General features: G+C 41.0%; 1 protein-coding gene across 3 annotated transcripts; it reads left to right on the forward strand.

Annotated features, from left to right (window-relative positions):
- The first annotated feature begins 14822 nt into the window (after nt 1–14822).
- On the forward strand, nt 14823–44907 carry LOC124864043 (peroxisome assembly protein 12-like). 3 transcript variants are annotated; one of them, XM_047358650.1, is made up of 4 exons: nt 14823–15067; nt 35430–35554; nt 35654–36189; nt 44256–44907. In XM_047358650.1, the coding sequence occupies exons 2-4, from the start codon at nt 35432–35434 to the stop codon at nt 44653–44655; spliced, it is 1059 nt and encodes a 352-aa protein (XP_047214606.1). In that variant the 5' UTR covers nt 14823–15067; nt 35430–35431; the 3' UTR covers nt 44656–44907. The 3 variants fall into 3 exon arrangements, with proteins under 3 accessions (XP_047214606.1, XP_047214605.1, XP_047214604.1); XM_047358649.1 differs by having other exon boundaries at nt 35427–36189; XM_047358648.1 differs by having other exon boundaries at nt 35430–36189.
- The last annotated feature ends 27182 nt before the right edge of the window (nt 44908–72089 follow it).

A 72089-nucleotide genomic window follows, 5' to 3' on the forward strand; every position in this document is an offset into this window, starting at 1 on the left:
GTCATTCTGTCTGCCATGTTTATGCCTTCATGTGTGTATGTGATGTTAGGAGCTTCCAGCACCCTGCTCAGTCTCTGTTGTCTCAGTGGTGATAGTGTGAAAAATAGTGTCAAAAATACTTTATTAATCCCAAAGGTAAATTAAATGTTGTTGTAGCTCATATTATGAAGGTTTCCTCAAAGAGCCGTTGTAGATGCTGATGGCTGTGGGCAGGAAGGATCTCCTGTAGCACTCCGTCTTACAGCAGATCTGAAGAAGCCTCTGACTGAAGACACTGTGGTGTTGTTGTAGGACAGTCTCATGAAGAGGATGCTCAGGGTTCTCCATAATGTTCTTCATTTTATGAAGAATCCGTCTTTCCACAATGATCTCCAGAGATTCCAGAGGAGTCCCCAGAACAGAGCCAGCCTTTTTTATCAGCTTGTTGAGTTTTTTTAAGTCCCTGGTTCTGATGCTGCTTCCCCAGCAGATGATGGTAGAAGAGATCACACTTTCCACAACAGACTTAGAGAAGATATGCAGCATCTTGCTGCAAACACCAAAGGACCTAAGCTTCCTCAAGAAGTACAGTCTGCTCTGTCCCTTCTTGTAGATGGCTTCACAGTTGCATCTCCACTCTAGTCTGTTGTCCAGGTGAACACCGAGGTATTTATACTCCTCCACCACCTCCACTTCTTCTCCCATGATATAAATAGTTTTTGACTTATTACTGTTTCTCTTAAAATCTACAATCATCTCCTTTGTTTTAGTCACGTTCAAAATGAGATGATTGTTTCCACACCATGCCACAAAGCGGTCCACCACCTTCCTGTACTCAGCTTCTTGTCCATCTCTGATCCACCCCACGACTGCAGAATCATCCGAGTATTTCTGCAGATGACAGGAGTCTGTCTTGTACTGGAAGTCTGAGGTGTACCGAGTGAAAAGGAATGGTGAGAGTACAGTCCCCTGTGGTGCTCCTGTGCTGCTGACTACCTGGTTAGACTCACATCCCTTCAGTTTCACAAACTGTGGTCTGTTTGTCAGGTAGTCTTTGATCCAGGAGATTGTTGAGGCCTCCACCTGAGTCTTCTGGAGTTTCTGACAAAGCAAATCAGGTTGGATTGTATTAAATGTTCTGGAGAAATCAAAGAACATGATCCTCACAGGGCTGCTGGCTTTGTCCAGATGACAGTGGGTTTGTTGAAGCAGATGTATGATGGCATCTTCAACTCCAACTCCACAGCGATAAGCAAACTTAAGGGGGTCCTGATGGTTTACTGTTTGCTTACTCAGGTGGGCCAACAGGAGTCTCTCTAGGACCTTCATGATGTGAGATGTCAGGGCAACAGGTCTATAGTCATTGAGGACTGATGGGTGAGTTTTCTTTGGTACCGGAACAAGACAGGAGGTCTTCCACAACACCGGAACCTTCTTCTGGGCCAGGCTAAGGTTGAAGAGGTGCTGCAGAATCCCACAGATTGACTTACATAGTAATTTACAAAGCGATTTGGATCACGTCTCAGACTTAGCTGTGCCATGTTCTCTCTTGCCTACTTGATGCAGTGTTGAAGGACCAGGGTAATATGAATGATAATCAATCAGTCTTAGAGGTTATATATATATCTGTTTATACAAATAAAATTTATCTCAGGCTACGTTGTGATATCACCGGTTTGAAGTGTAGTCTTACGATGGTCTTTCCATAGACGACATTTACAGGAACGTTTTGGTCCGATTTAATTTCTATATTGATATTTTCAATATGTCTTCTGGAAACTGGAAGGTAGTGGGCGGGGTTAAACATCAGAGTAACCATATCACTGAAGTCGCCTTGTACTTTGGCGGTCCGCAGTAAAGGTGCAAAAGTGTCGCCTACTATTTGCGGGCTGACCACGTCGCTGTAACAGTATAGGTGATAGAAACCGGCCTTTATATCCGCCGGAAAAGGAGCCGGTTTTGGTTCAGATACATGAATCCATTCCCCTGGTTTCACGCCCATCATATAAGCTAGAGTGTTGAAGAAGTGTATTTCATGCGGACTGTTTGCTTGAAATGCAAATCTCTTTTGAACTTTGCTGGATTTAATGCGGATACCCGAGTTAATTTTTTTGAAAAACAGTTCCATCTATGTCTTGAGTTGAATAACGCTGTTATAGTAGCCACCTCTGATCCTTTGCGTATTAATCTCCACATCACCAACCTTCCTCCATTCAACGTAGGCATCATGATCCGGTAAATTATGCCATGTATGAGGGTATGAAATCTCTGCTAATGCAACCATCCATTGGCCTTCTAAATCAATATGTTGAGCTAAATTTACATGGAAACTCGAACTGGTATTATTTTTAAACACTTCCTTGCTAGCGTTAGAGGGAAGGGTAACGTAAAAACCGTCATCCTCTGCCTTGCTGTCCATGATGCTGTATGAATCGTAAGGTTTTAGCACACACCTATTTTATACGTTTCGTAGTTCATCAAACTTGATCCAACTGTTGAATTTCTCAGGCCAATTTTTCCAGCGTACAAAAACCTGTTTGACACCCTTGACGGTGCATTGATTTAATATTTTCTCCACTTGATACATCTTATCCTTAAATATTTTTACTTTTTGAAGTTCCTGAGCTTAAAAGGAACCCTCAATAGGTTCTCCATCCAAATCTTTGAGTTTGTATACAGGAGGATATCGGGGTATCCGCTCATACAATGTAAACAATTCATCTGTAAAACTCTGTTTGTATTTTTTGTCAAACACTCCACGGACCTTGGATATTCTGACAAGATCCCCCCTGTTTAAACATTGTCACTGAGGCCCTGCAATATCTGTTGGAGGTAACACCGTACAGATTCTGAAACACTTGAAAGGCATTTTCTGAGGTCACTTCCATTGGGCTCATCTTAATGCTGGTGTGGTAGCTGTGGTTGTAGCTTCTAGCTAAATTTTGCAGGACATCAATGTTCCGCCGGGTGTTGTTAGCAGTAAAATATCTCCACATCCTTGTTTTTAACGTACGGTTAAACCTCTCAACCACAGAGGCTTTTGCTTCACTTGCTGTGGCAAAATGTTCAATACCATGTTTCTCCATTAGAAGCTTAAATTTCTTGTTAAAAAATTCTTTCCCTGCATCAGTCTGAAATGTTTTTGGGATCTGACTTTCTTTAAAAACTGATTCAAAAGCTTTTAGCACCTCTGCAGCAGTTTTCCTCTTCAAAACACGTACATACGCCCTCTTTGAAAAGATGTCAATGACTGTTAATAAATAATTGTAACAGTCATTTTCCTTGGCCAGAGCTTGCATGTCACAGAGATCGGCTTGGAACTGTCTCAATGGTCTGGTGACAAAAACTCTGTTTCTCGGGGACTTTATTCTTGCTGGTTTATGTAGAGTATAGGTATCTTCTCCCGATAAAAAATCTTTAACTTTTTCAACCGCTACCTTCTTCCCCGTTTCATCTTGTATAACCCTCCTCAACCTTTCTAAACCCCCTAAACTTCCCGGATTTGATGGGTTGTAATATACATTTTTCATGATCCTTCTTTCAGACATCCCGGTTTTATGCTCACTCTGACGACTACTTGTTAAATAATGGAGAAAGAAAACACCTGAGGGTATATTTATACTTCTTTTTTTATTTTGTGCCCGTATTTAATAGAGAAACAGAAAAAAAAACACATTCAGATAATAAAGATCAAGTCAAACATTGCAATCTTTAAAAAACAAAACTGTTATATATGTATACCAGTAGAAAGCCAAGAGAGAATACAGAAAAGACAAAACAAGTCATCAATCATCTGAGATCGGATCATAGCACTCTGAAACAGAGTTAAGCTGCTTGAGGCAGTCATTACCGTTCATCTTATCGTACATATCCGTGATTGCACTATGGAAGCCTTGTACCGATTTCAGTTCATATAAAACCGCAATTGTTTTCACTCTGAAGTCATCTGCTTATATGCGTCAAAGTGTCAGACGTTTCTGAATAGCAGGAAGGAGCTTGGGTTTATGAGTCGTCGCACGATGTGTTGAAAGTTGATTTGGTAATACTCCTCCTCCAATATCTCCAGGCACTGATGCTGTCGTTGGCTCGGGTGGTTCGTTATGCACCCGTAACAGGTTTCTTTGACATAGTTCAATCAGGTTATGTTGAATAAATGAAGTATTGCTGTTTTCACCGTATTGATGAGAGTGGTTGAGATCCAGCCGTCAATTTCATCACCCTGATTACTCTCCTCTTCTTCTGGTGAAGGCTGAGGGGCAGGTATCGGGTCTGGAGTTTGTGGGGAGGGGGAGTAGCTGATGATTGCCTCGTCCTCCACGATCACCCTCTTGTCTTCAGGTTGGATATCTGTGTGTACAGACTCAGCCACGCATAGTGGTGAATAGAGGTCGGGAGAAAGCGGATGATACAATCTGAGGTTGTATCCTGTAGGGGTGCCTGGACTGAATAGGGACTCAAAGAGCTGCGACGATGAGGTGGCTGGTGAGTAGAGGTCTGGAGAAGGTGGATGATACGGCCCGGTGTTGAAGCTTTCATCATGATCGGGAGAGAAGACGGTCTCTTCTTGCTGGTTGTAGAGGCCCCAGTATGGTGTTTTCCCGTACGCTCCATACATTCTCAAGGTCTGCCGCCCGCCGTTGTGAAGAAGAAGAGTCTGTGAGCTCGCAGTTAGACCCTGATATATAGCGCAGGAAGGTGGGAGGGTCCTCAAAAGAGGGTGGGCTTTAGATCCACAACAGGGAACGTCAGGATTCTTTTCACCGACATAACATCAATCCAGCAGCGTGAGTTTTGGAAAAGGTTGGAAAGACGCTGTCCAATTTCATTCATCTTCTCAACCCAAGCATGATATGGTAGAGCCAGCACAGTCTTGAATACACCGCAGTTCTGATTGAATGCCTCCAACACAAACAGATTGCCTGAAAAGACCAGCGACCATTTGCTGTGGTTTTTGACCCCCACACTGCACTAAAGAGAGGTTCTCTCGCAGCTATTTCAACATCGGAAGGACACATTCTCATCAATGTTGCTGGTTGAGGAGAGCTTTCATCTTCATCCTCCTTCTCCTGCATTGAGACAGTTTCAGGGCTATCATTAATGTGTGGGATTACACCTCAGCAACAGCGCAGACATGTTAATTCAATAAACGGGATGAGAATTGTCAGAGGCAATGCTCGAGACTTATGGCCAGGAAAAGAGCACAGTCCTCTTAATTACTTTGACTACATTTGATGTGAAGACTTTTCTCTGAGACAATACGCAAGAAACAGCTGCGGATGTCTGAGGTCTGATCACCTATTCAATAAACAGTGGATGTGTATTGACTGAGACAATGGTCGAGACTTTGGGCCAGGAAAAGAGCACAGTCAGTGTGAAAACTTTGTCTGAGACAATACACAAGAAACAGCTGTGGATGTCTGCCTTAATTCAATAAACAGTGACATGTCTGAGGACTTTATAACCTTTATTTTTTAGTTTTTCAGTTTCAATTCAATTCAATTCAATTCAAAGATACTTTATTGATCCCCGAGGGGAAATTAGAATTCCAGTACAACCCATCCAAACATACATCATGACACAAGACAATGGGGGGACGGGTCACCGAGGCTTTGCTGCCCGCTCACAGGCGCTGCCCTTGCTAGATGAGAAAAGAGGCCACATGAGGTAAGTAAGTAGAGGGAAAAAAAAATCATATTTCACACTTTATCCTTAGCAGGATACAGTTTGAGATTGCAAAAAACCTCAGCACAAAGAAGCAACAGTTGACAAAACAACATCATGCTGGGAACAGTGAAGGTGGTGTGAGGGGTGCAAATGTTTATCTTGAGCATGTGTGTGTGTGCAAGTGAGTGTGTGCAAGTAAGTCCATGAAGCACTGTCACAGAGGCCATTGTCCTTGATGGTTCGTTGGGATGTTCATCAACCAGCCACAAAGTTCTGAGCAGGTCCACAGATGTCCTCAGGGAAGGGAGGGGGCAGAGGGAGCAGGGCGTCATGTTTACATAACTTCCAGGAGAAGTTGAAGATAACCAGCCATCAAGGCCGTGCAGGGGAGCCAGATTCAGAAAAACAATAATTATTTGGGTTAGGCTGACTCTTAATTTTCCGTCAGCCTTGAGAGTCTCACTGGTGCTTCTCAAAGGCGAATCCAAACAGCCAAATTCCTGGTCTTTCTGCCAGATCCAAGCGAACAACTTTCTCCAAGATTTATCCCATTTCACCCCTGAGTCCAGGAACCGCAACCCGCTTGCGATCCTGTATAAGGATCACATCCAGTCTGCGATTCAGCTCACGTAAAATCTCAGTCTGAGTGTTGATCGCTCTGAAGATCCCATCACACATGCCAGGCAGCCTCACAATGGCCAGAACAGCTGCTGACATTCTCCGAATTTCCTGATATTCCAGGTAACCGCTGACTCCAAAAAGCAGAAATCCTGATATCAAACATCCACTTATATACACATCTTCCACATCCTCGACTGACATTATCGACAGACACACAATCCTCCACTTCTGCCAGGAGTCCATCGTGTATCCGGAGAAAAATGTCCCGTCCGGGCAAGTGTGCTCTCCCGACCCCTGTCTTCTCGTCGAGAAAATTTGATCAATTGCATTGAAAGACCAGCTGACCAAATCCATAATTTGGAAGAATTTGGAAGATGTGCAAAAAGAGGCTCCAAAAAAGACAAGACACAGAGCTGAAGCAGGGCAGATATGGGAGGGGTGCGGGAGACAGAGAAAAAGCGTCCACCTCCACCGAGAGCTTGTGACGTTGTACATAGACATACAGGTTACAACCTCTGGCTCCCACGTGGGATGAGGAGAAAACTGTATTCTCTAAATCCTCAATAACTATTGCTCTAAAATGAAAAAAGAAAACCTTAAGGTAACTAAAATTATCATCCATTTTACCAAATGGAGTCTCTCATGATTCCAAACAAAGTCTTTTAGCTGTAGAATCCATTTCTAATTTGGAAACAGCGTACTGAGCACAGAATTTATAATTCTGTCAGGTTCTCTCTTTTTATCAGAATTTTGTGTGATGTGCCTGCATTTAATTGACTGTTCCTTTAAAGTGGAGAAACTGCATGTTTATTTTTTTTCAGTTCATCTCTACAACAGAAGCCAATTCATCCTTCTTTTCTAAATAACATCTAAATAACCCCTGCGTTAAAACAAAATTAATTTACAATTCTGTCAGGTTCTCTCTTTTTATCAGAATTTTGTGTGATGTGCCTGCATTAACCTGAGTGACCTTTTAAAGTGGATAAACTACAATTAGAAAGATTCGCTTCCTTGTAATGACAACTTCCGGCTAATGACAACATCCGGTTAATGACTATATCCGGTTACGCCACCGGAAGTCCCGCCCTAGGATATTCCAGCCACCGGAAGTCCCGCCCACCTGTCAAAATGTTCACACCTCGTTTGATTGAAGGATTCAATTCAATTCAGTTTTATTTATATAGCGCCAATTCACAACACATGTCGTCTCAAGGTTCTTCACAACAGTCAGGTTCATACATTCCAATTAATCCTAACCATTGAACAGTTCAGTCAGATTCAGTTATTTATTCAAATTGGATAAAAAGTTTTTCTATCTAAGGAAACCCAGCAGATTGCATCCAGTCAGTGACTTGCAGCATTCACTCCTCCCGGATGAGCCTGTAGAGACAGTGGACAGTCACTGGCGTTGACTTTGCAGCAATCCCTCATACTGAGCATGCATGTAGCGACGGTGGAGAGGAAAAACTCCCTTTTAACAGGAAGAAACCTCCAGCAGAACCAGACTCAGTGTGAGTGGCCATCTGCCACGACCGACTGGGGGTTTGAGAGAACAGAGCAGAGACACAAAAAGAACAAAGAAGCACTGATCCAGGAGTACTTTCTATGGGAAGGAAGAGTAAATGTTAATGGATGTAGCTCCTTTAGTCGTTTCACCTAGAAAGAAAGAACAGATAAACTCTGAGCCAGTTTTCAAGGTTAGAGTCTGAAAGAGAGCACATATAATTAGTTACAGTAAAAGCTCAGTCAATTTCCATGTCTAGGAGAGAGAAAGGGTTAAACACTAAAAGACAGGGCCAAGTGGATCATCTGTAGAAGGTGAGCATTAAGTTGTTGCCAGCAGAAGCTCGGACGATTCCCCTCTCCAGAAAGGTGTCACAGGTAGACACAGAGTCAGGCCAGGTGTAGCTTCTAGGAAGAGAAAAGAGGGAACAAGGTTAAAAGCTGAAATAACAGCAAACAATGCAAAATTGGAGAGTAGTGTGAGAATGTAGCGAAGAGGGTGAAAGTGGTCATTATGTCCTCCAGCAGCCTAAGCCTATAGCAGCATAACTACACAGATAGTTTCAGTTCAGATTATTTAGTTAAGCGGCGCTTATTTACAACAATGTCGTCTCAAGGCACCTCACAAAGGGTCCCACTGATGGTCATTGTTACACTAAAAACTACAATGATGTACATTTAGTCTCTGATGTCTCCCGTGCTCACATCTTCAGTAAGAACCGTGTTACTTTATCTGCTCAACGTGACCTGTGATAAATTATGCAGAGAAATCTGCGGCTGTGACACAAATCGCTCCGGCCCAAATTGACACCGATGCCTGGATGCTGTGGATGAGGATTATTATCAACTCCACTATGACCCAATCGTGTGTCGACTCCGAACTCCACATCTCATTCCCGCTATCCAGAATTTGCTGACACTACGAAGCCTAAAAGCAGAGGATTAGTGTATAAAAATATAATTAGAGACGGTCTTGTATAAACCGAAGTCTTCACGTAGTATTTATGCAGTGATTCTAGAGATGTATGCAAACACTCGTGAAGTTTATCGTAAAAGAGAACTGTACTTGTGAATAAATGTTTATCCTCTGAGTTTGTGTCTTGCCATTACAGAAGCGGTGTCTGTAAGAGAAAGACATGAGGGAAAAAAGAACGGATCCTGAAATGGTATATCACCACCCGTCACACCCTGGAAGTTTAGGTGGCGTAGATATTTATTTATATTATTTTACTTTTTTAGTAAATTTTATTTTTTACTTCTCCCCGCTGTTCCAGAGGCGGTCGGGTGGACCCCAGCTATGCTTTTTGTTGTAAAAATGTATACAAATTATCATTGTTTAGTTTAAACAAGGTTTATGTTTGACTTTCTACTATAGTGAAGATGATTCGTGTGATTGGTTTTAGTGTGGACAAAGGGTTTGTGGAATGTTAAGGAATGTGGTCTGTAGTGGATCAATCCCTGGACATGACATGCTTATACCATATATGGGAATGACCACTCTTCTAAGTTGAAATCTCTGTAAGAATTGGCTGAACCGATTCCCGCTTTTTACTTGTAAGAATGTGAGTTGTAAATGAAAGGCTGGTGCAAGGACTTCTTCCTTTGTGAAATAGAAGTCGCTGTTCTGCAGAGGACTGTCTCACATTTGCAAGTCAAACTTACTTGGTTCACCTTGTGTCTTATTTTACACTTGTCTGTAATTATGCGCTGTTTAACTCTAACACTTTTCATTTTGTTTTTTTCTCACCCATTCCCACTGTCTCAGAGGGGTTGGTTGGACCCAGGTTATATTTTTCATTTTATTTATTTATTTATTTTTTTTACTACTACCGGCTGTTTCAGAGGGGTTGATTTGACCCCGGTTATGTTTCTCATTTTATTTTTTCCATCACCCCTCCCCGCTCGCTGTCCCAGAGGGAGTCGGGTGGGCATGTATTTTTATTTTTTATTGTCTCTATGTCTTGGTTTATTGGGGGGGATGGGGGAGTGTCTCACGCTGAATAAGGACTGCGGGAGGGTTAAAGGAAGATCACTATAGAATACAAAGAAGAATTGGAGAAATTAGGAAAAATGCTGGAAGAAACAGAATAGAGGAAAGAATAATTCTGATTACAGTTGGGGCACACATGACTTAATTCAACATTACATTCAATTCAATTCAGTTTATTTATATAGCGGCAATTCACAACACATGTTGTCTCAAGGTTCTTCACAACAGTCAGGTTCATACATTCCAATTAATCGTAACCACTGAACAGTGCAGTCAGATTCAGTTATTTATTCAAATTGGATAAAAAGTTTTTCTATCTAAGGAAACCCAGCAGATTACATCCAGTCAGTGACTTGCAGCATTCACTCCTCCTGGATGAGCATGTAGCGACAGTCGAGGGGAAAAACTCCCTTTTAACAGGAAGATGTTATGATTTGGGGTTGTTTGGTTTTTGGTTTCTGGTTTTTTCCTTATGTTTTTCACTGCTCCAGTCTTTAATCATGTCTCTGTTTATTATTTTTCTAGTTATGCTTTAGATTTTGTCTTCTAGTTCATGTGCGGTCAAGTTAAGTTTTTGGATCTGGTTATGCTTTCGTTTCATGTTTTTCTAGTTATGTTTCTATTAGTTTGTTTCCTTAGATTTGCGTTCTGTTCAAGCCATGTTTTGCTCCAGTCACGTGTCAATTAAGTTTATTCGGTTCACCTGCACCATGTTAATCAGTTTTGTGTTCCACCTGTATCATGCTCCATTTAAACACACCTTGTTCAGTTAGTCGGCGCGGAAACATTTTTCATTTTCATGCTCATGTCCTTCTGTTCACACGAAGCCTGTCTTTCCAAGCCTGCCCATGTCTGTTTTTGCCGTCACCTCCTGTGAGTGAGTTTTTTGTTATTAAATATTTTTCCATTTAACATCATGCTGCCTGCTAGTCTGCATTCTGGGTTCGTCCATTGCTCAAGCCGTAACAGAAGAAACCTCCAGCAGAACCAGAACCAGGCTCAGTGTGAGCGGCCATCTGCCACGACCGACTGGGGGTTTGAGAGAACAGAGCAGAGACACAAAAAGAACAAAGAAGCACTGATCCAGGAGTACTTTCTATGGGAAGGAAAAGTAAATGTTAATGGGTGTAGCTCCTTTAGTCGTTTCACCTAGAAAGAAAGAACAGATAAACTCTGAGCCAGTTTTCAAGGTTAGAGTCTGAAAGAGAGCACATAGAGTTAGTCACAGTAGAAGCTCAGTCAGTAGCCATGTCTAGGAGAGAGAAAGGGTTAAACACTGAAAGACAGGGCTATGTGGATCATCGGTAGAGGGTGAGCATTAAGTTGTTGCCAGCAGAAGCTCGGACGATGCCCCTCTCCAGAAAGGTGTCACAGGTAGACACAGAGCCAGGCCAGGTGTAGCTTCTAGGAAGAGAAAAGAGAAAGAACATAAAGTTAGAAGCTGTTGCATGCTCAGTATGAGGGATTGCTGCAAAGTCAACACCAGTGACTGTCCACTGTCTCTACATGCTCATCCAGGAGGAGGGAATGCTGCAAGACACTGACTGGATGCAATCTGCTGGGTTTCCTTAGACAGAAAAACTTTTTATCCAATTTGAATAAATAACTGAATCTGACTGCAGTGTTCAATGATTAGGATTAATTGGAATGTATGTACCTGACTTTTGTGAAGTGCCTCGAGACAACATGTGTTGTGAATTGGCACTTTATAAATAAACTGAATTGAATTGAAACAACAGCAAATAATGCAAAATTGGAGAGTAGTGTGAGAATGTAGTGAAGAGAGTGAAATTGGTCATTATGTCCTCCAGCAGCCTAAGCCTATAGCAGCATAACTACACAGATAGCTCAGGATAACCTAAGCCACTCTAACTATAAGCTTTATCAAAAAGGAAAGTTTTAAGCCTAGCCTTAAAAGTAGACAGGGTGTCCGCCTCACGGACTAAAGCTGGAAGCTGGTTCCACAGGAGAGGAGCCTGATAACTAAAGGATCTGCCTCCCATTCTACTTCTAGAGACTCTAGGAACCACCAGTAAACCTGCAGTCTGAGAATGAAGTGCTCTGTTAGGAACATATGGACCAATCAGATCTCTGATGTATGATGGAGCTAGATCATTAAGGGCTTTATACAGGTCCTTCTCAAAATATTAGCATATTGTGATAAAGTTCATTATTTTCCATAATGTCATGATGAAAATTTAACATTCATATATTTTAGATTCATTGCACACTAACTGAAATATTTCAGGTCTTTTATTGTCTTAATACGAATGATTTTGGCATACAGCTCATGAAAACCCAAAATTCCTATCTCACAAAATTAGCATATTTCATCCGACCAATAAAAGAAAAGTGTTTTTAATACAAAAAACGTCAACCTTCAAATAATCATGTACAGTTATGCACTCAATACTTGGTCGGGAATCCTTTGGCAGAAATGACTGCTTCAATGCAGCGTGGCATGGAGGCAATCAGCCTGTGGCACTGCTGAGGTCTTATGGAGGCCCAGGATGCTTCGATAGCGGCCTTTAGCTCATCCAGAGTGTTGGGTCTTGAGTCTCTCAACGTTCTCTTCACAATATCCCACAGATTCTCTATGGGGTTCAGGTCAGGAGAGTTGGCAGGCCAATTGAGCACAGTGATACCATGGTCAGTAAACCATTTACCAGTGGTTTTGGCACTGTGAGCAGGTGCCAGGTCGTGCTGAAAAATGAAATCTTCATCTCCATAAAGCTTTTCAGCAGATGGAAGCATGAAGTGCTCCAAAATCTCCTGATAGCTAGCTGCATTGACCCTGCCCTTGATAAAACACAGTGGACCAACACCAGCAGCTGACACGGCACCCCAGACCATCACTGACTGTGGGTACTTGACACTGGACTTCTGGCATTTTGGCATTTCCTTCTCCCCAGTCTTCCTCCAGACTCTGGCACCTTGATTTCCAAATGACATGCAGAATTTGCTTTCATCTAAAAAAAGTACTTTGGACCACTGAGCAACAGTCCAGTGCTGCTTCTCTGTAGCCCAGGTCTGGGGAATGCGGCACCTGTAGCCCATTTCCTGCACACACCTGTGCACGGTGGCTCTGGATGTTTCTACTCCACACTCAGTCCACTGCTTCCGCAGGTCCCCCAAGGTCTGGAATCGGCCCTTCTCCACAATCTTCCTCAGGGTCCGGTCACCTCTTCTCGTTGTGCAGCGTTTTCTGCCACACTTTTTCCTTCCCACAGACTTCCCACTGAGGTGCCTTGATACAGCACTCTGGGAACAGCCTATTCGTTCAGAAATGTCTTTCTGTGTCTTACCCTGTTGCTTGAGGGTGTCAATAGTGGCCTTCTGGACAGCAGTCAGGTCGGCAGTCTTACCCATGATTGGGGTTTTGAGTGATGAACCAGGCTGGGAGTTTTAAAGGCCTCAGGAATCTTTTGCAGGTGTTTAGAGTTAACTCGTTAATTCAGATGATTAGGTTCATAGCTCGTTTAGAATCAGAATCAGAATCAGAATCAGAAAAGCTTTATTGCCAAGTACGTTTTTGGACATACAAGGAATTTGTTTTTGGCGTAGTCGGTGCAATACAGTACAAATTAAACAGTATAAACATATCTACAATATAATATAAATATATGTGCACAGTTTTAAGTGAGTGAGAGTAAAGAGACCCTTTTAATGATATGCTAATTTTGTGAGATAGGAATTTTGGGTTTTCATGAGCTGTATGCCAAAATCATCCGTATTAAGACAATAAAAGACCTGAAATATTTCAGTTAGTGTGCAATGAATCTAAAATATATGAATGTTAAATTTTCATCATGACATTATGGAAAATAATGAACTTTATCACAATATGCTAATATTTTGAGAAGGACCTGTATGTGAGGAGGAGAATTTTAAATTATATTCTGGATTTAACAGGGAGCCAATGAAGGGAAGCTAAAATAGGAGAAATATGATCTCTCTTTTTAATTTTCATCAGAACTCTTGCTGCAACATTTTGAATCAGCTGAAGACTTTTAACTGCATTTTGTGGACATTCTGATAGTAAAGAATTACAATAGTCCAGCCTTGAGGTAACAAATGCATGGACTAGTTTTTCAGCGTCACTCCTGGACAGGATATTTCTAATTTTGGCAATGTTCCGGAGATGAAAGAAGGAAATCCTAGAAACCTGTTTAATATGGGATTTAAATGACATGTCCTGGTCAAAGTTAACACCAAGGTTTTTTACTTTATTATCAGAGGTCAATTTAATGCCATCCAGGTGAAGTGATTGACTAAGCAGTTTCTTTTTTGAAGCAGTTTATAATGAAAAAACATGAAACAGGAAAATGGGAATTCTGTGAGGAAGATGAAACACTGGCTACGTTTACATGGACATAAGTAATCGGAATAAACGGTAGATTGGACTAAAAATGTGTCATGTAAACATGTCAGTCGGAATATTCTGATCGGATTCGGCAGGGTCGGGATGAAATTTTAATCCGATTGAGAGGGGTGGTTTATGCCCATTGACAATCGCATTGATCCTGTCAAGTAAACACTTGACAGGATCAAGTTATTCTGAATGAGGCAAACTGACATGAGTGCTCATGCGTCAACGTAACGTATTTCCACCTTAAGTGGCTAGTAGCTGGCTAGCTGCTAACAGAATATCCTGATCGGCAAGTTTACATGACACATTTTTTGTCTGATCGGCCGTTACTTATGTCCAAATAAAATCCAATTCTTTTTTGTTTTTTAATCCGAATACATTTTTATCTGATTGTGAAATTGTGAGCATGTAAACGTAGCTAATAGAACATGTAATGTACAACTTTAGAAAATATCAGAGGTAAAGAATGGAAATAATAAGGAGTCTGTAACAGGAAAAGAGACAGTGCAATATTATACATATTTTAGCAAAATATACTTTTCTTGTGAGCTATAAAAATTATTTCGTTACTTGTTGATTACTGGATTAGTTAAGAGAATATAGTTGGGGTTTTTTGTTTGTTTTGGCATGCTTGTCCTGATCTACACTCCTGACTGGATGGTGGCGGTAATGCACCAAATTGTTTGCCAACCGCCATTAAAAATTAAGAAGAAGAAGAAGCTCTGCGCTTTGTGAGGAAGTAGTGTGACTGCTGACTGTTTTGAGCTGACTTTAGTCATGCCTTACTGCAGATACTCCAGTAACAGAACCAAACATCCATTCGGCGTTCTTACTATGATGTCTCGTGTTGCTCGAGCTTTTGTTAAATCACTGCGTGATGTTGATGCAGCGTGAAGACACGTTAGTGACGCTTCTCTGCTGCTGACAGTAACGACAGAAAGGTGGGTTCATGTGGCTGACTCCAGATTTGGCTCTGCTTACTATTATTCATGTAGATGATTGGAGACAAAACTTCACAGCTGTAGAGTTAAACTAAGCTGTACCTCCACGTGCCCCGCCGCTTTATCCTCTATGTAAAGTTAAGCTTACAGTTATTACTAGACATCCCAGATTTAGACTTTTAAGTTCGATTCTGGTAGATAATGTCAAACGTTTCCCAAAAGAGGCATCATTTATAACGAATTGATTGTTGTTGTTCTTCTTCTTCTGGTGTTTAATGGCGGTTGGCATGAATCTGTAGGTGTGCATTACCACCACCACTGGTATGGAGTGTGGTTCAACATGGATTAATATCTTATATAATCAAATTCTATTAAATAATTTTGTTCTTTTTAGGAATCTTAAAATAATTTGTATATATTTGCTCCCTATGTTCTTTTGTAATGAATCTATTATACTAAACTTTTCTTTAATCCGTTCAAATTCTCTCTTCATGCTTCTTCTTTCCAGCTCATATTTCTGACACTCTATAAAAATATGTTCAATTGTTTCATCCATCCCACAGTAGTCACATTGTCCTGTGTCATGTTTATGTATTTTAAAAAGTGTATAATTAAGTTCTGTATGTCTTAATCTAAGTCTTGTTATTACCCTTTCCTCCTTTCTGCTCCTTCTTCCAGTTCTTTTTTCACCAACTGCCTTTTTGATCTTATCAAACCATCTTTCTTTTCTTTCTCCATCCCACCTTTTCTGCCATTCTTCCTTCAATTTTTGTTTGATGAAGCTCTTTGCTTTGGTTTACTTAAATGTACTGTAAAATTGATATGATTTTGCGTTGCCTTCTTAGACATCTTATCTGCCATCTCATTTCCTTTAACCCCAATATGTGCTGGAACCCATAAAAATACTATTGATAAACCCATCATTTGTAGTCTGAATAAAGTATGCTATATTTCTAGTAGAATATCTGGCCTGCTGTCTGAATGGTTTTAAACTCAATAATACTGAACTTGAATCTGAACAAATTATTGTTTTTAAAGGTTTTATGTCTTCCACCCACTGTACTGCTAAAAGTATTGCTAACATTTCTCCTGTGTATACTGATATACCATTTATGATTCATTTTCCTACTTATTTGAAATTCCGGTACTATGAATGCTATTCCTATTTTGTCATTTATTTTTGATGCATCTGTATAAATCTGAAGGTATTGATAATAATTCTTAACATATTCCTGTACTATATTTAACTCTAATATACATGTTATTTTCTTTTTTTCCATTAAAGACATACAGGGGTTGGACAATGAAACTGAAACACCTGTCATTTTACTGTGGGAGGTTTCATGGCTAAATTGGACCGGCCTGGTAGCCAGTCTTCATTGATTGCACATTGCACCAGTAAGAGCAGAGTGTGAAGGTTCAATTAGCAGGGTAAGAGCACAGTTTTGCTCAAAATATTGAAATGCACACAACATTATGGGTGACATACCAGAGTTCAAAAGAGGACAAATTGTTGGTGCACGTCTTGCTGGCGCATCTGTGACCAAGACAGCAAGTCTTTGTGATGTATCAAGAGCCACGGTATCCAGGGTAATGTCAGCATACCACCAAGAAGAACGAACCACATCCAACAGGATTAACTGTGGACGCAAGAGGAAGCTGTCTGAAAGGGATGTTCGGGTGCTAACCCCGATTGTATCCAAAAAACATAAAACCACGGCTGCCCAAATCCCGGCAGAATTAAATGTGCACCTCAACTCTCCTGTTTCCACCAGAACTGTCCATAGGGAGCTCCACAGGGTCAATATACACGGCCGGGCTGCTATAGCCAAACCTTTGGTCACTCATGCCAATGCCAAACGTCGGTTTCAATGGTGCAAGGAGCGCAAATCTTGGGCTGTGGACAATGTGAAACATGTATGGTTCTCTGATGAGTCCACCTTTACTGTTTTTCCCACATCCTGGAGAGTTACGGTGTGGAGAAGCCCCAAAGAAGCGTACCACCCAGACTGTTGCATGCCCAGAGTGAAGCATGGGGGTGGATCAGTGATGGTTTGGGCTACCATATCATGGCATTCCCTTGGCCCAATACTTGTGCTAGATGGACACGTCACTGCCAAGGACTACCGAACCATTCTTGAGGACCATGTGCATCCAATGGTTCAAACATTGTATCCTGAAGGTGGTGCCGTGTATCAGGATGACAATGCACCAATACACACAGCAAGACTGGTTTAATGAACATGAAAGTGAAGTTGAACATCTCCCATGGCCTGCACAGTCACCAGATCTAAATATTATTGAGCCACTTTGGGGTGTTTTGGAGGAGCGAGTCAGGAAACGTTTTCCTCCACCAGTATCACGTAGTGACCTGGCCACTATCCTGCAAGAAGAATGGCTTAAAATCCCTCTGACCACTGTGCAGGACTTGTATATGTCATTCCCAAGACGAATTGACGCTGTATTGGCCGCAAAAGGAGGCCCTACACCATACTAATAAATTATTGTGGTCTAAAACCAGGTGTTTCAGTTTCATTGTCCAACCCCTGTATTTACCTCTGCTTCTGATAAGATCCAAGGTGGTACAACAGCTATTGACAGTATCGGACTTATTACTGTATTTTGTATATGAAACTCTTCTATTATTTTTTTAATGATCCATCAAAACTTCTTGTCTCTTTTTTTATTTTTTCCCAGCATGGCTTCAATATCTCTCGTGTTGGATGACCCGGGTTATTGCCTTGTAAATTTATCCAGTAATTTATTGTTAATTGTGTTCTCCTCAAATCTAACGGCATTTCTCCCATTTCTACTTCGAGTAGTGTTTTAAAGGCTCCTGTACAAAGTCTTAATGCTTGATGTTGAATAATGTCTAATTTTTCCAGGTGCGTCTTTGCTGCTGAACCATATATAATACTTCCATAATCTATATTTGATCGGATCAATCCTGTATAAATTTGTTTTAACGCTTCCCTGTCTGCTCCCCAGTCACTTTCTTACATTTATCTATTATTTTCTGAATATGTATATTCCATAGAATTTTCTCATCAAACCATATTCCTAAAAATTTTATACATTTAACTTGTTCTAATTCTTGATTATATAATTACAATTTTATTTCCTCTCTTGTTTTTTTCCGTGTAAATACCATAACTTTTGTTTTCTCTACTGAGAACTTGAATCCCCATTAGAAGCCCACTCCTCTATCCTTCTTATCTCCACCTGTATTTTCTTTCTAGTTATCTTTACATTTTTCCTCTCTTTTCCATATGGCTCCATCATCTGCAAAAAGTAGATCCAAAAAACCTTCCTATTTCTTTTCCAATTTCTGTAAATATGTCGTTTATCATTATAGTGAACAATATTGGACTTATAATACTACCTTGTGGTGTTCCATTTTCTACAGTATATTTTGTTGATATTTCTTGATCTATTTTAACTTGAAGAGTTCTATTTGTTAAAAAATTTTGAATCCAGTTGAACATTTTCCCAGTAATTTTCATTTCATTTAATCATTAATCCTTCAACCCACATCATGTCATAAGCTTCTCTATGTCAAAAAATACAGCTACTACACTTTCTTTATTAACTTGCGCTCTTCTGATTTAATGTTCTAAACACAACGTTGGATCATTAATATTTCTCCCTTTTCTAAAACCACTTTGCACTTTAGTAATGTACGTGTTGCTATTCAAATAATATGTTAATTTATTATTAATCATTTTTCCATTATTTTGCATACATTTGATGTTAAAGCAATAGGTCTATAATTTTCTGGTTTTGTATTGTCTTTTCCTGGTTTAACTATTGGTACGATGATTGATTCCTTCCAGCTCTGAGGCAGCTCCTCCTCCTCTTTATTAGAGCTTTATTAGAGCTTTATTATAAAGCTCTAATAAGACATCTTTGGATGTTTCACTGAGATGTTGTATCATTGTGTGACAAATCTGATCTTTACCAGGTGCCCTTATTCTTAATTTTTCTAAGCACAGAGTTTAGTTCTGCTTTTGTAAACGGTTCATTCATTAAGTTATGTGTTTCTTCAGTGTTCTGTAGTAAATCTTTGTATTTCAGTTTTGTGGCTTCCCTCCCTTTCCTTCCCTCATCACTAATGTTACTTGAACTATGAATTTTATTGAATGTTTTAGCTAGTATTTCAGCTTTTTCTTCATCTTTTTTATATTTGTATTTTCTACTTTTAATATTGGATATCCATATTCTTTCTTAATACCATTCATTCTTTTAATTGTTTTCCATATTTTATCAATTTTTGTTTCTCTCCCTTTTGTACTACAAAAAGTCCTCCAATATTCTCTTTTTGCAGTAATAAGTTTCCTCACCATTGCTTGTTTTCTTTTATATTCAATGAGGTTCTGAAATACTGGATTTCTTTTAAATGCTTTAAATGCTTTATTTCTGAATTTTATTACTTCTCTACATTCACTGGTCCATTATGGTACCATTTTCTCATCACATCGTCTTTCCTCCTTTCTCCTTCCTCCTTTCTTTATTGAATTTTTTGCAGCTTCTATAATTATCTTACAAACACATTATATTATTTACATCCATTTTCATGTCTATTTTTCCTAGATTTTTGTTCACTGAGATATTGAAATTTAATCCAGTCTGCCTTATTAAAATTCCATATATTTATTTTTACATTCTTAATGTTTAATGTTAGTCCTGTTCTGATCTTAATAGGATAATGATCACTACCTATTGTTGTATTTTTATCAGTATCCCACTCACCTATACCAGCTAACGAATTTGATACCAAAGTTAAATCAATTGCTGACTCTGTTCCTGTTCTTACATTAATTCTTGTACCCCTTCCATCATTAAGACATACTAAATTTTTTGTTTCTATTACTTCTTCTATAACTTGTCCGTTTTTATCATTACATTTTCCCCATATTGTGCTATTAGCATTAAAGTCCCCGCACCATATTATTCTCCTCCAGATATTCCAACATCTCTTCCATCCACTCCATTGATAATGTTTTACATGGATTATAAAATTAATTATCTTACATTTTCCTTCTTTCTCCCAAATTTCAACAACTATATACTCTAAATCTTTACCTTTTCCTAATATTTGATATTGTACTCTGTCCTTTATAAATATCGCACACCCTCCTCCATTTCCTTCTTATACAACCATACCCATTAATAACAAAATCTAATGTTGGTTTTAACCATGTCTCCTGTACACAAATCACCTCTGGTTTCTCTTCAAGTTTATTAATATACCCTTTCAGTTCCTGTCCATTAGCTATCAGACTTCTAGCATTCCACTGTAATATTCTCATATATTATCAGCTGAGGTTCCTGGTCTCCCCTCTGTTTCCAACCTCTTATTGATGTTCTCCCAAGATCCCTCTTTGAAACCTAGAAATTTTTCTGCTCCTCTCACAATTATTTTAATTTTTTCAGTTTTATGTTTGGCCTGGTCAGTGCAATTGATGACGTAAGCAATGAATTGTATTAATTTTTCTACCGATAACTCAATATTCTCCTCTGTTTGCAGTTTTTGAGGAATTTGTCTCTCTTTTTGTTCCACCTCTCTTATCTTTTGTTCTTTCACACTTTTGACTGCTTCAGCATAACTTGTGTTTTTGCTCACCTTAATATGTTGGATTTCCTTTGCTGTTTTTCTCACCTCACATCCTCCACATGTAACCCTATGTTGACCTCCACAGTTAAATTTTCCTGCACTTCTTTACAGTCTTCAATCTTGTGATTTTCTCCACACTTTGCACACCTCTGCTTTCCTTAGCAAACTGCTGCTATGTGTCCATATCTCTGGCATTTGTAACATCTAAGTGGTGGAGGGATGTATGGTCTTACTTGGAAGCTCAAGAATCCTATTTTTATGTTTTCTGGCAAGATTGTTTCTGCAAATTCAGTCATCACTAACAGACTTCCTACTCTTTCTCCGTTAACAGTTTTTGATAACCTTTTCAGCGAGTTTACTTTTGCACCAGTAATGCTTCTTTTTATTTTGTCTAAATCTTCATCCTGAGGGATACCAAAAATCACCCCCCGGATTGATTTATTTTCTCCTAAGATCTTTCTCTTTGCAACCATTTTTTTCCCAATGCTTTCTACATGTAGAGCCTTCATTTTTCGTTCTTCATTTTTATACGTCACTAATAAGTTTCCGTCTCTTAATACTTTCACCATTTCTACATCTCCTATTTTCTTTTTTATTTCTCTAGAAATCACTATCAGGTTAGGTTATTGTGCTCATCCTCATTCCTTAATTTTATTAGTATTTTAAATTCTTTCTTCAGTATTTTCCTTCTAACTATTCTCTCTTCATCCGAGCTGCTTCCTTCCAACTCTCGCTTGTTACCCTGACTTTCAAACATCCCTCCTTCCTCCTTTTTCCCACGTCCTCTTCCTTTCCCCCTACGTACCGGTGTCCATCCCTCAAAATCCATATCTTCCCCTTCTCCTGCCTGTCCTTCCATCCGAACCGTTCACATACCAGTTTATGCCTTATTCCGCCGTTTTCAGTATGAAAGCAAGTTTATCCAGTAAGTCAAAAGAAAGCTGGATCGAGCTTGTCAAGTTTCCTCCTCCGAGCAGTAGCCACAGCCCGCGTGGGTAAGTTCCAAGGAAATTACCAATCAAAATCCGAATTCTTCGTGTCGTAGCCTAGTCACTCAAAAATCGAGATCTCTCTAAGCAACTCATCGGGCTGAACAAACATCCTGACTCTGTTTCTCGCGCCATCAATTGATTGTTCACATAAGACCGGACCGGAAGAAAGCGACTCCGGAAATGCACCATGTTGATAGTATACCGGTCTCGTTCGAAATTATCTGTTCCCCGTGTCAAGAGCGAGCGCTGCAGCCATAGAGGCGGACCAGACAGTATTCACAGCTTTTCTGATCAACTTGTCGGTAAAAAGACAAAACGTAATCATGTCAAGATTGTTCACTACTTTAATTTTTTTTTTATTCATAACTCCTAGACCAAACCAAATAAATAAAAAATAAACCTGGTCTTGTGAGTTTTTGTAACATAGCCTCAAGTTGTTTTTTTAATCGCCGAGAGAATGCAGGTCTTTGTCAACTTGTGTCATGTTCACTTTAACCTGACAGACATCAGTCAGCCACCAAACACTCTTTTACAACACGTCGTGTTTATAAAAAAAAAAATTCATTACTGATATAAAACAATGGAAGCTCACTCTGCTGAATACAAACAATCAGCCGCCCTAATCAGATGAGTGTAGTTTATTATTCTGGTAAATCGTTCCCCCCTCATAACATGGGAACAAATTACCTTACAGACAAGTTTTTTACTGTGTTCTTTACTCTCATCATGGACAACAAGTCCTGTGAATTTAGAAACATTTGCTCTTTATTTGCCAAAGGTACGGGGGGAACAGAATACTTCAGATGGCTGAAATGTTCTGTTCCCCCCTCATAACATGGAAACAAATTATTGTAAAATATGACAATGATTGGATTCATGAAATATATTTCTAGAAGCTAATTTTTGATCGGTAATGTCTGATGTTTTGTTTAAAATAATCACCTCTAGCAGATATATTATTTAAGTACATATGAGAACATATTTACTCTTTAAAAAGAGAAAACAAAACATTTACTGTAACATCAAAGGGGAACAGAATATTTCAGCCTGACCTCGTAATGTTTTGTTACCCCATGGGACAGGGATTAACCAATCATCTTATGTTTTGGGTCGGTCATTCCTCACATCATACACAACTATCCTTGTGAACGTGGACACATTTGCTCTTTATTTGCCAGAGTTACGGGGGGAACAGAATATTTCAGCCATCTGAAATATTCTGTTCCCCCCTCATAACAAAAAAACAAATTAATTTACCGGAATCATGGATGTTACATCTAGTGAATTTAGAGACTTTCCTTCCCATAGTTACCTTTTTATCTGGAAAAAGTTGTAAAGAAAAATATCAAGCTTATTTTTCAAAATGTAATTTATTAACTTTTAGAAAAAGTCTAAACAAACAAGCACAACACAGCAAAGCGCCTCTGAATGATGCCATTTATTTTTCCCACCAACCCATTAGTTTGTGGATGATAATGAGAGCACAGACTCCTTTTGATGTTTAAGAGTTTGCAAACTTAGATCAAAAAATAGATCTGAGAAAATAGACTGCATATTTAAACAACATCTAAAGGAAGAAATTCAAAATGTTGCATTTCTTTTAAGAGATTAAAAATAAATGCTTACGAAATTGACAAACTGCCATGGTCAGTCAAATTTCTTTTGGGCTTCAAACTGATGCACAAACTTTATAATGCACTCAGTAACTTCTGGGGCGTACTTTGTCTTAAGTGGGCAAGCCTGTGGCCACTTCGTACTGGTGTCCTCACTTTGTTTCAGCCAGTTTTCCAATGAGGTCCAGTTTAACTTATTCAAAAGGACGGGAAATCTTAAATAAAAAAATTAATCAATTAATGAATAAAAAATAATAAAATAGGGGCACGCTTTTGAGTACTGCTTTGTTAGAAAAAAATTATAGCTTTTTGACATGTGAATCTTCTCGTGTAAATAAAAATCAGTTAATCCATTTTCTACATCAACTCGTTCCAGATGTCTACCCCTAGTGAGAACACACAGAAAACAGGACAAACAACTGCTGATACTCACCTATAGAGCCAATTTAGAGTCAAGAGTTAACCAAACCTATCCTATCATAAGTAGACCCATAGGTAGGACATCCAAACCTCACACCGAAAATACCTTAATACCAAACATCCTTGTATGTTGAGGCCACTGGGCTTACCTCCACACTATTATGAAGTCTCACTAAAAGTGCTTCTTTTTACTTTCAATTAGTTTACCTGTATGGGAGTGTACTCTGATGGCTGTTTCAGGGCTTGGGCACTGGCCTGACAGGATGAGTACTCAGAGACCTGTAAAATTATTTAAAGACAAAATCAAAAAAGAATTTAACACATGTAAAGTAGACATTATTGGTCAACTACAGATCCTTCTCAAAATATTAGCATATTGTGATAAAGTTCATTATTTTCCATAATGTCATGATGAAAATTTAACATTCATATATGTTAGATTCATTGCACACTAACTGAAATATTTCAGGTCTTTTATTGTCTTAATACGGATGATTTTGGCATACAGCTCATGAAAACCCAAAATTCCTATCTCACAAAATTAGCATATTTCATCCGACCAATAAAAGACAAGTGTTTTTAATACAAAAACGTCAACCTTCAAATAATCATGTACAGTTATGCACTCAATACTTGGTCGGGAATCCTTTTGCAGAAATGACTGCTTCAATGCGGCGTGGCATGGAGGCAATCAGCCTGTGGCACTGCTGAGGTCTTATGGAGGCCCAGGATGCTTCGATAGCGGCCTTTAGCTCATCCAGAGTGTTGGGTCTTGAGTCTCTCAACGTTCTCTTCACAATATTCCACAGACTCTCTATGGGGTTCAGGTCAGGAGAGTTGGCAGGCCAATTGAGCACAGTGATACCATGGTCAGTAAACCATTTACCAGTGGTTTTGTCACTGTGAGCAGGTGCCAGGTTGTGATGAAAAATTAAATCTTCATCTCCATAAAGCTTTTCAGCAGATGGAAGCATGAAGTGCTCCAAAATCTCCTGATAGCTACCTGCATTGACCCTGCCCTTGATAAAACACAGTGGACCAACACCAGCAGCTGACACGGCACCCCAGACCATCACTGACTGTGGGTACTTGACACTGGACTTCTGGCATTTTGGCATTTCCTTCTCCCCAGTCTTCCTCCAGACTCTGGCACCTTGATTTCCGAATGACATGCAGAATTTGCTTTCATCCGAAAAAAGTACTTTGGACCACTGAGCAACAGTCCAGTGCTGCTTCTCTGTAGCCCAGGTCAGGCGCTTCTGCCGCTGTTTCTGGTTCACAAGTGGCTTGACCTGGGGAATGCGGCACCTGTAGCCCATTTCCTGCACACGCCTGTGCACGGTGGCTCTGGATGTTTCTACTCCAGACTCAGTCCACTGCTTCCGCAGGTCCCCCAAGGTCTGGAATCGGCCCTTCTCCACAATCTTTCTCAGGGTCCGGTCACCTCTTCTCGTTGTGCAACGTTTTCTGCCACACTTTTTCCTTCCCACAGACTTCCCACTGAGGTGCCTTGATACAGCACTCTGGGAACAGCCTATTCGTTCAGAAATGTCTTTCTGTGTCTTACCCTCTTGCTTGAGGGTGTCAATAGTGGCCTTCTGGACAGCAGTCAGGTCGGCAGTCTTACCCATGATTGGGGTTTTGAGTGATGAACCAGGCTGGGAGTTTTAAAGGCCTCAGGAATCTTTTGCAGGTGTTTAGAGTTAACTCGTTGATTCAGATGATTAGGTTCATAGCTCGTTTAGAGACCCTTTTAATGATATGCTAATTTTGTGAGATAGGAATTTTGGGTTTTCATGAGCTGTATGCCAAAATCATCCGTATTAAGACAATAAAAGACCTGAAATATTTCAGTTAGTGTGCAATGAATCTAAAATATATGAATGTTAAATTTTCATCATGACATTATGGAAAATAATGAACTTTATCACAATATGCTAATATTTTGAGAAGGACCTGTAGAGTTTCAAATTGGTAATACAAATTGGGCTTACTCATTTTTCTAAAATTGAAACATTTTAGCATCTAGTAATAAAGAAACTTGTTTAGTTTGTTCATGGTGCTTATCTATAATACCCATTTCTTGATGTCAACAGACATTCCTGGCCAATAAAACCTCCTTGAGATGGCATCTATTGTTTTACATGCCAGCCCTACAGGGCCACAATGTGCCCCTGTAGGGCTGGCATGGAAGTCCACAAAGACTCTTTCTGCTTCCCCAGCACCTTTTAATAACATTGACCTTTGTTGATGCAAGACTGCCTGTGTGTCTTACATACAGTGTATATAAAAAGTCTACACACCCCTGTTAAAATGCCAGGTTTTTGTGATGTAAAAGAATGACAGCAAGATAAATAATGTCAGAACTTTTTCCACTTTTAATGTGACCTATAATGTGAACAATTCAATTGAAAAACAAACTGAAACCCTTAAATGGGACAAATATAAAATAAAAAACTTTAAATAACCTGGTTGCATAATTATGCTCACCCTCAAACTAATACTTTGTTGCAGCATATGTGGCCTTTATTACAGCACTGTCTTTTTGGGTAGGAGTCTATTAGCATGGCACATCTTGATGTGGCAATATTTGCCCACTCTTCTTTGCAAAAGCGCTCCAAATCTGACAGTTGTAATTGCCTGTAATACAATATTATTATTAAAAGTGAAGCAGAATGTACTCTTTGCCTAACAGGGTCCATCCGGACCACAAACATAAAGCATCTGCTCGCAGAACAACTTCTAAATAAGCCTTCAGCATGCGTAATTACCCACTCAGAGGCGCCCAGCGCAAATTAACACATAGGAGAGATAACCTCGTCAGGGTAGAGGCTGCAATGACAAACCTGCTGCTGTGAATAGTGACGACAAAAGTTACCAACTGTAACAGTCCAGAAAAGCAGGAGGAGAACGGAACAGAAGGAAAAAATCAGCAACTGGATCATTCATAATGATGCAGCAACAACGTCTGCATGTTTCAAGCAACACAATAGAGAGGGTCTGTTTGCTTTTCCTCTTGTTCCGCTGGAGGCACTAGCAGCCAGCCAGTAGCACACGCAATTTCCCCATTTAAATAGGGCGGTCTGCACCTTTTTGTACCTATTATCCATTACAATTTGTTTTGTAGAGGCAAGTTAGAGTTCCTTATTTGGGATCTTTGAAGATCAGAGACAAAGTGTGATCACCTAGATAGAAGCAGCAGTTTTCGTAGCTTACTGCTCTTGAGCAGACAGGTATTCTGCGTTAGCACAAAGTCAAGCTCTAAAGATACACGCAATGGCGATCAATCTAGGCATAGTTATTAGACGACTTGGAAACAATCTCAAGTTCATCATTTTAGAATGAAACATTTTATTGACAAATAAATATTGCAGATGTGTAAAACCAGAAAGGTTTCATAGTATAACTGTATTCGCACACACTATTACTTTAATGAAAGTGATAGGTGATGTTTTTTAAATCCTGCTTTACACTGGGTGATTATTGCGTCTTATAGTGTTCCCACAGTCATAAAAAGTCAAATGTGAAAACAGAGTAGGAAAAATGTTAGTATTTTCAGTATTTAGTCCTTGTTGCATTGACATTTCTTTTAAAATAAAACATTCTTAAGGTGCGTTCACACCGAACATGGTTTTAGAATTTTGCACCAGGTCTGAAGACCTGTCTTGCACAAAGCCTTTCCTTGTGAAAGAATTGTAAGAAAGTCTCCAGTCATGAGCTTAAATTGTTGATCTTAGGTCAAACATTGGGACACCAACCGCTGAGTTAGCTCTCTTAAGACCAAGGACAACCTACAACAAATATCGAGCAGTGTCAGAAATTTCCTGGTAAGATTGTGTAGTGTTACCTCGGCCTTAGCCAAACTCAAGATTTTAATACTCTCGTATCAGCTCGTATGTTCTGACATCTTCTGGACAGTTATGAGATTGCCAATGTATGCTTTGTCCAAACAGTACAATTGTCTCTGACTTAAATGAAGAAAAATCATAGTGGCCAGTGAGGGACAGGTGGGGGAGGGCTGATACTGCACTGCTCTGTACTTCGTATAGCCTAAAAAACACTTGGTCCCTCTGGCACTTTCTATAGCATTTCAAAAGGACTTTAAACCATACAATTTATTCATTTATGATATAAACTTTTTGTGGTTTTGTAACTGCGAAATGTTGGCATGCTTTGATACTGCCAACTGACTTAGGCCTTATTGCCGAGTGGATGTCTCAAACTGTGATAAGAGGTGTGGGTCAGAAATATATAAGTTGGGGTTTGACCACACAGGGCTCTAAACGTAAGGACGTAAATTTGAAAATTAATTCTAAAATATCAAAAGCCAGTGTAAAGAGATTAAAACTTGAGTAATGTGCTTTTTCTTTTGTGTGTTGGTTAAAATCCTAGCAGCAGCTATGATGATTATTCATGAAATAAAAGCATGAATAATTATCTCAGCTTTTGATACCAGAGTTTGAGAAATATTCCTTAGGTGGAAAACAAAAATTTCCTGACTAATCCACGAGAACAGCACTTCAACAACATGGCAGAGTCAAAAACATTACCTAGGTTTCTGATGTTTGGTTTGGCCGAGGAGGTCATTATAACAAGGTGTTGCTTAACATGAGTTATTCTGTTCTCATGGACAACAAAAAGGGTTTTTCAATTCAATTCAGTTTTATTTATATAGCGCCAAATCACAACACATGTTGTCTCAAGGCACTTCACAAAAGTCAGGTTCATACATTCCAATTAGTCCTAACCATTGAACAGTGCAGTCAGAGTTATCTAAGGAAACCCAGCAGATTGCATCCAGTCAGTGACTTGCAGCATTCACTCCTCCTGGATGAGCATGTAGAGACAGTGGACAGTCACTGGCGTTGACTTGGCAGCAATCCCTCATACTGAGCATGCATGTAGCGACAGTGGAGAGGAAAAACTCCCTTTTAACAGGAAGAAACCTCCAGCAGAACCAGAACCAGGCTCAGTGTGAGCGGCCATCTGCCACGACCGACTGGGGGTTTGAGAGAACAGAGCAGAGACACAAAAAGAACAAAGAAGCACTGATCCAGGAGTACTTTCTATGGGAAGGAGAAGTAAATGTTAATGGATGTAGCTCCTTTAGTTGTTTCACCTAGAAAGAAAGAACAGATAAACTCTGAGCCAGTTTTCAAGGTTAGAGTCTGAAAGAGAGCACTTATTTACAGTAGAAGCTCAGTCAATTTCCATGTCTAGGAGAGAGAAAGGGTTAAACACTAAAAGACAGGGCTATGTGGATCATCTGTAGAGGGTGAGCATTAAGTTGTTGCCAGCAGAAGCTCGGACGATTCCCCTCTCCAGAAAGGTGTCACAGGTAGACACAGAGCCAGGCCAGGTGTAGCTTCTAGGAAGAGAAAAGAGAGAACAAAGTTAAAAGCTGAAATAACAGCAAATAATGCAAAATTGGAGAGTAGTGTGAGAATGTAGCGAAGAGGGTGAAAGTGGTCATTATGTCCTCCAGCAGCCTAAGCCTATAGCAGCATAACTACACAGATAGTTTCAGTTCAGATGGTTTAGTTAAACGGCGCTTATTTACAACAATGTCATCACAAGGCACCCCACATAGGGTCCCTTTGATGGTCATTGTTATACTAAAAACCACAATGATTGGGGATACCTTTCTCTGTCAGACTGATTATAACCATTGGAAAAGAGAAGGGGTCATACAGGTAGCAGAAATGGAGGGTGTGTTTGCACCTCAACCATAACTGAGCCGGTTTAGGCTAAACCTGACTCCCCCTTACTCCATCCAACAGGGAGGGAGGAAGTCTCCCTGATAAATTAAGCCACTCTAACTATAAGCTTTATCAAAAAGGAAAGTTTTAAGCCTAGCCTTAAAAGTAGACACGGTGTCTGCCTCACGGACTAAAACTGGGAGCTGGTTCCACAGGAGAGGAGCCTGATAACTAAAAGATCTGCCTCCCATTCTACTTCTAGAGACTCTAGGAACCACCAATAAACCTGCAGTCTGAGATCAAAGTGCTCTGTTAGGAACATATGGACCAATCAGATCTCTGATGTATGATGGAGCTAGATCATTTCCAATGTTGTCTCACTTGCTAAGGACGAAGTAATCATCTTCGGGAGTATGTCAAAGATTTAATTTTTAATAGAATCAATTTTATTTAAGAAGAATTATTTAAGAAGCTCTGACTGAAACTCTTCAAACAGGTCATTGCTGTATAAATGTTCACACATTTGATTAGCAACTATTTTCTCAAGAATTTTAGATAAGAATGGAAGATTGGATATAGGTCTGTAATTTTTTAAGTCATCTCGATCAAGCGAAGGTTTCTTAAGTAAAGGTTTAATTACAGCTAACTTAAAAGCCTGTGGTTCTGATCCATTTACTAAAGATAGATTAATCATATCTAAAATTTGGCTGGTAATCAGAGGGAACACTTCCTTAAATAATTTGGTTGAGATTGGGTCTAACATACAAGTTGAAGGTTTAGATGAAGCTAATATTTCTGATAACTCAGGAAGCTCCACAGGATCAGAACAGTCCAAACACAGATCAGGTTCTGCAGTTATTTCCAATGTTGTCTCACTTGCTGAGGATGAAGTAATCATCTTCGGGAATATGTCAAAGATTTTATTTTTAATAGAATCAATTTTATTTAAGAAGAATCCCATAAAGTCATGGCTGCTAAGAGCTAAGGGAATGGATGGCTCAACAGAGCTATGACTCTGTGTAAGTTTAGCAACTGTACTAAAGAGAAACCTATGATTATTCTTGTTCTCTTCTATTAATGATGAGAAATAAGCTGTTCTGGCTTGGAGAAGTGTCTTTTTATACAACAGTAGGCTATTTTTCCAGATTAAGTAGGAATCCTCTAGGTGTGTAGAGCGCCATTTTCTCTCCAATTTTCTAACATTGTGCTTTAAACTATGCAGCTCTGAATTAAACCAAGAAGCCTGCCTCCTATGAATAATTACCTACTTTTTCAAGGGGGCTGCATTGTCTAATGCATCACGCAATGATGAAGTAACACTATGAACAAGAGAATCAATTTGTGAAGGGGCAGAAACAGAATTATTGCCCTCCACTGTATTTTTCAGTGATAATGAGGAACTTAAAAGTGGAACAGATTCTTTAAAGGTTGTTACAGCATTGTCTGATAATGGTCTACTATAATGACATTTTCTTTCAGGTGTGGAGTACTCGGTTAAATTAAACTTAAAGGTTATTAAGAAATGGTCAGACAGGACAGGGTTATGAGAAAATATTGTTATGTCTTTACACTCAATGCCATATATCAGCACAAGGTCCAGAGAATGAAGACAAAGGTGGGTGGGTTTGTTAATGTTTTGAGCAAAGCCAAGTGAGTCTAAGATAGCATTAAACGCTATATTTAGGCTATCACTTTCAGTGTCAGCATGAATGTTAAAATCCCCCACTATAATAACTTTATCTGTATTTAACACTAAATTAGATAAAAGGTCTGAAAACTGATCTAAAAATTGAGAGTAAGGGCCTGGTGGACGGTACAAAACAACAAACAGAAGAGGTTGTAGTGTTTTGCAATTTGGATGAGGAAAACTAAGGATTAAATATTCAAGAGTTGTAGCTATTGATTGGTCTGGAACTAATCAATAAATCGGACTGAAAGATGGTTGCTACTCCTCCTCGCCCCGTATTTCGAGGAATGTGAAAATTAAAATAATTAGTAGGAGTTGACTCATTTATAGTAACATAATCCTCTTGCTGCAGCCAGGTTTCTGTGAGGCAAAATAAATATATCTGATTGTCACAAATCAGGTCACTAACTAGCAAAGTCTTTGAAGAGAGAGATCTTATGTTCAGTAAGCCACAATTAATTGTTTTATTTTTATTTTCAGTCTGAGTTGTGTTTATTTTTATGAGATTTTCCTGATTTCCTCCTTTTAGATTATTTTTTAACCTATTCAATTTTGGCCATGGGTGAGACACTGTCTAATACGGTAATGGCTGGGTAGCAGTACCGAAGCTGCAGAGAGGAGTATTAAACTACGACCCTGCTTCCTGGTCTGAACCCTGGGTTGTCAGAGTTTCAGTCTTATCAGAGTTAATCTGCAAGCAGTTGTCATTGAGCCACTGTTTGATACTACTAATACAGTTTATCAAGGAGGATAACTTTAAATATTCAGTTGGCTTAAAGGAATAGTACAACTGAATTTTATCAGCTTATAAATGATAAGACAGATCAGAACATTGTGTGATTATTAGGCCTAGAGGGAAAATGCACAAAAGAGAATAGGTCCCAAGACTGAGCTCTGTGGCACCCCACATGGCAGGCTCTTGAGCCTGAAATGACCTAGGGCCTCATGTACGAAGCGTATTTATGCACGAAAATTTTGTGGCACAATGACTGACTGACTGTTTTGGGCTGCACGGTGGCGCAGTTGGTAGCACTGTTGCCTTGCAGCAAGAAGGTCCTGGGTTCGATTCCCGGCCTGGGGTCTTTCTGCATGGAGTTTGCATGTTCTCCCCGTGCATGCGTGGGTTCTCACCGGGTACTCCGGCTTCCTCCCACAGTCCAAAGACATGCCTGTTAGGTTAATTGGTCACTCTAAATTGACCTTAGGTGTATGAATGAGTGTGTGCTTGGTTGTTTGTGTGTTGCCCTGCGATGGACTGGCGATCTGTCCAGGGTGTACCCCGCCTCTCGCCCATAGACTGCTGGAGATAGGCACCAGCTCCCCCGCGACCCACTATGGAATAAGCGGTAGAAAATGACTGACTGACTGACTGACTGTTTTACGCATAACTCGGCATGTGTGCAGAAATCCACGCATATTTTTGACTTGCCGTGAAAATGTGCGGAATGTGCGCAATCGACAATAATAAACTACAGAGAACTAAAACTCACCTAAATACACTGAAATTTGACACCATACAATTTCATTTATTTGACGGGGCATCAAACCTGATGTTTTTTCATGAGTTTGAGCTTTTTTAGCAATGAAACTAAATCACATTGAGCCTCATACAGTAACATAACACACCTTAGTCCGAATGTAAACTATGAAACTTCCTCTGTTTTAGTCACCTGTAGATGGAAATGCACATTGGTCTGTGCGTTGAGGAACATAAAATGCATGTTAATAATCTAAGGGGAACTCTCATTCTTAGCGAAAAAGAAAAATGTGTCGGGTCAACAGTTTAATTCCAAACGGGTCAGGTTTGATTATTCCTAAGGTGGACAAGGTGTAGACAATCACACATGACCATAAATAGCTGCGTAAAGTTGCACGTAATTGTGGATAGATGGTAGCTTTGTCATCGTTCGTGGAGGACATCCCAGATGAAAGAAGTCGGAGGGAGCTTTTTTTCAGAGATTGTAATTATCTGCTGGCAAATGATGATGCTTAGCTTATTAGCTGATTTAGATTGCCCAGGGCAATTATTTTGGAGATCTGCATGGGGCTTGGCTCAGCGTTACAGCGGGAAAATAGGAGGAACCAGGGGTCACCAGTGCCAATTCAAGTTCTCACTACGCTGCTGTCCTTTCAATCGGCGCTTTTCAGAGGGAGCTGACTGACAGGTCATGTATTTAACAGTCATCCCTGACCCAGGCCATGCCAGCCATATGGGACGGCCTCATTCGTATGTTGCTCAGATATAAAAAGTTCCCCTACCTGTGGTTCTCATTTGCAGCCAGGAGCTTATTTCTGAATGTAATCAGAGCTATGAACTGCACTCATACTGCTATAAGGGCCCCACCTGGAAATGAATATGCTTTTGTGAATAGAAAGCATTTTTATTTAATATATGTGCAACCTGTTTCTGAGGCGGAAATGTGTCTCACTAATGCAATGGCTCATTTGCTTCCTCGACTCATGATTCTTTTATACTACAAAAATAATTAGGCCCGAGCAGGAAAACTGCAAGGGCCTATTGTAATCGCTCAAATTCTTATTCTTTCTTTTTTCCGTTGCGTGTTTGCGGGGCAATATAGGGACTTTGCCAAGCCCCTAGATGCACACGCTTTTACCCAAAATTGTCCCCCGCGTAAAATTCTTGTTCCATAATGTTGTTGTCAGTGGGCGTGGCCAAACCACTTAGCCACACCCCCAAACGTGAGATAGGCCCAACTGTAAGTCGTGGAGATCTGAAATTTGGCACACTGCTAGAGCTCCTCAAACCAAGAAAAAAAGTCTCTTGGGGGTATGCCCTAAAACGTACAGGAAGTCGGCCATTTTGGATTAAAGGCCGATTTTTGCCCATTTTTCACTTTTACTCACCTCGAACTTTAACGAACACCTCCTATGGATTTTAAGCTATCGCCTTCATATTTGGTCAACATGCAGATAAGGGATGGGGGATTAAAAGTGATCAAAATCGTGAGTTTTTGAGCATGTTTAGGGGGCATGGCCGGGGCACAAACTTGGCGTTCGCGCCAAAAGTGAGAAATTGCAATAACTTTCCCAAAAAAAATACAAATCACACCAAAGTTGGCAGCAAGGAGGACCTTCGGGTTCCCGACGATCCTATGGGGTCATATGCTGACATCATCAAAGCCACGCCCCCTCAGAACCGGAAGTCACTTTTTTCACTTGGAAAGGTGCCTCTCTGACCCTCTTGACCCAATCAACTTGAAAGTGTGTCAGAAGACAGACAACTAGTGGGTCTAACTTTGTTTGAAGCACAGTAACTTTTCATAAAAGGGCGTGGCCGTGGCGGCGCCGCGAAGTCAGACGTCACGCCATGGCCATACGTTTGGCTCTAATTTCCACATAGATCATCTGATCTGCACCAAATTTAATGTGATTGATCCTTGTCCAGTCCCCAACAACGATCTGATGACATATTAGGTGGGCGTGGCCTAATCCGTCCACAGCGCCCCCTACAAAATTAGAAAAAATCAGCCCCAAGCCATGCTTTGACCGAGGAATCTGAAATTTTGTACACATATGTAACTTCTCAGGACCTACAAAAAACTCTATTGGAGCATTGGTCCAAACGCAACAGGAAGTCGGCCATTTTGGATTGAAGTTGCCATTTTGACATTTCAAGTGGATCCGTAATCAGAGCTATGAACTGCACTCATACTGCTATAAGGGCCCCACCTGGAAATGAATATGCTTTTGTGAATAGTAAGCATTTTTATTCCGAAGGTGAGGTGAGGTTTTATTTTGCCGTGGCGGTGCGCCACAATCAATTACATGTAGCCCTGGTGTTGTTCTGGGTACCTAGTCGGCCACTCAGTCAGCTTCCATCGTATTCTAAACTCAGATGGGAGGCCATCTAGTCAACCCCTGAAGCTTGGTCAAAACTGGGTGATAAACAAAATTGATCAACAGGGTTGTGATCCCCAACATAACCACAAGTCAACACCAGAATGGTGCAAAACAGAGCAACTAGTCAAAGTCCGGATCTTAACCTGATTCAAATGCTGTGTTTGGGGCTCTAAGATAACTGTGCTGAAACAAATGTCTGCAAACTTCAATGAACCTAAGTAACAACGGAAAGAAAAGTGGGTAAAAATTTCTCCACAATAATGTGAGGGACCTGATGAAGTCGTACAGAAAAAATTTACTTTGTTTTCAGCATGACTGTACAAGAGCCACATACAAAAGGTGGAAGTTTTTTATTGGTTAGGAAAATAATTTGTTGTTGTTACTTTGAAAATTTTACTTAAGAGTGTATTAATTCTTATTATCTGATTATCTTTCAAGAAAATTTGGTCTCAAACATGTTGGTTGTTGTGCAGCAGGCATGGCAGAGGCCGGAGCCCATCTAACCTCGACGGCTGTTAATGAGCAGCCATCCATCTTTGAAGTACTGGCACAGGAGTCTCTGATGGAAGCGGTCAGGCCTGCATTGAGACATGCGGTCAAGGTGAGGCTAAATATGAACACACACTGTCAGTTAGTACCAGAGCTTTATGATTTTATGTCCCATCATTTTTTTATTATCCTGCTGCATCAACTCTTTCAGGTTCTGGCTGAATCCAACCCATCCTGCTTTGGGTTTCTGTGGAAACGCTTTGATGAGCTCTATATGCTGCTGGATGTCCTCCTGCAGAACCATTTCCTGTCCAACTGCAGTGCCTCCTTCTCTGAAAACTTCTATGGACTAAAGAGAGTCTCAGACAGGCAGGGCCTTACTGCTCACCTGGGCTTGTGCAGGAGTTCCCGCTTGCGGTCGCTGCTACTCCTGTTCCTTGTGCCATACCTGCGGGCCAAGCTGAAGGTGATGCTGGCTCAGCAAAGGGAGGAGGAAGACTTCTCTATCAGACTGGCACAAACCAGAAACCAGAGGTTTTTCCGAGCAGCAGTGGCAGCGTACCCTTATGTCAGCTCGGCCTGGCAGGCCTGGAACTTCTGCCAGCAGCTGCTTTTTGTTTTCGGAGTCAGCAGGACCCACAGTCCCCTACTGTGGTTGGCCAATGTCAGACTGGCACGGCTCAACACTCAAGACCTCAGAGATATGGAACGGAATATCAGCAACACTCAGAAACTGGCAGATGGGAGGTACGTGATCCATTTTGGATTTTCAGGGTTATGTGTTGCAGGAGTGGATTTTTCACACAGTGAACAATACAAACTGATAACAATGTACGAATACAATGATAAAGTTTCTGAACAGTTTTGAAAAGTGTTGAAAGATATCATTAGACAAGTATTTTTCATGTTTGGAGAAGTATGGGAAAGATTTCTGTTTCTATATATTATTCTATAAAGGTTGTATTAATCCATCAATCTATCAGTCTATCCGTCTGTCCATCAGTGTATCCCTCTATACATCTGTCTGTCTATCGATTCCTGCATCTTTCTATTCATTTTTCATCTCTTCATCTATAAACCACAACAGTCATGTTCGTTCATCTGTCCATTTGTCAATCAATTTTTCTATTTGCCCAGCTCTCGGTTTGTCCCATCCATCCGTCCATCCATCCATTTGTTTATTCACCAGTGGCTCTACTTAGCGTCCCTTGCTTGCTTATGTTGTGATTATTAATCTGAGAATATTATTTAATAATTAATATTTTAATATTTTATCATATAATATTTGGGTCTGTTGAGGATTGTCCTGTGAATACCAGCCCAGTAAGGTGATGGTATTAGGACAGAATAGAAAGGTGTGAGACGAGCTCTGACATTATTGAACAGCATAAACTCTGCACATATATGGAATGAATTCACACAATTTCTTAAAATACAAGAATTTATTAAGAAAAATAAGTCGACTCAAAGTCAAACATATTTCAATCAACAAACTCTTTACTTTGCTAAAACAATCCGACTAAACTACCAAGCAGAATTAAAGAATAGGGAGGATTAATGGACTATGTACAATATAAACAAGTTGATTAAAGATGATTAGAAATCATGACCAAAAAGAGTGATGCAACATTACCATGCAATGATTATGTTTGAGAACCAAGGATTATCTTGAAGAATCTGGAAATGAAGTTAAGTTAGTCTTGGAACCAACTTAGACAATAATCAGTACACCTTTAGACAACCATTCACAGTGCAAGATCAGATAAAATATCATTTTAATGAAATAATATTTTAAAGAATGATCTGCTGAATAAAACCAACCTTCTGGATGCCTAATTCTCAACGGTGTCTAATTAGCTGCAACGGTGTCTAATTAGCTGCCTTCATTTATTCAAATAACATTTGAAGAAATATTATTAAGGGAGTATTTTGGAAAAGAGCCAAATCTTTCTGGAGAAATGGGGCTTAATGGTGTTTACTTAGTTATCAACTCTAGTAAATGATGTTCAGGGACTATTATTCACTAGCTTGAAAACTAACAACCTTTCTGTTAAATACTCTTTAGCAGCAAGCACGTGTTCTTACCGGTTAGCAGTTGAGCTAACAAAGAAGCGGATAGCTTAGCACCAGAAACAAACACATAACTTTAAAATACCTCAGTTAATATAAGGCTTAAAATGCATAAGCGTGGACGGCGCGTTATGAGCAATCTTCTGTGTTTAAAATCACCCTTCAAGTAAAGTTTGACTTAACTTAGAAACACACAAACACACAACACAAACAGAGCATGTGTGCTGCAGATAGCCTGCTAGCACTAAGATCCCCGTAGCAGTCCTCCAGCAGATCCCGCGCAGCCGGGGCCTCAGGTCGGCTGGGTGACGTAGAAAGCATAGTCCTAGATCCCGACCCACAGGTCACCACCAACCCATCTGTGTTTCCAACAAATTACCCCACTCAGCGACACACCCGCTGAGAAGCCAACTCTGGTAATTGGCAGCTCCACAGTCAGAAACGTGGCACTAGAGGCACCAGCGACCATAGTCAAATGTTTGCCAGGGGCCAGAACGGGCAACATCCAATCCTACCTGAAACTGCTGGCTAAGGATAAGCGTAAATACAGTAAGATTGTTATTCACGCTCACGGTAATGACACCCGGTTATGCCAATCGGAGGTCACCAAAGTTAGTGTTGCTTCTGTGTGTAAGTTTGCCAAAACAATGTCGGACTCCGTAATTTTCTCTGGTCCCCTCCCCGATCTGACCAGTGACGACATGTTTAGCCGCATGCTGTCATTCAACCGCTGGCTGTCTAGGTGGTGTCCAGAAAACAACGTGGGCTACATTGATAATTGGCGAACATTTTGGGGAAAACCTGGTCTGATCCGGAGGGTCGGCATCCATCCCACTTTGGATGGAGCAGCTCTTCTTTCTAGGAATCTGGCCGAATTTATTAGTTCTCCAAAACTCTGACAACCCAGGTTCAGACCAGGAAGCAGGGTCGTAGTTTAACACTCCTCTCTGCAGCTTCGGTACTGCTACCCACCCGTTACCCTAATAAGACAGTGTCTCGCCCATGGCCAAAATTGAATAGGTTAAAAAATAATCTAAAAGGAGGAAATCAGGAAAATCTCATGAAAATAAACACAACTCAGACTAAAAAGAAAAATAAAACAATTAAATGTGGCTTACTGAACATAAGATCTCTCTCTTCAAAGACTTTGCTAGTTAGTGACCTTATTTGTGACAATCAGATTGATTTATTTTGCCTCACAGAAACCTGGCTGCAGCAAGAGGATTATGTTACTATAAATGAGTCAACTCCTACTAATTATTTTAATTTTCACATTCCTCGAAATACGGGGCGAGGAGGAGTAGCAACCATCTTTCAGTCCGATTTATTGATTAGTTCCAGACCAATCAATAGCTACAACTCTTGAATATTTAATCCTTAGTTTTCCTCATCCAAATTGAAAGCCCTAAAACCACTTCTGTTTGTTGTTTTGTACCGTCCACCAGGTCCTTACTCTCAATTTTTAGATCAGTTTTCAGACCTTTTATCTAATTTAGTGTTAAATACAGATACATTTATTATAGTGGGGGATTTTAACATTCATGCTGACACTGAAAGTGATAGCCTAAATATAGCGTTTAATGCTATCTTAGACTCACTTGGCTTTGCTCAAAACATTAACAAACCCACCCACCTTTGTCTTCATTCTCTGGACCTTGTGCTGATATATGGCATTGAGTGTAAAGACATAACAATATTTTCTCATAACCCTGTCCTGTCTGACCATTTCTTAATAACCTTTAAGTTTAATTTAACCGAGTACTCCACACCTGAAAGAAAATGTCATTATAGTAGACCATTATCAGACAATGCTGTAACAACCTTTAAAGAATCTGTTCCACTTTTAAGTTCCTCATTATCACTGAAAAATACAGTGGAGGGCAATAATTCTGTTTCTGCCCCTTCACAAATTGATTCTCTTGTTCATAGTGTTACTTCATCATTGCGTGATGCATTAGACAATGCAGCCCCCTTGAAAAAGTAGGTAATTATTCATAGGAGGCAGGCTCCTTGGTTTAATTCAGAGCTGCATACTTTAAAGCACAATGTTAAAAAATTGGAGAGAAAATGGCGCTCTACACACCTAGAGGATTCCTACTTAATCTGGAAAAATAGCCTACTGTTGTATAAAAAGACACTTCTCCAAGCCAGAACAGCTTATTTCTCATCATTAATAGAAGATAACAAGAATAATCCTAGGTTTCTCTTTAGTACAGTTGCTAAACTTACACAGAGTCATAGCTCTGTTGAGCCATCCATTCCCTTAGCTCTTAGCAGTCATGACTTTATGGGATTCTTCTTAAATAAAATTGATTCTATTAAAAATTAAATCTTTAACATAGTCCCGAAGATGATCACTTCATCCTCAGCAAGTGAGACAACATTGGAAATAACTGTAGAACCTGATTTGTGTTTGGACTGTTCTGATCCTGTGGAGTTTCCTGAGTTATCAGAAATATTAGCTTCATCTAAACCTTCAACTTATATGTTAGACCCAATCCCAACCAAATTATTTAAGGAAGTGTTCCCTCTGATTACCAGCCCCATTTTAGATATGATTAATCTATCTTTAGTAAATGGATCAGAACCACAGGCTTTTAAGTTAGCTGTAATTAAACCTTTACTTAAGAAACCTTCGCTTGATCGAGATGATTTAATAAATTACAGACCTATATCCAATCTTCCATTCTTCTCTAAAATTCTTGAGAAAATAGTTGTTAATCAAACGTGTGAACATTTATACAGCAATGACCTGTTTGAAGAGTTTCAGTCAGGTTTCAGAGCTCATCATAGCACTGAAACAGCTCTGCTGAAAGTCACTAATGATATTCTTATGGCCTCAGACAATGGACTTGTGTCTGTTCTGGTTCTGTTAGATCTCAGTGCTGCATTTGATCCAGTCGACCATAATATTCTCTTAGAAAGGCTGGAATATGCTGTAGGGATCAGGGGAACAGCGCTAGGCTGGTTTAAATCTTATCTGTCTGACAGATTCCAGTTTGTTCATGTAAATGATAAATCATCTTTAAACTCCAGGGTTAATTGTGGAGTACCACAGGGTTCAGTACTTTGGCCAATTCTCTTTACTATATATATGCTTCCAATAGGTCAAATTATCAGGCAGCATATAACAAATTTTCACTGTTACGCTGATGATACTCAGCTTTACTTATCCATAAATCCTGATGAACCCAACCAGTTAGATAGACTACAAGCATGTCTTGAAGATATAAAAACTTGGATGACTTTAAATTTTCTGTTTCTAAATTTTGACAGGACCTAAGTTGTCGTCTTTGGACCGGAGTCTTTGGAAAAGAAACTGCTTAGTCAATCACTTAACCTGGATGGCATTAAATTGACCTCCGATAATAAAGTAAAAAAACTTGGTGTTATTTTTGACCAGGACATGTCATTTAAATCCCATATTAAACAGGTTTCTAGGATTTCCTTCTTTCATCTCCGGAACATTGCCAAAATTAGAAATATCCTGTCCAGGAGTGACGCTGAAAAACTAGTCCATGCATTTGTTACTTCAAGGCTGGACTATTGTAATTCTTTACTATCAGGATGTCCACAAAATGCAGTTAAAAGCCTCCAGCTGATTCAAAATGCTGCAGCAAGAGTTCTGATGAAAATTAAAAAGAGAGATCATATTTCTCCTATTTTAGCTTCCCTTCATTGGCTCCCTGTTAAATCCAGAATAGAATTTAAAATTCTCCTCCTCACATATAAAGCCCTTAATGATCTAGCTCCATCATACATCAGAGATCTGATTGGTCCATATATTCCTAACAAAGCACATGAGCTACAGACTGCAGCTGGTGCACGTTTTACTGTGCAAGGATTTGCTTGATTATTAGCCAGGATTTGACTGGAAGATTGCAGGATTTGACTCATAGCAATCTGTTCATGTTAGCTGTAGCTTAATAAGGATGACCACATAAATGTCTTTTGGAATGAAGGCTGTAAATGACTCTGGATTATCTTTACAAAATACAGTGAGTAAAATTAGTATTTGAACACCCTGAGACTTTGCAAGTTCTCCCAGTGAGAAATCATGGAGGGCTCTGAAATTTTTGTCTTAGGTGCAGGTCCACTGTGAGAGACATAATTTAAAAAAAAATCCACAAGTCACAATGTATGATTTTTTAATGATTTATTTATGTGTTATTGCTGCAAATAAGTATTTGAACACCTGCCAATCAGCAAAAAGTCTGGCCCTCAAAAACCTGTTATCCGCCTGTAAAAAGTCTAGCTCCACTCCACTTATTATTCTAAATTAGAAGCATCTGTTTGAGGTCGTTAGCTGCATAAAGACACCTGTCCACCCCACACAATCCGTAAGACTCTAACTACTAACATGGCTAAGACCAAAGAGTTGTCCAAAGACACCAGAGACAAAATTGTAGACTTCCACAAGGCTGGAAAGGGCTACGGAGCAATTACCAAGCAGCTTGGAGAAAAAAGATCAATTCTTGGAGTAATTATTAGAAAATGGAAGAAGCTAAACATGACTGTCAATCGCCCTCGGACTGGGGCTCCATGCAAGATCTCACCTCGTGGTGTAGCAATGATCCTAAGAAAGGTGAGGAATCAGCCCAGAATTACACAGGAGGAGCTGGTCAATGAACAGAGCTGGCACCATTGTTTCCAAGGTTACTGTGGGTAATACACTAAGATGTCATAGTTTAAAGTTTCCTCTGCTTAAATCAGCACACGTCCAGGCCCGTCTTAAGTTTGCCCATGACCATTTGGATGATCCAGAGGAGTCATGGGAGAAAGTTCTGTGGTCAGATGAGACCAAAATAGAACTTTTTGGTCTTAATTTTGCTCGCCGTGTTTGGAGGACGAAGAATGATGAGTACCATCCCAAAAACACCATCCCTACTGTGAAGCATGGGGGTGGAAGCATCATGCTTTGGGGGTGTTTTTCTGCAAATGGGACAGGACGACTGCACTGTATTAAGGAGAGGATGAACGGGGCCATGTATTGCAAGATTTTAGGGAACAACCTCCTTCCCTCAGTTAGAGCGTTGAAGATGGATCGTGGCTGGATCTTCCAACATGACAATGAACTGAAAGACACAGCCAGGATAGCCAAGGAGTGGCATAGCGAGGTTGTGGAGTGGCCTAGCCAGTCTCCAGACCTAAACCCTAGAGAAAATCTTTGGAGGGAGCTGAAACTCCGTGTTGCTCAGCGACAGCCCCGAACCCTGACAGATCTAGAGGAGATCTGGATGGAGGAGTGGGCCAAAATCCCTGCTGCAGTGTGGAGAAACCTGGTGAAGAACTACAGGAACCGTTTGACCTCTGGAACTGTTAACAAAGGCTTCTGGACCAAATATTAACATTGATTTTCACAAGTCTTCATATACTTATTTGCAGCAGTAACACACAAATAAATTATTAAAAAATCATACATTGTGATTTTCGGATTTGTATTTTATTTTTTAGATTATGTCTCATAGTGGAAATGCACCTAAGATGAACATTTCAGAGCCCTCCATGATTTCTAAGTGGGAGAACTTGCAAAGTCCCAGGGTGTTCAAATACTTATTTTCCTCACTGTAAACTTAATTTGCCTCCGACATTCTCTTGCTGCTAAGATAGCTGTGACATTACAAGGACACATCAAATTTGAAACTTAAAATCTAAAAATAAAATCAGTTCCTTTCATTCAGCAGTTTAATACTCATGTATTTACTTTCCACACTTGGGGCCTGATCTTCAAAAAGTACAAAATCACACGCAAACCTGATCTACAAACAAGGTGCTAATCGGAGTGTGTAAAATCCATTGCACGCTCAATCTTTGAAAATCGCACGCAACACGCCCACTTATTGCACGTTAATTTGTTTTTTTTTTTTTTTGGCGCAAGCAATTTAGCGCCCCCCATCTGGGATCCTTGAGGATCAGGGCATTAGTGTCGTTCATAATGTTGTAATTTATACCTTAAATTTAAATATTCACTATTTAGAATTGAGAACAAAGGTTTTAAGTGTGGATTTAGAAAATCCCCAACATTTTCCCCAATATTATTAAACATTCTCCAGCTCAGAATGAGAAGAAAATCCTCCAAACCATATTAGGTGCAATATATAGTAAAGACAGTGATAAACAGCTGTTAACTAAGTCAATTTAAACAGATGAAAGCGCTTTGCATTTGATTTATTCAGAAATTCAAAATTGTGAATAGGCTTTAATGTTACATTTGATCCATTGTCAAAATACTATAAAGCAGCCTTTAGCAATTTTTTAGATGGTGATTTAAATGGAAAAAAAGATTAAAAGATGTGTTCATTAGATTAAAAGACTGGAAGATTAATATTAAATGTTCATGTGGTAATTTAGGCCTAAAGACAAACAGTACAGGTTTGGAATCATACAGTGATGCATGGTTAGAGATCCACTACATGATGTGGATTTGATGAGAAAATGTTTCAGTTAGAGATATGACTCTTACTCTGTGTGAAAGTTTTGAAATTTGAAATGGACTTGCCCTCAAAGACTTGAGACTTGGTAAAAATACCTGTGAACATCATTTTTGTTCTTCCAAATGTACTTAATGTCTTCTTTTACTTGAGCACACAAACCTTCAGGATTTTCTTTAACACTCCTCTAAATTGGTTGTAATAAAGGAAGATCTTACTTCTAGATTTTCTGATATATATAACACTGTTCTAGACCCAGATCTGCACATTAGCTTCGGTCAAAGAGGCTACATGATGTTTCTGTGTTTGCAGACTGGTGCAGAGAGCGTGGTGGATGATGTCACAAACCACACGGAGTGTTGCAGTCTTCCTCTCCACCTCCCTCTCCCTGGGTGTCTTCTTTCTGCAGTTCCTGGAGTGGTTGTATTCCTCGGAAAACCAGAGCATAGTGAAAACCATCACCTCTCTGCCTGTGCCTCCACCCCCGCTCCATCTGCAAGTGGACTGCCACGAGGACGTACAGGTAGCGGCCGACAAGAACTGTCCATTGTGCTTCAAACTACAAAATAACTCCACGGTGCTGTCCACGTCCGGCTTTGTCTTCTGTTACCGCTGCATTTATGCTTACGTTAAAGCCAACCACTGCTGTCCCCTCACTGGATTCCCCACAGAACTACAACACCTCATCAAGATCTATGAGCCGGAGAGTTAGTGCTCTGAAGATGTTTACCCTGTCTTTTGGGAAAATATGGCCTTACTGTTAGCTACATTCCTATGCAGGCTTGTATCAACTGCTCTTTTAAAGGATTTTTGGGAAGCGTAAAAAATTTCTTCTTTTCTATGCAGAAAATTTTAATATCAATGTTGAGAAATTATGATCTAATTCAGATGCTAGTGTTTTCCACTTTGTCTTTATAAATACACATTAAATCAATAAAGATTATGTTGGAGTTGTCCTTCTAAACTCCCGCGTGCTCGTTTATTTGGTCAAAGCATCTTAATTCTGCACGAGAAAAACTAAACTTAAATGTCTAAGAAAACAAAACACGGACAAGAGGTTGAAGCTGATTCACCCGGCCGGGGAAGAGAGGTGCTGTCTCTGTGTAGTCAGGAACACTTCTGTTTTTCTCTCCCCTGCACCGTTCTTTTATTGAACACGCACATACTACAGGAAATATACATTTTACATTTGTTGTGCAGCCCTTCTCAGTTTTCTCACACATTCTTTTGCTGAAGGTCAGTTTCCCACACGTCTTCAGGAATCTTCAGTGAGAGGAGTAAAATGCCTCCCTAATATACTGCCGGCTTCTCACGATACAGACAGAAAACACCTGCAAGCTTTAACCTTGAATAATAAACACTCATTGTGTGACCACAATAGAAGCTACTGTTTAAGGATTTTTCTAACTCTCAAAAGCATAACTAAAAACTCCTAATAATAATCAATCCATAAGCAGCAAATCCCAAATATATCTTAGCATTAGCTACTAATGATAAGGCTTTTATATTTCCACAATTCCCCCTTTTGAAGTCTGTTAAGACTTCACTAAAAGAATACAAAAAGTAAACGTCTATACCAGAAGCCTAAGCACAGCGGACTTGAATCAAATTCTCAACACCCCTTCAGGCTCCTCGTCGTCATCAGGGATAGCCAACAAAGGCATCATATGAGGGTGTGGTTGCCTTGCCTTCAATAGTTGCAGTAATAAAGCGCACAATCAAAGATCTAATACATGGTACACAACAACATCCACACGTCACCATAATAGCAACAAAAACAGCAATGGATATAAACAATGACATAATTAACCCTTTCCAGTGTCCAAACATACCAGTCATCCAGTCTTCGAACGGATTGTCTATTCCTGAGTGCTCATGCATAGTGGTTGAAAGTGTTTTTAACCCTTCTAAAGCTTTTGAGATGGAACCTTCAGGGGCGGTATTATTGGGTATGAAAGTACAACACATATCACCAAACATTGCACATACACCCCCTTTTCTGCTAGAAGCATATCCAGCGCCATTCTATTTTGTACTGTCATAAGGGAAGTAGGTCCTGTTTGATCAGCGAGTCCCTCAAATGCATCTTGAGTTAAGTTCGCGAGGCGTAGGATATTGTAATGAAGATAATTGATACGGTCGACATTCTTGTTAGGGGTCACAGGGAAAAGGGCACCAATGATTGGTATATTCTCAAATCCTGCAGAAATTTGGTCAGCCAATTTATATTCATTTGGTACTCCCCTAGGGACACCTATAGCATCTATATAGGTGGGGGAGACCTGACTTAAATCAAATCCAGCAGTGCTTCGTTTCATAATATGCCGTCGTCTTCTGCGGGTGAGAGCTGTTTGTTGGGCATGTTTAGTGGGTAGACGTTTAAGGTCCTTACCCAAAAGAATAAGGGGAGCCTGTAATCTCACCATTGCACACACCCCTATGGTATTCTTAGGTATGTTGGTAAGTAATCTATGTCCACCACAGTAATAATAGAGTCCAGATCTGGCCCAAGGACCAATAACACTACCTGGTGTAGTAATATTACACCAATCTGATGGGATCTGTCCTACATTAATTTTGGGCGAGATTGATGTAAAGTTAAAACATGTACAGGTCCTTCTCAAAATATTAGCATATTGTGATAAAGTTCATTATTTTCCATAATGTCATGATGAAAATGTAACATTCATATATTTTAGATTCATTGCACACTAACTGAAATATTTCAGGTCTTTTATTGTCTTAATACGGATGATTTTGGCAAACAGTTCATGAAAACCCAAAATTTCTATCTCACAAAATTAGCATATTTCATCCGACCAATAAAAGAAGTGTTTTTAATACAAAAAACGTCAACCTTCAAATAATCATGTACAGTTATGCACTCAATACTTGGTCAGGAATCCTTTGGCAGAAATGACTGCTTCAATGCGGCGTGGCATGGAGGCAATCAGCCTGTGGCACTGCTGAGGTCTTATGGAGGCCCAGGATGCTTCGATAGCGGCCTTTAGCTCATCCAGAGTGTTGGGTCTTGAGTCTCTCAACGTTCTCTTCACAATATCCCACAGATTCTCTATGGGGTTCAGGTCAGGAGAGTTGGCAGGCCAATTGAGCACAGTGATACCATGGTCAGTAAACCATTTACCAGTGGTTTTGGCACTGTGAGCAGGTGCCAGGTCGTGCTGAAAAATGAAATCTTCTTCTCCATAAAGCTTTTCAGCAGATGGAAGCATGAAATGCTCCAAAATCTCCTGATAGCTAGCTGCATTGACCCTGCCCTTGATAAAACACAGTGGACCAACACCAGCAGCTGACACGGCACCCCAGACCATCACTGACTGTGGGTACTTGACACTGGACTTCTGGCATTTTGGCATTTCCTTCTCCCCAGTCTTCCTCCAGACTCTGGCACCTTGATTTCCGAATGACATGCAGAATTTGCTTTCATCCGAAAATAGTACTTTGGACCACTGAGCAACAGTCCAGTGCTGCTTCTCTGTAGCCCAGGACTGGGGAATGTGGCACCTGTAGCCCATTTCCTGCACACGCCTGTGCACGGTGGCTCTGGATGTTTCTACTCCAGACTCAGTCCACTGCTTCCGCAGGTCCCCCAAGGTCTGGAATCGGCCCTTCTCCACAATCTTCCTCAGGGTCCGGTCACCTCTTCTCGTTGTGCAGCGTTTTCTGCCACACTTTTTCCTTCCCACAGACTTCCCACTGAGGTGCCTTGATACAGCACTCTGGGAACAGCCTATTTGTTCAGAAATTTATTTCTGTGTCTTACCCTCTTGCTTGAGGGTGTCAATAGTGGCCTTCTGGACAGCAGTCAGGTCGGCAGTCTTACCCATGATTGGGGTTTTGAGTGATGAACCAGGCTGGGAGTTTTAAAGGCCTCAGGAATCTTTTGCAGGTGTTTAGAGTTAACTCGTTGATTCAGATGATTAGGTTCATAGCTCGTTTAGAGACCCTTTTAATGATATGCTAATTTTGTGAGATAGGAATTTTGGGTTTTCATGAGCTGTATGCCAAAATCATCCGTATTAAGACAATAAAAGACCTGAAATATTTCAGTTAGTGTGCAATGAATCTAAAATATATGAATGTTAAATTTTCATCATGACATTATGGAAAATAATGAACTTTATCACAATATGCTAATATTTTGAGAAGGACCTGTATATGTGCCATTACCTTTATTGGGTGAGAATGGTCCTGTTTTGGTATTGTTAGGGATAGGAGGGAAGATGCTGGCTAAGGTGGTGCCGTTAGCTGGAGATGCCTCGGTGGTCAGTTTAATCATGCAATTATAACCCCAAGTGTCCTCTGGGTACAGAGGAGCAGGGTCGGTAGTTAAATGTGGTCTTGCCGCTGCGCATGCCACACAATCTGATTTACTTTGTTCTTTGGCAGTCTGAGCTATCCATTGGAGCCAGAGGTTATCTTCAGTATATCCTGTAGCCATTTGAATGATTTCTATGGGTTTTAAGGTGTTGTAGTCTATCTTTATCCTCCCCTTGTCTGACTTTGCCTGATTGGAGTGGTTTCTGAAATTTATCTTGATGATGCCTTCCGGATTCTGTGTGTTCCATCCTCGTCGAAGACCAAACATGAAATGGGGGTTGTGTGTCAAGGCTTTAAGAGTTAAAAGAAATGGCTGTTGCCCGTTTGAGGCGGTATTCGGTAAACTACCACGTATCAGGGATATGTTTAGCGCTTCAAGTTTAGGTGTCGGGTCAGGGTTAAAAATATTGGTATTCCATGGTCTGCTGTAATATATAGTATTTCCCCACCCCCTACCGCACAAAGGGGTGGGTGTGTCTGCACTTGTGGACTCACAGTGTGTGGAGAGTTCAACATTACCGCATAGGTAATAGTGGAGCCTCGTCAACCATGTGCTGCCTGAGATTTGGTAAGAGCTACAATTGATAACGTCGCAGAGATCAAATTGAAAAGTCGTGGTCGCACCGAGAGTGTAATTTAATTCTATTCCCCCAAACGCCTGGAGACATTTATCTGGACCCTGGGGTTTGGATTGTCTTTTATTGATCCTGGGATGACTGGAGCATGTCTGGAAAGGAAGTTCACAGAACAATCCTAGAATCAATGTAACTGTGAAAAATGATACAGCACCTATACCTCCCATGACCCAACCCTTAAGGGGCCTGGGTCCTAACTTTTGATCTCCCATTCTTTTCCAAGGTACCTGCAAAGGAAGATAAAGATCAACAATATGGTGAAACACAAAAATAATTCTCTTTTTTTTTTTTTTATTCAGAGTGTTCAGTTCAGTTCTTTGGTGTTAGAGCAGCTACGACCACCAGTGAAAGAGAGGAAAGCTCGATCACATCCGCCTCTTCTGTGTGATGTCCTGGTCTTCATTCACAGGTGTAGACTGACCTGGAGCTAAGTGGTCTCACCAGGGGATTATTCTGCCCCTATTGGTGGGACCACTGATCTGACGGTGCACCTAAGGTGTAGACTAACCTTTAGGTGTAAATGAACGCTTTCTCACCCTAGGGGATTATTCTGCCCCTTAAATTGGGTGAGAAAAGTCTTGAGGTGTGCTGGTGTTGTCCCTCAGGTTCTGGACCTCTGGCAGCGATCTCTGTGGTGCCTCTGCTGCTGCACACTGGCTCCAATGATACCATGTGTCTCCTTTGCCCTTGACCCTCACCGCATGTAAGGTCCTCTCTGTGACCTGAAATGGACCGGTCCACCTTGGCTCTGACCACTTTCTTTTGCTGACTTTCAGGAGGACCCACTCGGCTTCCGAGGTGGTGGTTCCGACCCTGGTCTCTGGTTCTGCTGGGATCTGTTTGGAGAAAGCTGTAACAAGACTGTGGAGAGATCTGTAATAATCACGATGAGACATAGATTGTTCACACTCAGTGAGAAACGATAACCTCGTTTGTGGACCTGGAAATGGCCTCCCTGTTTGCAGCTCATGTGTGGTTAAACCATGTTCATGATTTATAGAACTCGGAATTTGTGTAGATATTAACCTTCTGTCCTGCTCCTAGTTCCAGAGCAGCTATTACTGCCAAAACGTCTGCTTTCTGCGCTGATTGTGTGTCTGTCAGTTCCTCTGCCTGTACTGTGATAAAATCTGTCCCTGTGTGTTCCACCACCGGTATGCTGCCTTAAGTCCTTCTGCATCATGCCTAAAACAACAACCATCTGTGAACAGCTGTCTCACCTGAGGTCCCTCAAGGGGACTGGCTTCTAAATCTGGTCTTATCTTTTCTGTCCTGCTAACCAGCTCTTCACGTTGATGTGGTTCCTCCTGTGTTATTCCATCCGCCATGTTGATTCCCTCATGAGTGAAGGTTATGTTGGGTGCCTCCAAGATTTTTGCTGAGCCTGTGTTGTCTCAGAGCTGTCATGGTGAAACTTTGAGAGTTCACATATGCCACCACACTGTGAGTTGTTAAAACATTCAGAGGGTGTCCCATCACTAAGTGAGCTGTTTTTTGAATTAATTTTGCCAACCCTGCTGCATGTTGTGTGTATTGTGGGTGGCGTTTTTCCATATCAATCATTACTGAAATGTACATCAGCACTCTCCTCTCTCCCCCTTTTTTCTGAAACAAAACTCCATTTACTGCCAGTTTTGTTACAGAAACATGAAAATAAAATGGTGTGGTGTAGTCTGGGAGCGTAAGCTCTGCTGTTTTAACACAATAAAGGTGTCCTCCGCTTCCTGTGTCCAATTAAGGACATTGTTGAGATTGCGCATGCCCTGTTCTCTGACTAGGTCTCTGAGGGGCTGTTTAAGATCGGTGTTACCTGGGATGTAGTTCCTGCTGTAGCCTGTAAGGCCCAAAAATGACAGCATGTCTTTCAACCTAAGAGGTTTAGGGTGTGTTAAAATACGTTGCTTATGTGAACCTGACATGCTCGTGTTTCCTGCGGTAATAACTCCGCCCAGGAAGGAAACTTGCTTCCTTGCTATTTGTAGTTTATTTTTACTGACCTTGAATCCATGTTTATGCAGATGTCTCTGATGCCTTCCTGGGCTTATTTTTTGGGCGGATACTGTGGAACCCAAATAAGCGAGATGCAACCTGAAAAGAAACTGGGGCGCTGATAAGATAGGCTCTGCAAAAGAGCTGCAGCTTTGGGATGATCTATTTTTTTTTTTCTTCCAGGATGATATATGTGCATCTCATGCTCAACAGGGACAAGGAAGATGGAGTTAAATCCAAGACAATCCTGGAAGAAAACCTGTTAGAGGCTGCAGAAGGCTTGGGACTGTGGTGGAGGTCCACCTTCCAGCAGGACAACCACCCTAAACATACAGCCAGAGATACAATGATATAGCTCAGTGTGGAGGTTCCTCCAGCTATTTCTCAGTGTTATTCATTTATCTACACTACTGGTCAAAAGTTTTAGAAACACTTTCTCACTTAATGGGTCTCTTTACTTTCATGACTGTATACATTGCAGATTCTCACCAAAGGCAACAAAACTGGGACTGAAAACACAGGGAATTATATAGTTATCAAGAAATGTGAAATAACTCTAAACATTTTTATATTTTAGATTCTTCCAAATAGCCTCCCTTTGCTCTGATGGCTGCTTTGCTCTCTTGGCGTCCTCTCCAAGAGCTTCATGAGGTGGTCACCTGAAATGGTTTTCCAAAGAGTCTTGAAAGAACTTCCCAGACGTTCATTGAGAGACGACCAAAGGTTAATATTTCAGTCATTACAGCAAACGGCAGCTACTGTAAGAAATCTAAAATAAAAACACATTTAATGTTCTCTTGGGATTTTTTGTTTGCTACATAATTCCATATGTGTTCATTTACAGTTTTGATGACTTCAGTGAGAATCTACATATGTAGGAAGCAACACTGATTGACCATCAATTTCACATGCTGTTGTGAAAATGGAATAGACAACAGGGGGAAATCTTTGGTGATTAGCAAGACACTCAATAAAGGAGTGGTTCTGCAGGTGGGGACCACAGACCACTTCTCAGTACCGATGCTTTCTGGCTGATGTTTTGGTCACTTTTGAATGTTGGTGGTGCTTTCACACTCGTGGTAGCATGAGACACAAGTGGCTCAGGTAGTGCAGCTCATTCAGGATGGCACATCAATGCAAGCTGTGGCAAGAAGGTTTGCTGTGTCTGTCAGCGTAGTGTCCAGAGCCTGGAGGCGCTACCAGGAGACAGGCCAGTACACCAGGAGACGTGGAGGAGGCCGTAGGAGGGCAACAACCCAGCAGCAGGACCGCTACCTCCACCTTTGTGCAAGGAGGAACAGGAGGAGCACTGCCAGAGCCCTGCAAAATGACCTCCAGCAGGCCACAAATGTGCATGTGTCTTCACAAACGGTTAGAAAATGACTGCATGAGGATGGTATGAGGGCCCGACGTTCACAAATGGGGGTTGTGCTCACAGCCCAACACCGTGCAGGACGCTTGGCATTTGCCAGAGAACACCAAGATTTTGATAACTTTTAATCCCCCATGCCTTAACTGCATATTGACCAAATATGAAGGCGATAGTTCAAAATCCCTAGGAGGAGTTCGTTAAAGTTCGAGGTGAGTAAAAGATGAAAAACGGCCAAAAATTTGCCCAAAATGGCCGACTTCCTGTGCATTTTAGGGCATACCCCCAAGAGACTTTTTTCCTTGGTTTGAGGAGCTCCACCTGTGTGCCAAATTTCAGATCTCTACGACTTACGGTTCGGCCAATCTCACGTTCGGGGGCGTGGCTAAGAGGTTTGGCCACGCCCACCGAAGACGACATTAAGGAAGAAGAATTTCACGCCGGGGACAATTTTGCGTAAAATCGTGTGCATCTAGGAGCTTGGCAAAGTCCCCAAATTTCCCCGAAAAGACGCAACGGAATAATAATAAGAAATCCTACGATTCCAATAGGCTCTTGCAGGCCTTGCTGCTCGGGCCTAAATAGTTAAAAGTTATTGATTAGGAACTATTAATTAAAATATAAAATAGGTATATACACCTTCTCCACATCGAGAGGAGCCAGTTGAGGTGGCTCGGGCATCTATACCGGATGCCTCCTGGACGCCTTCCTCGGGAGGTGTTCCAGGCACGTCCCACCGGGAGGAGGCCCAGGGGACGGCCCAGGACACGCTAGAGGGACTATGTCTCTCGGCTGGCCTGGGAATGCCTTGGGCTCCACCCAGAGGAGCTGGAGGAGGTGTCTGGGGAGAGGGACGTCTGGGCGTCTCTGCTGAGTCTGCTGCCCCCGCGACCTGGTCCCGGATAAGCGGAAGACGACAACTACGAGTACGAGTACACCTTCTCCAAAGATGGGACGCTGCGTTCGGAAGCCTTGCTAAATGGCAGAAAGATAATAGTTTCAAAGGGGACCTCTCAGTCCCTGCGTGCACAGTTGGTAAACAGATTAAAACAAAAAGATAAATTAGAACACAGCAAGAGCAGTCTTTAACTGACATAGCCATAATACGGAGGCCTGTTGATAAGCACAGGGCAGAACTTTCAGCTTAACTGAAAACTGAAAACAAGAAGGGGGGGCAGACCGCCACCCATCCCATTAGGCAGAACTGTGCTGAGAAGTAATCTGAGAATAAATAGATCTTGTAGTCAAGTGTTAGTGAGAAACAGGTGCTTTAAAAGTCATTCTATGGTATTATACTACCAGCAACACCATGATAAAATGCAAAAGATTCATTTTACAGGGAAATAATTCCATGTTTGACTCAGATTGTGTGCATTTTTTTTCTTCTTTGAGGTAAGTTAAATTTCAGCTCTGTGAAACCACCTCGACACAGGAAATGCAGCTGCCTGAAAACAAAGATAAAACTTCTGCACACAACAGAAGCCTGTCTCTGCTGAGAGCTCAGGTGAAGATTGTAACTCTACCCTGCATGTGTCAAACTCAAGGTCCGTGTGCCCAAACCGGCCCCCAGAAGTTTAGTGATTCTCTAGAAGTAGAGCCTTTGATATGGTGATTGTGTGCTTGAATGTTATTTTGTCAATCAATAGGCAGTTTTGTCTACATTCTGCCACAATCTGCCTTTTGAAAATATTTTGAATCTTGCTCTTTATGTATACAAAAAGAAAAATTGGCTAAAGTCTTGTTGAGCACTGCAGCTTTACTTGCGCTGAACTCGGAGGAATAATTTGATGGAGGCAGTGGTCCTCTTTAGTCCCTGTGGCATATTTATTCAGTCACATTAACAGTGAACATCTTCTTCTCTTAAATTACACCTCAACAGAGAGAGAAAAAGAAACGTGACGACACGTGTCTCTGACCTCTTTAACTTACGCCTCACAGTGGTGAAAGTTAGGTACTACACCTCACTTGGTAATAATACACCTCACACACCTTAGCATTAACATGAGTACCCAAATTGAATCTCCTAACACCCCCACTTGTACTCAGGTTGCACAAATTTGAACAGAAATTACACTATAAACTACAGTACAGAAGTGGAACTCTTTCTTTCCTTTTAAACACCAAACATAACGTCTGCAAACTTTCTCAGTTTTAGCTTAGAAGCAGGTTTGGTCATGATATCAGCAACCATTTCATCCGTAGTGCAATATAGCAGACAGACTGTCCCTTCATTTACAATAGAACTTACAAAATGATACTTTATATCCACGTGTTTGCACCTCTGTCTGCTCACAGGGTTTTGGCCAAAGCGATTGTTCCCTGATTATCTTCATACACTACTGTCTGTGTGTATTTGTTATCATCAATTCCTTCCAATAACTGTTTTAAATATATGCATTCTTGCATTGTAGAGGCTAGAGCCATATATTCTGCCTCACAAGTAGAAAGCGCTACTGTGGGCTGTTTCTTAGTTTTCTTAGAAACTAAAGAACAGTTCTTGCTTAGGCTTACACAGTAACCTGTAGTGCTGCGTCTGTCAGTTGTGTCACCTGCCCAGTCAGCATCACTATAGGCCACTAAACCTAACATCTCACTGGTTTTTCTGAAACACAGCTCCTTATTTGCAGTTCCTTTGAGGTACCTTAGTACATGCTTCACTGTAGCCCACTGCTCCTCTGTTGGTTCAGAAAAATATTGTGATAACTTGCTTACCACAAAACTTAAATCTGGACGTGTACACGTTGACAGATATATAAGGCTGCCTACAGCCTCTATACATCCTTACATCTTTCATCTTAATAGCATCTTCTGTGTAGCACAATTTCTGGTCACAGGGAGTTTCTCTGGGCTTACAGCTCTGCATGTTGAACCTTGTCAATATCTTGTTGATATATGTTTCTTGTGACATTTTCACACATCCATCAGAGTGAACAAAATCAATACCAAGGAAATGCTTGAGCATGCCTAAATCCTTCATCTTAAATCTGACTGAAAGCATCTCCTTCACTTCATTCATAACTTGTTCATTGCTTGATGCTATTATCAAGTCATCAACCCAGATAATCATAATAGTTTTATGATGTCCTGTCTCCTTTGTATAAACACAGTGATCTGCCTGATTTTGCATGAAACCATTTTCAGTTAGATAATCATGCAGAACTCTATTCCAGTTTCGGCCAGATTGTTTCAGCCCGTACAGAGATTTTTAAAGTTTACATACCAAATCTTCCCCTTCTACATAACCTTCTGGTTGATCAGTGTAGATTTCATAATCGATGGGGGCGTGTAAGTAAGGTGTTTTCACATCCATTTGATGGAGTCACAGATCCTCCTGTGCTGCTTTTTGCAGCAGTACTCTTATGCTTGTCAAGTTGGCTGTTGGAGAGAAAGTTTCACCATAATCTGTCCCCACCTTCTGACTGTAACCCTGAGCTACAAATCTTGCTTTATACTTATCATTTCCTTCAATGTCACTCTTAACAGAATAAACCCACTTACCCTCCACTGTTTTCTTGCCCTTTGGCAGAGTAGTTAGGATAAAAGTGTTATTCTCTTGTAAAGATTGGATTTCTTCATCCATGGCTTTGATCCACTGCTTTGAGTTAACTGACTCCATAGCTTCTTTAAATGTGTGTGGAACACCACATACAGCTCTGTAACAGTAATCTATGGTAGTGTGTATCTCATCACTCTCACTGTTACATGTTACAAAGTCTTTTAGGTGACTTGGTTTTCTTCTCTCCCTGGTAGGATACCTTCCGCTGTCAGATTCATCAGTGGTTACACCTGATTCTTTGTGATTGGGCCCATCAGATGTGGCACTCTGTGAGTTTTTGTCCCTCACTACTGGCTCTTGAACCTCCTTATTTTTCATGTCTATTTCCTTTGTGGTTCTGTCAGCCATATGCTGTCTTACTCCGTCGTAATAATTATTTGGTTCTACCTCATCAATTTGTGTTTGCCTTTCCATATTTGTTTTGCTTATAAATTTAGTAAGTCTGTGCTTCTGGACCTTCTCAGTGGCGGGATGATAGACCAAGTAGGCAGGGCTGTTCTTATCATAGCCCACAAACAGTCCTTGATCACATTTTGAATCAAACTTTCCCTTATTCTGTTTGTATGTGTAACATACAGATCCAAACTTCTGCATTTTTGATAAATCTGGCATTTTACCTGTTAGCATTTGGTAAGGTGTCTTCCCTGTCCTTTTACTGAAGCATCGGTTTCGTACTATGGCTGCTGTTTGAACAGCGTAGTTCCATAGACATTTAGGTAGCTGACTTTCAATCAGCATGCATCTACCCATCTCAAAGAGAGTACGCCAGCCCCTTTCAGCAGTGCCGTTTTGGTGAGGTGAGTATGGCGCTGATGTTTCATGCTTAATACCCTTTTCTCTTAACAAGGTTTGAACATTTCTACATGTAAACACTGTGCCATTGTCAGACCAGATACACTTTACTGTCCCATAAGGGGCAACATCAGCTAGAAATCTTTTTGTTGCCTGCAATGTATCATTTTTTGTCTTTACAAAATACACAAATACTGCATTTGAATAATTGTCAGTGAATGACTGTACATATTTGTATCCATCAATAGACTCTGTAGCTATTGGACCTGCTACGTCTGTGTGCACCATCTGTAAGGGAGCCTTTGCTCTTGTATCAGGGTTTCTATTTCGGGTTTGTGCAAACTTTCCCTGAATACACACCTCGCACTTTTGCTCTGGTGTATCTGTTTTACCTTTAACCTGCATACCATTAACCACACTCTGCAAACTTAGAATGTCGTCATAGTTGCAGTGGCCTAATATCTCGTGTCATGTCTGTATATCGTGGCAGGTGTTACACTTATCAATGCCATCAGCTTCAGTTGGTAAATAATACAACTTACCATGTACACTAATGTTAAAATTAGTACCGTCTTTGTGGGTTAGCGTGTCCTGTCCTTGTTTAAAGGTGACTGTTGCTCCTAATGCTGTGGCTGACTTTACCGAGAAAATGTCCTGGGGGTATGACGGAATAAACAGCGCGCCTCTCAGCATTGCTCTGTGTCGCCGCCCTACACTGTCAATCAGGAAGACCTCAGCATCTCCCCGCCGCTGAGCGACGCCTTTGCAGAGGGTTCCGTCTGCTAACTCCACGCAGTGCGTTTCAGGTTTGAAGGTGTGATCGAAGCTCTTAAATTTGCCTACGTCATTAATGATGTGTGAGGTAGCTCCCGAGTCAACCATCAGACCTCCCTCCTTGATGCTGCGCACTGACTGTTGCTGCTGGATATTGACTTCTGCATCCTTGATCCTGAAGGTATAATCTGCCGCTGCCTCCAGATCCGATGCCGCTCTCATCTGCGACTTTCCGTGCTTCATCTTGTTTGTCTTTGTGTCTACAGGTGGTATCATTGTGCGTGTTGCTCCTGCAATGACGGCACCACGTCTTTCGTCTGCATGCTTTTGCTCGGTGCCCTTTTGTTCCACACTTAAAGCACACAATGTTGGCATTACTATTTTCTCTGCTCTGTGTACTTAACCTGGTGTCCTTTCGCCCGACTCTTGCCACAGTCTTCATTATATTGTCAGTGGATTCAGTCGTGGTTAGCTTTTCAGTGTCTTCAAAACTACGCAGCTCCGTTTTAAACTCAAGAAACGTTATATTGTCCTTGTTGTGTGTCACATGTATTGCAAAAGGTTTAAAACTTTCAGGCAGTCCTTTTAAAACCATAGCAATCAATAAGCCATCGCTTAATGTCTCACCCGCGTTGCGTAGAGCCGTAATGGCGGCCTCTGCCCTGATGATGTCGTCAGTAACCGTTTCGTCGCTCCGCTTTTGAAGAGATGTCAGCGTGGTGTACAGGTGGATAATGCGGGGCTTACCCTTTCCGGCGTAGTAGTCCCTCAATATTTTAAGTGCCTTTCTTCCATTATCGGGTGCATTTCTCATAATTAACGAGAGGCTTTTATCATCTAAAAGTTGAATCAGCTCGGCATATGCATCAGCATTTTTGTTACCATCTGCCGCTACTTCGGCTTCACCGTTGGGTTCCCTCGGTATTCTTCAATCCTAATAAGTGCAAGTGTCCGAGGACTTTAGTTTCCCAAAGTTCATACTTGCTCTCATCTCCGTCAAATATAAGTCGAGGTGACCTGCTTGTCCCTCGCTGATCCATGATGCTATCCCGCCGTTAGCACGCTATCCGTCGCGACTTTCTATCGGTGATAAATCATCAGAACAAAAATTCTCCTCGAGTTGCTCCTGGGCCCATAACCTGTTGAGCACTGCAGCTTCATTTGCGCTGAAATCGGAGGAATAATTTGATGGAGGCAGTGGTCCTCTTTAGTCCCTGTGGCATATTAATTCAGTCACATTAACAGTGAACATCTTCTTCTCTTAAATTACACCTCAACAGAGAGAGAAAAAGAAACGTGACGACACATGTGTCTCTGACCTCTTTAACTTATGCCTCACAGTGGTGAAAGTTAGGTACTACACCTCACTTGGTAATAATACACCTCACACACCTTAGCATTAACATGAGTACAGAAATTGAATATCCTAACAAGTCTGCAGACACAAAATTAACCTGGATTGAAGCTCTCATGGTGTGTTCACACCGAAAGCGGATTCTGCGAATTTTTTGCGTCATTTGTGTGCTGTTGCTCACTGGACATTTCGCATGCAATCCGCGTGACCAAATGTCAACAAATGGCAACGCTTCGCCGCGTTATCAAATAGGAGGAGTTTCTATCTGCTGCTTGCTGGTTTCAACTGAACATGGCGGACATGGATTTCACGGATAATCACGGTGTTTTACCTGTGGAGAGGTGAAAAACGCCGCCGACATCAACGTCCCTGGGTTCACCAGATTCTTCAGGGACGGGAATAGTTCGGAGAGTACTGCCACCTACTCCAGGAGCTGCGTCTGGATGACGGTCGATTTCAGCGGTACTTCCGTCTATCCAGGACCCAGTTCGAAGACCTGCAGTCTTTGTTGGGAGACAAATCGGCCTCCGGGACACCAACTACCGGCGCTGTATCCCCGCTGCTGAACGCCTGTCCATCTGTCTTTGGTGAGTAAATAAATCTCAGCTAGTTAGTTGAGTCATACAACTCTGGCTTACCACACACCGCCACTATGATATGGTCTTCCATCTTCACTGACAACCGCTTCTTCTCCGCTGCGGTCCTTCACCCTACGTCACAGCCACATCCAGTCCCTGACTTGTTGACGCGATTCGCACCGCATCCTTCGTCTCCTTTCGCACCGCGTCTTTCATCTCCTTCGCACCGCTCCGCTCCTGAACGCGCCTCTACATAGGGATAACATAAATCGGCCGCTCCTATCGCAGAATCTGCGTTCGGTGCAAACGCACCATAAGAAGCTCTAACTAGGTTTATTAGTGTGAATGCAGTAGGCATTCACACTAATAAACCTTGTTAACTACTTCTGCATACTTTCATCTAGAAACACCATTCAACTTTTAAAATGCTTTCACAACCTTCTGTTATTACTGTTTAATTCAGCTTTTTGATATATTTTACAGTTTTTCTACAATTTTGATTCAAACTTTATAACAATTTTTTTTCAGATTTTAAGTTTTATAGAAAATAGTTGCTAATTAAATGTGTGAGCATTTATACTGCAATGACCTGTTTGAAGAGTTTCAGTCAGGTTTCAGAGCTCATCATAGCACTGAAACAGCTCTGCTGAAAGTCACTAATGATATTCTTATGGCCTCAGATAATGGACTTGTGTCTGTTCTGGTTCTGTTAGATCTCAGTGCTGCATTTGATCCAGTCGACCATAATATTCTCTTAGAAAGGCTGGAATATGCTGTAGGGATCAGGGGAACAGCGCTAAGCTGGTTTAAGTCTTATCTGTCTGACAGATTCCAGTTTGTTCATGTAAATGATAAATCATCTTTAAACTCCAGGGTTAATTATGGAGTACCACAGGGTTCAGTACTTGGGCCAATTCTCTTTACTATATATATGCTTCCAATAGGTCAAATTATCAGGCAGCATAGGATACATTTTCACTGTTACGCTGATGATACTCAGCTTTACTTATCCATAAATCCTGATGAACCCAACCAGTTAAATAGACTACAAGCATGTCTTGAAGATATAAAAACTTGAATGACGTTAAATGTTTTGCTTCTAAATTCAGACAAGACAGAAGTTGAGGTCTTTGGACCGGAGTCTTTAAAAAAGAAACTGCTTAGTCAATCACTTAACCTGGATGGCATTAAATTGAACTCCGATAATAAAGTAAAAAACCTTGGTGTTATTTTTGACCAGGACATGTCATTTAAATCCTATATTAAACAGGTTTCTAGGATTTCCTTCTTTCACCTCCGGAACATTGCAGATCCTTTAGTTATCAGGCTCCTCTCCTGTGGAACCAGCTCCCAGCTTTAGTCCGTGAGGCAGACACCCTGTCTACTTTTAAGGCTAGGCTTAAAACTTTCCTTTTTGATAAAGCTTATAATTAGAGTGGCTTAGTTTATCAGAGAGGGAGGAAGGCTCCCTCCCTGTTGGTTGGAGTAAGGGGGAGTCAGGTTTAGCCTAAACCGGCTCAGTTATGGTTGAGGTGCAAACACACCCTCCATTTCTGCTACCTGTATGACTCCTTCTCTTTTCCAATGGTTATAATCAGTCTGACAGAGAAAGGTATCCCCAATCATTGTAGTTTTTAGTATAACAATGACCATCAAAGGGACCCTATGTGGGGCGCCTTGTGACGACATTGTTGTAAATAAGCGCCGTTTAACTAAACCATCTGAACTGAAACTATCTGTGTAGTTATGCTGCTATAGGCTTAGGCTGCTGGAGGACATAATGACCACTTTCACCCTCTTCGCTACATTCTCACACTACTCTCCAATTTTGCATTATTTGCTGTTATTTCAGCTTTTAACTTTGTTCTCTCTTTTCTCTTCCTAGAAGCTACACCTGGCCTGGCTCTGTGTCTACCTGTGACACCTTTCTGGAGAGGGGCATCGTCCGAGCTTCTGCTGGCAACAACTTAATGCTCACCTTCTACAGATGATCCACATGGCCCTGTCTTTTAGTGTTTAACCCTTTCTCTCTCCTAGACATGGCTACTGACTGAGCTTCTACTGTGACTAACTCTATGTGCTCTCTTTCAGACTCTAACCTTGAAAACTGGCTCAGAGTTTATCTGTTCTTTCTTTCTAGGTGAAACAACTAAAGGAGCTACATCCATTAACATTTACTTCTCCTTCCCATAGAAAGGACTCCTGGATCAGTGCTTCTTTGTTCTCTTTGTGTCTCTGCTCTGTTCTCTCAAACCCCCAGTCGGTCGTGGCAGATGGCCGCTCACACTGAGCCTGGTTCTGGTTCTGCTGGAGGTTTCTTCCTGTTAAAAGGGAGTTTTTCCTCTCCACTGTCACTACATGCATGCTCAGTATGAGGGATTGCTGCAAAGTCAACGCCAGTGATTGTCCACTGTCTCTACATGCTCATCCAGGAGGAGTGAATGCTGCAAGTCACTGACTGGATGCAATCTGCTGGGTTTCCTTAGATAACTCTGACTGCAGAGAGAGAGGTATCCCAATCCTTGTGGTTTTTAGTATAACAATGACCATCAGTGGGACCCTTTGTGGGGTTCCTTGAGACGACATTGTTGTAAATAAGCGCCGTTTAACTAAATAATCTGAACTGAAACTATGTGTAGTTATGCTGCTATAGGCTTAGGCTGCTGGAGGACATAACGACCACTTTCACCCTCTTTGCTATATTCTTATACTACTCTCCAATTTTGCAATATTTGCTGTTATTTCAGTTTTTAACTTTATGTTCTCTCTTTTCTCTTTCTAGAAGCTACACCTGGTCTGACTCTGTGTCTACCTGTGACACCGTCCTGGAGGAGGACATTGTCGAAGCTTCTGCTGGCAACAACTTAATGCTCACCTTCTACCAATGATTCACTTGGCCCTGTCTTTCAGTGTTTAGCCCTTATAGTTTTCGAGTTATTAGACGTTGTTCAAGATCATGTTTAGGCAGTTTGTCTTTCACAGTTTTTTCATTTCACTTAGTGTTGTGCCTTTAATATTATATTTTCAGCAAAAACGTGTTAATATTCCCGTTCCCCTGTCCGTTCTGAGAAAAACGGTCCAAGAATGACGTCGATAGCCCTTACGGTTTCCGAGTTATGGGCGGTAGTTCGGGAGCATGCGCCTCCATGTTAAAAGCCCAGGCCAGGGGGAGACAATAGTGAGGTGCTGCATTAGAAATGCTGCAGGTGTCAAGTTACACTGACACTCTTTGCTGATTGGCTGATTCATTCCTCACTGTTCTATTTATAGCTCTCTGTATCTCCTACGGTCTATGTCTGTATGTGACTCTGCCTTTCTTCTGCCTCTCTTGTCTCCATGTCTCCTACTCAGACACACACAAGAGCCCTGACACACACGCACACACACATACACACACACACATCCATGGATTAATATCTTTTTGAGGACTTTGCATTGACTTTCATTTTCATTCGTTTCTATGGCCTAAACCTGACCCGACCCTTAACCTTTGATCATCTTCATAGAAGGGAACTACATAGCGGCCATTTTGTGTTGAGTACTTAAACAGTATGTACTGCTGCTCTAACAGCTGGACAACAGTGATTAAATTTAAAAGGCAATTTCATAGACTTTTGCATATACGCTGTTAGCGCATCAGAACCAGACACAAACTCCATCAGAACCTTGTCCAAAATCCATCAGAATCAGATGGAAACTCTATCAGAACCAGGAAATAACATCCATTAGAACCAGAAATAAATCTCTATCAGAACCTGGTACAAATCTTCATCAGAACCATGTACAAACCTCCATCTGAAGCAGGTCCACAGTCTATCAGAACCAGGTCAAACCTATCACAACCAGTAAGAAAACTCCACCAAAACCAGGTCCAAATTTCCTTCCGACTCAGGAGGACCCTTCTATCAGAACCAGGTCCACCATTCATCTGAACCAGACCCAAACTCCATCAGAACCAAGAAGAATTCATCAGAACCAGTTAGGAACCCTCCATCAGAACCAAGAAGAATTCCCCATCAGGACTAGTTAAGAACCCACTATTAGAACCAGGTCCAAACTCTATCAGAACCAGAAAGAAACCTCCATCAGAACCAGGTCCAACATCCATCCGAACCTGGAACGAATCTCCATAAGAACCACACCCAAACTCCATCAGAACCAGGATGAATTCTCCATCAGGACCAGTTAGGGAAACCAATTTTATTACAATTTTTTCAGATTTTCAGTTTTATTATGTAATCCAATGATGGAATTTTCTTGTTGCTAGAGTGTACACTAGGTATTTGAATAACCTGAGAAAGTACGAACAAACTCCCCTCACTCGCTCAATTTTCACTCTACTTATACAAATTATATATCAAAACGTAGGATGCTCTTTTGCGATTAAGAAAATATCACCCTCATTGACGTGGGACTAACAGTTTTACAGCAACACGTCCCAAATCTATGGAGGACCGATCCTGACAAAATTAAAAATAAAAGCAGAAATATATATATATTGTTTTTCCTTTTCCTTTGAAATGCATTTCATCAAGAAATGTATATATTTTCTTTTTCCTTTTCGTTACACATGCCTTTGTTCTTTTTACATTTCCTCGTCTCGTCTTTTTCCTTTACCGTATGCATTCTCCTTCATTATGCAAATGAGGAGGGCTGCCTTCTTCTCTCCAGCTCCTCTACTATTGGTCAATAAACAGGAAGGAGGAGGATCCATGTGCAGGACGAGGGTGTGTCCCAATTCAGGGGCTGGATCCTTCCAAGTCCGTACTTGTGGGCCGATTACGTCACAGCACGGCGCGGAAGGTCTGTCAAATGCGGCCGACAAATGTGTTGTTCTTTTAACCGATTTGAAGGATGGGTTGTGAGTATCCTTCGCGGTCCATCTTCTCCCATGATTCATTGCGGGTCGAAGCGGTTTGGTAAAGCAGGGGCGGCCATGGTGGACCACAGTGGCAAAAGCTGTGAGTAAACTGTGAAAAATTACACTTTCTGTGACACAAATGAACTTTTACAATGTTATTAGTGCGGGAATATAACTGTGTAGACATGAAAAATCTCCTTGATTTATCAAAACATTGCTTAATTTCAAACGTGCTCCGATGTGTTCGGAGTTTTCCGATCCCGCCGTAGTAACTGCCGGTTTGCCTCGCCAGCAAGCTAACCCCGGAGAGATCTGACCGGACTTTTCAGCACTGAGCTCCCGCTGGCAGTCTTCACAGTCAACGTTAAACACAAGTGATTTCTAACAGTTTGTGTTAGTATTATTTTAATGTATTGTGTCATTTGTTCATGTAAGTCAATTTGACATTACTGGTGATATTAAAGTTAACCTGAATAAATGGACAATTTTATGTAATCTTACCGTATCGCTGAAGATTGTGATTGAGAATAAATAAGCTTTTAAATATTCATTTTTGATGAAGAAATATGCTATATGTGTTTTTAAAAGTATATTTATAATTCAACTAACATTATAATTCGTGATTCCAGGTACAGCTGAAGAGAAATACACTTTCAAATGCATCAAGTCTCAGTAAAGAAGTGAAAAGTTTGAAAGAGCTTGTTTTAGGCATTTCCATAGAAATATTTTAATATGTTCTGCAAATTAAGACAAATGTAAAATTAAAAAAGGCTTTTTTTTACACCGATATTAAGCAAGATGTTTTTATTTGTTGTTTTTATTGTTTAGGGACAAAGGAGCAGACGGGCCAGTTTATTAAGCTCAGGGGTGAGAATGACCACCTTTTTACTGGAGCTAAAAACTCAGCCACTGTGGCTTGTAGTCAGGTTCTGTCCAGTTTCAAAAACTCCTATCTTTCTAACTTTCATAAATATCCATCCAGTGATTAACATACTTCTTTTGGTTTTCCCTCTTTCCTTTTGCTTGTTTAGGACAATTCTGGAGAAGATGGGCCAACAGGTGTCTTAACGACCTCAAACAGGTGCTTCTAATTTAGAATAAGTGGAGTGGAGGTGGACTTTTTAGAGGCGGACTAACAGGTCTTTGAGGGCCAGACTTTTTGCTGATTGACAGGTGTTAAAATACTTATTTGCAGTAGTAACAGACAAATAAATTATTAAAAAATCATAGTTTTTTTTTTTAAGATTAGGTCTCTCACAGTGGACGTGCACCTAAGATGAAAGTTTCAGACCCCTCCATGATTTCTAAGTTGGAGAACCTGCAAAGTCGCAGGGTGTTCAAATACTTATTTTCATATATATACTACTCAAAAAAATAAAGGCAACACACAAATAACACATCCAAGATCTGAATGAATGAAATATTCTCATTGAATACTTTGTTCTGTACAAAGTTGAAAATGCTGACAACAAAATCCCACAAAAATCATCAATGGAAATCAAATTTATGAACCAATAGAGGCCTGGATTTGGAGTCACACACAAAATTAAAGTGTAAAAACTCACTAGAGGCTGATCCAACTTTGATGTAATGTCCTTAAAACAAGTCAAAATGAGGCTCAGTATTGTGTGTGACCTCCACGTGCCTGTACGACCTCCCTACAATGCCTGGTCATGCTCCTGATGAGACAGCGGATGGTCTCCTGGGGGATTTCTTCCCAGACCTGGACTAAAGCATCCGCCAACTCCTGGACAGTCTGTGGTGCAACGAGACGTTGGTGGATGGAGCGAGACATTATGTCCCAGATGTGCTCAATCAGATTCAGGTCTGGGGAACGGGCGGGCCAGTCCATAGCTTCAATGTCTTCATCTTGCAGGAACTGCTGACACACTCCAGCCACATGAGGTCTAGCATTGTCCTGCATTAGGAGGAACCCAGGGCCAACCGCAGCAGCATATGGTCTCACAAGGGGTCTAAGGATCTCATCTCGGTACCTAATGGCAGTCAGGCTATCTCTGGTGAGCACATGGAAGGCCGTGCGACCCTCCAAAGAAATGCCACCCCACACCATTACTGACCCACTGCCAAACCGGTCATGCTGAAGGATGTTGCAGGCAGCAGATCGCTCTCCACGGCGTCTCCAGACTCTGTCACGTCTGTCACATGTGCTCAGTGTGAACCTGCTTTCATCTGTGAAGAGCACAGGGCGCCAGTGGCGAATTTGCCAATCCTGGTGTTCTCTGGCAAATGCCAAGCGTCCTGCACAGTGTTGGGCTGTGAGCACAGACCCCATTTGTGGACGTCAGGCCCTCATACCATCATCGTGGAATCGGTTTCTAACCGTTTGTGCAGACACATGCACATTTGTGGCCTGCTGGAGGTCATTTTGCAGGGCTCTGGCAGTGCTCCTCCTGTTCCTCCTTGCACAAAGGCAAAGGTAGCGGTCCTGCTGCTGGGTTGTTGCCCTTCTACGGCCTCCTCCACAACTCCTGGTGTACTGGCCTGTCTCCTGGTAGCGTCTCCAGGCTCTGGATACTATGCTGACAGACACAGCAAACCTTCTTGCCACAGCTCACATTGATGTGCCATCGTGGATGAGCTGCACTACCTGAGCCACTTGTGTGGGTTGTAGAGTCCGTCTCATGCTACCACGAGTGTCAAAGGACCACCAACATTCAAAAGTGACCAAAACATCAGCCAGAAAGCATCGGTACTGAGAAGTGGTCTGTGGTCCCCACCTGCAGAACCACTCCTGTATTGAGTGTCTTGCTAATCGCCAAAGATTTCCTCCTGTTGTCTTTTCCATTTGAACAACAGCATGAGAAATTTATTGTCAATCAGTGTTGCTGCCTAAGTGGACAGTTTGATTTCACTGAAGTTTGATTTACTTGGAGTTATATTGTGTTGTTTAAGTGCTCCCTTTATTTTATATATATATATATATATATATATATATATATATATATATATATATATATGCAGGGGTTGGACAATGAAACTGAAACACCTGTCATTTAGTGTGGGAGGTTTCATGTCTAAACTGGACCAGCCTGGTAGCCAGTCTTCATTGATTGCACATTGCACCAGTAAGAGCAGAGTGTGAAGGTTCAATTAGCAGGGTAAGAGCACAGTTTTGCTCAAAATATTGAAATGCACACAACATTATGGGTGACATACCAGAGTTCAAAAGAGGACAAATTGTTGGTGCTGTCTCTGTGTAGTCAGGAACACTTCTGTTTTTCTCTCCCCTGCACCGTTCTTTTATTGAACACGCACATACTACAGGAAATATACATTTTACATTTGTTGTGCAGCCCTTCTCAGTTTTCTCACACATTTTTTTGCTGAAGGTCAGTTTCCCACACGTCTTCAGGAATCTTCAGTGAGAGGAGTAAAATGCCTCCCTAATATACTGCCGGCTTCTCACGATACAGACAGAAAACACCTGCAAGCTTTAACCTTGAATAATAAACACTCATTGTGTGACCACAATAGAAGCTACTGTTTAAGGATTTTTCTAACTCTCAAAAGCATAACTAAAAACTCCTAATAATAATCAATCCATAAGCAGCAAATCCCAAATATATCTTAGCATTAGCTACTAATGATAAGGCTTTTATATTTCCACAATTCCCCCTTTTGAAGTCTGTTAAGACTTCACTAAAAGAATACAAAAAGTAAACGTCTATACCAGAAGCCTAAGCACAGCGGACTTGAATCAAATTCTCAACACCCCTTCAGGCTCCTCGTCGTCATCAGGGATAGCCAACAAAGGCATCATATGAGGGTGTGGTTGCCTTGCCTTCAATAGTTGCAGTAATAAAGCGCACAATCAAAGATCTAATACATGGTACACAACAACATCCACACGTCACCATAATAGCAACAAAAACAGCAATGGATATAAACAATGACATAATTAACCCTTTCCAGTGTCCAAACATACCAGTCATCCAGTCTTCGAACGGATTGTCTATTCCTGAGTGCTCATGCATAGTGGTTGAAAGTGTTTTTAACCCTTCTAAAGCTTTTGAGATGGAACCTTCAGGGGCGGTATTATTGGGTATGAAAGTACAACACATATCACCAAACATTGCACATACACCCCCTTTTCTGCTAGAAGCATATCCAATGCCATTCGGTTTTGCCCAGCCATGAGGGAGGTTGGTGCCAATTGTTCGGACAGGCCTTCTACTGCATCCCTTGTTAAGTTAGCTAGACGTAAAACATTGTAATGGATGTAGTTGATGCGGTCTACGTTTTTATTTGGGGTCACCGGAAAAAAGGCTGCAATTATTGGGATATTTTCAAAACCTACTGAGATTTGATCCGCAATTTTATATTCATTTGGCACTCCCCGAGGTACTCCTATGGCATCAATGTAAGTGGGTGAGTCTTTGCTTAAGTCAAAGATGTTTGCGCTCCGTTTTATGATATGTCTACGCCTTCTCCTAGTTAAAGCTGTGCTTTGGGCGTGTGTTGAAGGAAGATACTTAAGGTCTTTTCCTAACAAGAGGAGAGGTGCCTGCAACCTAACCATGGCATACACTCCAATAGTATTATTTTGGATCCTAGTCAGAAGGCGGTGTCCTCCACAATAATAATAAAGTCCTGATCTTGCCCAAGGACCTATCACTGAGCCTGACACAGTGGAGTTGCACCAATCGTGAGGAATTTCCTCAACATTCACCTGCGGGGTTTTGGAAGTGAAGTTAAAACAAGTGTATGTGCCATTTCTCCGTAGAGGGGTAAAAGGGCCAGCCCTGGTTTTGTTGGCAATGGGTGGAGCGCTGCGTTTTGATACTTTATTGTCTGGATGACTGGAGCATGCTTGGAAAGGCAGTTCAAAGAACAATCCGAAAATCAATGTGACAATGAAAAATGCTAAAACACCTATACCTACCATGACCCAACCCTTAAGGGGCCTGGGTCCTAGATTTTCACCTCCCATTCTTTTTGAAGGTACCTGCAAAGGAAGATGAGGATTAACAATATGGTGAAACACAAAAGACCTTTTTATTATTTTTTTTTTTAAAGTTCAGAGTGTTCAGTTCAGTTCTCGGTGGGAGAGCAGCTACGACCACCAGTGAAAGAGAGGAAAGCTCGATCACATCCGCCTCTTCTGTGTGATGTCCTGGTCTTCATTCACAGGTGTAGACTGACCTGGAGCTAAGTGGTCTCACCAGGGGATTATTCTGCCCCTATTGGTGGGACCACTGATCTGAAGGTGCACCTAAGGTGTAGACTAACCTTTAGGTGTAAACGAACGCTTTCTCACCCTAGGGGATTATTCTGCCTCTTGAATTGGGTGAGAAAGGTCTTCTGGTGTGCTGGTGTTGTCCCTCAGGTTCTGCCGGACCTCTGGCAGCGATCTCTGTGGTGCCTCTGCTGCTGCACACTGGCTCCAATGATACCACGTGTCTCCTTTGCCCTTGACCCTCACCGCATGTGAGGTTCTCTCTGTGACCTGGAATGGACCCGTCCACCTGGGCTCTGACCACTTCCTTTTGATGACTTTCAGAAGGATCCACTCAGCTTCGGACGTGGTTGGCTGAGGTCTCTCGGTTGGTTTCTCTGGAACCTGTTTTGAGAACTCTGTAACCAAACTTAAGTTGGTGACTGAGGTGTCCTACCAGTCCCCAGCTGCCAGAGAGCGCTCTACCACTCCTCTCAATTTCTTACTTTGATACTCAGGATGCAAAGAAAGAGAAACATGAGGAACAGCTTCATCTGACATTAAACACCATTCTGCTTGGTCAGGTGTTAAATCAACTGTTGCAGCCACAGCCTCAGGAGCCACATAAATATTTTTGGATGAAATAAACCATGTCCTACCTTCTACTGTTTCATTAAACAAATCTGGTACCATTCAGTGTGACAACGGTCGTAGAACAGAGTGACATGGGGCGGGTCAGGCGGAGAGGTGTAGGGGCAGAGACTTTGAATCCAGGGTTTCCACAGCTGATACACAGAGAAGATGCTGCTTGGAGGTGTCAGCATATGCCTCTGCAACTGGCTGTAAAAATATTGTCAATGCTGAAGCATTTGTCCACATGCCAAAAAGGAACCATCTGGAAAAGTTACCGTTAACCCATCAGTACCACACAACACTGATGCTCCCAGCTTGACTAATAAGTCTCTGCCCAGCAAATGAACAGGTGTGCTGGGTGAACACACAAAAGGGTGAGTTACTCTTTGAGTCCCAATCTGAACAGGAAGAATTTATGCAGCCCCTGAGAAGCCCCTCACAGAAACAGTCTTGGTAGAGAGCAGTGGTTTAGGAGGTTGCTGTGTTATGGTGGAATAAGTAGCTCCAGTGTCCACTAAAAAAATTCAGACATTTCTCTCCCATCTTTGCAGGCAACGTGGGATCTGCTGTGCCCACGCTGCACAGTTGTAGCACACATCTCCCAGTGCCCTGCTGGCTCCACCCCTTCCTTTGGGTGCTCCGCACCATCCACCACGACCAGCCGACCACCAACATGCCATCTGCCTCCACGACCCGGGACATTGTACCTGTAATTATTAAAATGTATAGGGTGCAGGAGGGTGTAACCCCCTCCTTGCCACTGATCAGTCATAGACATAGGGGTGTGTGCTGCAGGAGGAACAGGTTGAGCTGCAGCTAACATTACATTTTCAGTTATATCATTTTTCTCTTATTTAATTGGCCTCTTGCAGCTGTAATTTAAGGAGCTGATTCTGTAGCTGCTCTTTCTCCTCTTCTTTTTCTTTGCCTCCTGAGCTATTGTTTTCCTTAATCTTTAACTGAAACCCTAATGCTCTAGAACTTAGTTCTATTAATTTATTTATAAAATGAGTTCCATTATCTGACCTTATGACCTGTGGGATACCATATGTGGGGAAGAAATGTGTCACTAGGTTCATCTATTACAACTAGGCAATATTTTTTCCCCCGTGTTTGCAACAAATTATGCATGATCTGCAAAACTTCTTTGCATTTATAGTGTAGGATTAATGTTTTACCAGATGTAACATATTCCCCCCTTGACACATGGGTCTTCCCAATGTGTCACTGTAGCCGCTGTCCTTATTACATTTAAAAATGAGATCACTATTTTTGGTAGTTGCTATTATTTTAAATGATGCTTGGTTTAGTTCTTATTAAAAATTTTAAATACAAACTCACTGATGAACACAAAAAATGAAGGGCATATTATATCTTATAATCTTAGTTTATCTTACCCAGTTTTATAGATACAACATACAGTTTCAGTCAACTTTGTATTTAGTTCAAGTAACTAAAGTTTGTTTCAATTAAATCAAGTTTTCTCTATTTCAGTCCAGTCCAGTAATTCTGTTAAGGTTCATTTCATCTTGTGTTAAGTTTGAGTCTAATTCAATCATTTTGAACCTGACTGGAAAAAGTCTAAACATCTGTTAAAATCTTTTTGTTTTACCATAGAGTCCTGACCTAATATTATTATGGTAATGTTGAGGACTCTAATTTTTACATAACATGAAACAGACATTTATTTCACAAAAACAGAAAGTCAAATACAGACATTTGGCCACATGAAAGTTTAAATAACCTGTTTGTAAAAGAATTATGAAAAATTGAAGACGGATCTATGAACTTTCTTATGGTTATCAGTATTTTCAATACAGGTAGAACCTTTGCTATCTTTATATGATTTTTCGGAAAAGATTCTGGAAACCTTATTAAGATATAAGTTTGGCAAAGATCATCAGAACATCAGACCTTTATTAGCGCTTTTAAGGTCCCTCAAAGATGCATTACAATAAAATCAGTCATTCCCATTCACACACATTCACACACTACTTACTTATTTCTCTGTCAGAGTCATTTTATTTGCAAAATTTGAACATAATTTGACTTCTATTATTCTTAAAATGCACATCGTTTCCTCATAAC

The sequence above is a fragment of the Girardinichthys multiradiatus genome, chromosome Y, assembly GCF_021462225.1.
Source record: "Girardinichthys multiradiatus isolate DD_20200921_A chromosome Y, DD_fGirMul_XY1, whole genome shotgun sequence".
Taxonomy (NCBI): domain Eukaryota; kingdom Metazoa; phylum Chordata; class Actinopteri; order Cyprinodontiformes; family Goodeidae; genus Girardinichthys; species Girardinichthys multiradiatus.

Excerpts from the sequence above, each read along its gene's own strand:
- LOC124864043 (XM_047358649.1), top strand. The coding sequence starts at position 35,432 with ATGGCAGAGGCCGGAGCCCATCTAACCTCGACGGCTGTTAATGAGCAG. Across the intron at positions 36,190-44,255 it reads CAGAAACTGGCAGATGGGAG|ACTGGTGCAGAGAGCGTGGT; the intron begins GTACGTGATCCA and ends CTGTGTTTGCAG.